At 35.6% G+C, this 72,089-nt stretch overlaps 6 protein-coding genes and 1 pseudogene across 21 annotated transcripts; 5 read left to right on the top strand and 2 right to left on the bottom strand.

The window, feature by feature from the left end:
* LOC104750076 (receptor-like protein 12) lies at positions 6,534–9,395 on the bottom strand. The gene has a single exon (XM_010471822.2). It carries the CDS (start codon positions 9,393–9,395, stop codon positions 6,534–6,536), a length of 2,862 nt encoding a protein of 953 aa, XP_010470124.2.
* Positions 16,602–19,629, top strand: LOC104750075 (flocculation protein FLO11-like). Of its 4 annotated transcripts, none has more exons than XM_010471821.1 (6): positions 16,602–16,680; positions 17,049–17,496; positions 17,629–17,725; positions 17,856–18,043; positions 18,129–18,342; positions 18,432–19,629. In XM_010471821.1, the coding sequence occupies exons 2-6, from the start codon at positions 17,128–17,130 to the stop codon at positions 19,448–19,450; spliced, it is 1,887 nt and encodes a 628-aa protein (XP_010470123.1). In that variant the 5' UTR covers positions 16,602–16,680; positions 17,049–17,127; the 3' UTR covers positions 19,451–19,629. The 4 variants fall into 4 exon arrangements, with proteins under 4 accessions (XP_010470123.1, XP_010470122.1, XP_010470121.1 ...); XM_010471820.1 differs by having other exon boundaries at positions 18,429–19,629; XM_010471819.1 differs by having other exon boundaries at positions 17,826–18,043.
* Positions 19,926–24,161, top strand: LOC104750074 (receptor-like serine/threonine-protein kinase NCRK). 13 transcript variants are annotated; one of them, XM_019237906.1, is made up of 11 exons: positions 20,888–21,057; positions 21,159–21,232; positions 21,511–21,567; positions 21,661–21,747; positions 21,850–21,942; positions 22,021–22,125; positions 22,213–22,712; positions 22,816–23,112; positions 23,192–23,434; positions 23,510–23,743; positions 23,817–24,161. In XM_019237906.1, the coding sequence occupies exons 4-11, from the start codon at positions 21,678–21,680 to the stop codon at positions 23,973–23,975; spliced, it is 1,701 nt and encodes a 566-aa protein (XP_019093451.1). In that variant the 5' UTR covers positions 20,888–21,057; positions 21,159–21,232; positions 21,511–21,567; positions 21,661–21,677; the 3' UTR covers positions 23,976–24,161. The 13 variants fall into 13 exon arrangements, with proteins under 13 accessions (XP_010470115.1, XP_010470114.1, XP_010470110.1 ...); XM_010471813.2 differs by lacking the exons at positions 20,888–21,057; positions 21,159–21,232 and adding an exon at positions 19,926–20,172 and having other exon boundaries at positions 21,673–21,747; XM_010471812.2 differs by lacking the exons at positions 20,888–21,057; positions 21,159–21,232 and adding an exon at positions 19,926–20,172 and having other exon boundaries at positions 21,670–21,747.
* Positions 35,018–38,107, top strand: LOC104750073 (putative cyclic nucleotide-gated ion channel 15). The gene is made up of 6 exons (XM_010471806.1): positions 35,018–35,538; positions 35,628–36,147; positions 36,223–36,435; positions 36,584–36,876; positions 36,948–37,296; positions 37,370–38,107. The coding sequence occupies exons 1-6, from the start codon at positions 35,510–35,512 to the stop codon at positions 38,000–38,002; spliced, it is 2,037 nt and encodes a 678-aa protein (XP_010470108.1). The 5' UTR covers positions 35,018–35,509; the 3' UTR covers positions 38,003–38,107.
* LOC104753454 lies at positions 50,614–52,092 on the top strand. The gene has a single exon (XM_010475707.1). It carries the CDS (start codon positions 50,649–50,651, stop codon positions 51,870–51,872), a length of 1,224 nt encoding a protein of 407 aa, XP_010474009.1. The 5' UTR covers positions 50,614–50,648; the 3' UTR covers positions 51,873–52,092.
* On the bottom strand, positions 61,642–63,189 carry LOC104753452. Its single transcript, XM_010475706.1, has one exon. It carries the CDS (start codon positions 63,187–63,189, stop codon positions 61,642–61,644), a length of 1,548 nt encoding a protein of 515 aa, XP_010474008.1.
* Positions 65,158–72,089, top strand: part of LOC104750072 — a 20,069-nt pseudogene continuing 13,137 nt past the window's right edge.

The raw sequence follows: 72,089 nt of genomic DNA, 5'->3' as shown, positions 1-72,089 counted from the left end.
CTCTGGACAGGTAAACTCATCGCCTGCGGCAGTGGAAGGTGGTGATTCCTTGACAACGGATGCAGGCCTCGTAATGGTGCGCCTTAGTGGTAGTCTTAACCGCCTACGTAATCGAAGGGTGTTAATCTGAGCCTGTAGTTTCCTGTTCTCAGATTCTAACTTTTTAAATTTACTATCTATCGCATCTCTAATAGAATTAAGTTCTTTCTCTACAGCAGCTTTGAAATCAGCCAAAACGTTATCGTCAGTATTGGAGAAGATAACATAGGGACTCTTAAAACTCGAGCATTTGGACTTGGGTGAAGGTTGATTGACACGAAGTTTGGCAGAAATCTCTTTCCGCCTAGGAATTATGTGCTTCCTGTGAAGCCCTTTGCCCTTCTTATCTGGTAAAGTTATTAAAGACAAAGAACAATCACCCCCTGGCCATTCCTTTTTGGTGAAGATATGTCCTGCCTGAATGAGACTTTCCATATGAGCAATCTTTTTGTCTTTAATCTCATCGTCCCACTCGCCCCAACCAGATTCTTGTTGGACAGCTTCCAAAAACGGAGGAACTAATAGTTGCGGTTGTGATAGAAAAAAATTCTTAATGTGTGTATCCACGTGGATAATGTAATCGAAAAATTAATAATGTGTACATATGACAACTTACATCTGGTTTATGCTCAACACATATGACGTCTGTCAGAGGTAGATTATTCTTTGGTAGGCCAACTGAAGTCCATTCCAGGAAAGTGCGGCTGTCACCAGCACCTTGTACCTTGTCTCGTAATCCAGAAATGTTACGATATGCAAGGAGTTGAAGCGCAAGAGGGAAGCCATGCAAACGGAAGGACTTCTGTTGTAACTTCTCGGTGAAACTCTTCAAGGGGTCCGTTGGTTGAAGAACCTTTCCCTGACGTTTAAGTCTTTTAGCCACTGGTTTGGATTGCGGTTTGAGATCAGGTCTCATAGTGGAAATAGTCTTCAAGAAGGATTCTCTGCCCCAAAGAAATGCTAGAAACGAGTCGATGTCTTCAAGCATCTCAACATACTACCAAGTTGGTCTATGCGTTTGGCTGGAGGCAATGAGTACACCATCGACTATGAGAAGCAACGCAAGCCGAAGCTTCCGATCCAAATCCTTGATAGTAGGGTCTTCAAAAGTAGTGGACACATCACCTAGGTTTGCCTTCCGATCTTCCCCAATCAACTTGTCCCAGTAACATTCATCATCAGAGTCGGGAGCAGGGTCGTCTTCGGGGTCGTAATCTTCCGGAAATTCGCCACATGGAAGGCCAGTTACAACACCAAATTCAACTAACAAAAACCTCATAGGGTATCCACCAAATACAGTCCACAGCTCGTACTTCTTTTTGGACAAAACCTGCCTACAAAGCAGAGCGTGGAGTAATTTGCAAGAGATAGGAGACTCACCAATATGAAGCCTGAATAGAGAACCCAGACTTGAGCTAAGAATCGTATCGAATTGGGGTGTGCCTTTGAGGACCTTGTAAACTATCGTCAGGATATCAGGTCGTGAGTAAACATTCAACCTAGCGTCGGGAAAACGGTCAGTTGCGAACAGACGGCGAGGGAGAAGATCATCCCACTCTGCAGATTTTTCTCCAGAAGTATCACCAACAGTTGTAGATGACGGTTCATCGGCCGAGAATTTGGATATGCGACGACGGGTCTCTGCCATGTGCAAAGGCGGTCCACAGCGGCAAGTTAAAGGGAAAACGGAACAAATGGAGGTAATGGGACAAACGGGAGGAGTGGTAGGATTCAAGGGTTTAGGGGATTTGGGAAATGCAAATTTAGGGTTGATGAGAATTGCAGAATTAGGGTTGATGAGAATTGGGGATCTAGGGTTTAGGGGATTTAGGATTTTGTGTTTTTACGGTTGTTAAAAAATATCTACTGAACAGAGGAAAATAGACATAGATAAGTTAAATTTGGTGTAGGAGAGTTTTGAGAGGTAAACTGTAATTTTACAGAAAGAAAGTATAGAGATAGTAGAAAGTGGGTGTAAATTGAGAAATTCCCAATAACTAACGATAGAAAAGCTTATATTGATTTACAAAAATAATAAACTAATATTTTTGAAATTTTATAATAAAATTATTTTACAAATATTATTTACTATTTCAAAAAAAATTAAAATAATAATAATAATATTATTCGTTAAACATAATATTTTATACACAAATTCTCTACATAAACAATACTCTCTATTAATCTTTGAAAGTGACTATCAATTGTTAATCAATGCAATCAACAGACAACCCTTATGATTTGATATATACAACTGGTTACAAGAAATGCAAGGGTGTGCATCAAAATTTGCTAACTTCCTCTTCAGGGCGTTCGAATAATCTTGCAGATAAACTGGCTAAAGACCTAAGAAGCAGAAATTCAGAGTTTATAGTACATTATTCAGTACCTCAATGTATCACTTATGGATAAAACTTTGTATTTGTTAACCGATAATATAAATGTAGTTTAAACTTTAAAGGTTAAAAAAAAAACAATACTCACTATTCATATCAAAATTTACAAAAACAATTATATATAAAAAAAAAAAGAATTTACCTCATTCCTTTTTCTTTTTTAGGTTCTACACATATTGTCCAGATTCAACATGGAGATGTTTGCAAATTCGGATCTAATTTAACATATATATAAAAAAAGGAATTTTAACCTATAAATAGAACTTTAACAATAAAAAATATATAATGTAATTGTAAATTTGGTATATAAAGTTAATATATATATATATTAACATGTTATACTAATAACTGCAATGATGTTAATATTAAGACTAATCACTATTATAAATTTGGTACTGTATTTTAAAATCTCTACACATGATCGCATCAATTTGTAATATCGGATACTGCTCAATATAGGATTTGTTGGAATTTCTTAGACTTTACTGAAATTATAATTAATGAATTTTGATATTATATCCAAACTAAGTAAATGTCAAAATCATATTATAAAACTAAGTAAATTAAATATATAACATTATAAAATATATAAAATAAATAATTTTTATTATTATTCTGTAACTAACAAATTTAAATTTATGTAAATAATTCCCAGTACAACGAGGATCACTATCTAGTACTTTTTAGAATTACATTTATACATCCCAATTAATTCCATTCCTTTACAGCATTAATAATTGAACAAAGTTTGCCCTTATACTTAAAAAACAATTTAAGAGGGTTATTGAATTAAAAAAGATTTACATACTTTAAAGATTATATTTTTCGACATTATGAATATATCACTATTACAGAGCTTGATACACTAGTTAATAATTTACTCTCATTTTGATATTTTATTTACAGCTACATGCCATTGTGTTTTTTTTTACTTTCAATAAAAATATTAAATATTTCATTTCATTTATTAATTATATCACGTCTATTATTCTTAAAAAATATCATATTCTTAATAAAAATAGTTATTAAAATATTCTACCAAAAATTGTTTGGAAACTATTAAAAGTATGTACCCTGTAAATAAATACATAAATAGGTGATGCCACATAAATTTAGTATTTCAATTCACAAACGAAAACTATTCTTACACAACTAAACATGCATTCCTACTTTTGTTTTATAATGGCATATTCAAACACCATAAACACATTTCCTCAAGAATACTCATACCTCAAAATATCCTTTACAAAAATAGATATATTCAGATTCAAAAATTTAATTATATTTTTCCATAATGAAATGTTTCATCTAATATTCCTCCAGTTATAACAAATCTTAAAAAACCGAAAACCTCAAAAGATTTAAATGGTATAAAAAAATATAAAATCATTAAATTAGGTTATATCCAAAAAATGATTTTCAAATCCGATTGTTTATTAGTGTAACATCCGTGAACCAGTTATTGAATTTTCAGAGTGGGTGTCGACCGACACCAGGTGGGTGTCGACCGACACCACTATTTCTGGGTTCGTCGGGTTTGTTCGTTTGGTTTGTTTTTAAAGGAAAGGACGACCCAAGTCGAGGGTTTTTGATTGTTTTGTCGCTGTTGAGTGACAAAAAGAGAGAAAAAGGAGAGAAAGCGTTGGAGAGTGTTTCTGTGAGTTTTTGGGTCTGTTCTTGGTGTTTTTGGAGAGATCTGTGGCTGTAGAAGGGAGAGGTGTTGCTGGGAACGAAGGAGAAGCTTCTTGAGGCGTTGTTTCCACCGTTTCTCAATCAAATCTTCTTGCAAAAGAGGTGAGTGCTTGACCATGGCTGATCTAAGTCTGAGATCTCTTTTGTTTGGTTGTTCTTTGTCTATTTTGTGGTGTTTGCTTGCTTGGGTTTGTTGTTTTCGTGTTTCCCATAGGTTGCTGAGGCATTTGGGTGACTTTGGGACGGTTTCATGATGATTTGAAACGGAGGATTGACGTTCGGGATCGTGCAATTCACGTCTGCAGAAGCAGTGTCGGTCGACACCATGTTGTGCTAGCGTCGATCGACACCCAACCTGGTGTCGGTCGACACCGATCTTAACCGATGATGAGTTTTGCCTTGTTTGATATGTTGATTGTGTTTATTTGTTTAGCTTAACAATGGAATCTCAGTTGCTTGTGTGTATAGCCAAGTAGATGGGAGGATGGCTTTACTGAGTGTTTATAACAATACTCATGCATCTCAATGTGTTTGTGGTGCAGGTAAAGGCAAAGTGTGATCGTGGAATCAAGGCGATGAGGAGGAGGATGTTCTAGAGGCTTGATTGATTGTGGTCTAGCTATTGTTAGGTTGCTAGTGTTGAGTTGATAGAACATTGTAGGATGTTGGAACTTGGTTATTTCATTGTTGGTTCTGGACTATTGCATTGTTGGTTATTAGATTGTTATTGTTGGAAATCCTATTGGTTTAATGGAATTGTTTTGTTATTCGCTGCTGTGATTGTTGCTAGGTTATTAGTGGGTATGAGACCACTAGTGAATTAATATTATTTATATAAAAAAGAAACGGGAAAGGTTATTTCAATTTATAGATAATAAAATTAAATAATTTAATTATTGAGTAATATAATTTATGTTTTAATGTTTCCGTAAGAAACAATCAAAATAATTATAGTACTCGATAAAACATAAAATATATGAATTTGAATACTAATAACAATGTTCTTTTATGAGACCGCCAATAAAAATTGTTCCAAAATTTCAGTCACAAAAGTAATAACAATTGCGAATTTAAATGTAGTCTTCGGTCTTCGAGTAGGTGGTTGTAAAGAGATTTGAACTCTTCAATTATCAGAACAACCACAGCTTCAAATACACAGTAAGATTAGGCATGTCAATTAGAGCCAAAGCCCGGGGGCTGGCCCGGCCCAGCCCTAAAAAATATCGGGCTCGGATTTAAATATATATGTTCAGAAAAATCGGATCTTTCGGGCTTGTTTGAGCTATAAGGTTTTTCGGGCTTATCTCGACCGGGCTCGGACTAGCCTGAAAAGCCCTTTAACAAATATATTTGTACTTTTTGTTAACATTTTTATTTGATTGCAATATTTGATTAATGATTTATTGTAAATAAAGTTAAAAATCTAATCTTAGTTTTTATATTTACTTAATAACCTTGCTTAATATTTTTATCAATGATTACAGATTTTGGCATATCATGAGAGAAGATCTAAGATAGTTTTATCATACATTGTAAAAATTCAATGTTATAGTTATTAGTTGTTCTTTTTGTAAAACTATTTTATCACTAATCATTCTTAATACATCTCTTTTTCAATTAATGTATGTGAAGTTGTTGGCTTTTGGAGAGTACAACTACAAAACTCCCAAAAACTATTATTTAAAGGGTTAACTAATCTAAGTTTTGTGCCCTACATATTTGTAAGTTGTTCCACATTATGGTAATTGTATCATTAAAATAATTGTGGTAAAATTAAAATAGAAAATGCCAAATTAAAGCTTATAATAAATTGGAACAACAACATAAGAGTATCTCATGAGCACAAGAGGTTCAACGATAATTAGTGTCAACAACTCAATAACAATTTGCCATGACGTAAAATTAATGGTTTCGAATTACAAGCAGTCTCACCTATGAAAGCTTTGGGTTACAACAATTCTCATCTAACTTGATTTACAACAATTCTCATTCTGGGCAAACTCCATCGCCGAAAAGGTGGTGTTTGAGATTTGGCAATAACCAATGAATTTGTCTGTTTTTTTCAAGAGTAAAATATTGAGCAAGATTAGAATTTCCATGCCTTAATGTTGGAGTTTTGTTTTGATGAGATCATGCATTTATATTGAGGGTGAGATAATTAGATAAACTAAACTACTATAGTCTCTTTAGTTTAGTTTATTAAAAAAAGAAAATTCATTTAAGGTTTACTTAGGAAACAATTTCATTTCTTTTAGAAAATATATATTTTCAATAAACCCACCACACATTCATCTTCTAGTAACACACAAAATTTGATTCATCACACGTATTTTTTCCTCATGAAATACAACATAATATTTATGACATTTATACAGCAGTTTCATTGAACAGAGGTACACCTCGCCGTCATTTCTTAAACACCGGTTGGAGCACGTTCTGGTTCCCTCTTGCTTGCTTTGGCCCAAAAGTCTCCATAAACCACTGATTCTTGTATGAAGCCACTATGTAGCCCATCGCTAATCCAAATACAACTCCAAGTGCAATGCCTAAACATACTGCTATCCAACTCAATGGTTTTTCTTCTTCTTGTCCTTCTTCTTTTCTCTTTGGCAGTTCGGGTTGTGGTGGTGAAGTCGCTTTGATATCTCCACAAACATCCTTAAGGGAGTGACCATTAAGTCCGGGATTTCCCTCGTATGATGAGCAGTTTTGTCGCTGAAACTGTGTGCCTTGTGGTATGGAACCTACAAGCTGGTTATGTGAAACGTTTATCCACTCAAGAGAAGAGAGAGCCCCAAGCTCAGTAGGAATCTCACCAGAAATCTTGTTTTGTGACAGGTCTAGTGACTCGAGATTTGTCAGGTTTGCCAAAGAATATGGGATGTGGCCCGTGAATGAGTTGCTAGACATGTTGAGATTACGAAGCTCCTTCAACAAACCAATGGAAACAGGAATTTGGCCATGGAGTTTATTTCCTGAAAAATCAATGGACGTGTATATTGTAAGGACTTGATCCATCTCCATTGACACTCCTTTACTCGTCAAGATAAGTGAAGTGTAGTAACGGTATGTACGAGTGTTCCTAATGTACTCTGGTTCCATATTATAATCTCTCTCGGAGGACATCACAGTCCAGTTTACGAAGAAGTTCGAAGGCAAGGTACCGAGGAAGTCATTATGTGATACATCAATGATTTTCAAGTCAGGAAATCCAAAGAAAACCCCATCAGCGTTATGTAACGTACCGTGAAACTTGTTAGAGCTGAGGACAAGAACTTGAAGCTTTTGCAAAGAATTCAAATGGAAAGGAAACATGTTGTTGATTCTGTTTCTTCCCACATTTAGAACTTCCAAAGCAGAACAACCAATAAGAGAAGCTGGCAGTTTTCCTTCTATTCGGTTGTAGCTGACGTCAAGTGACCCTAAGTTCTTGGCGTTCATAAAGATTTCAGGAAGATGTCCGCTGAGCATATTGTTACGAAGATTTAAATCAAAAAGATAACTCATCTGAGTCTCTAAACACCAAGGAACTGACCCGTGGAGGTTATTGTCTGATAGGTCTAGGACGTACAGAGAGCGTAGTTCACATAACGATCGAGGTATCTCTCCAGTGAAGTTATTCTTAGAGCCAAGAAAATATAGAATAGACTTGGACGGGATGAAGACTGGTCCTTGAAAATAATTTGACCTTAGATCCACACTAAGGATTTGACTCCCATGATAAGCTTTGAATGATCCATTGTAACCGCTGAGAGAGTTGTTAGAAAGATTCACATCGGACAACTTTGGTAGTCTCCACAACCAGTCTGGTACTTGACCTTTGATTTTGTTGTTTGAAAGGTCTATAGACGCTACATTCCTTCGGTATTTTATGAACTCAGGGAACTCAGTGATGTTGCAGCCTGGCAAATACAACTCTTCCATTTGTGATGTAACATCTGAATCAGAAGTGATATTTGCTGTTGAGACTGGGACTCCCAAGAGTGCCAACAATATTAACTGCTTCAGAGGCAAGAAGATGTGTAAGTCAACTGGACTGACTTTATTGTAATCGTTACGGTTAATAATCTTAATATATTGTATATTAGGTAACATTGAGATATTCTCAATCCCAACGAGGTCTTGGTGTTGGCTATAATCCAAATAGATGTGGGTCAATGAAGGTATCTTGACTAGGGAAGGAAGGGTGGCTCCCGTGAAAAAATTCTCACACACACCAAAATAAATTAATTTGGAGAGTTGGCTAATGTTTGGTGGGAAAGAACCAGTGAACTGATTGGAAGAGAGAGCGAGTGAACGTAGTTGGGTAAAATTGAGTATTGTACTTGTCAAGTCTCCACTAAGCTTGTTTCTCTCAACATTAAAATAGGTCATTTGTTTTAGATTGCCAATAGAAGATGGGACTTCACCAACAAAACCATTTGAAGAAAGATCAAGATTAGAGAGATTAGAAAGGTTCCCAAGTGAAAACGGAATCTTTCCTAAGAACTTAGAATAGGAAAGGGTCAAAGAAACCAAATGTTTGAGGCTACCAATGGAGTCGGGTATGGTACCTGAAAAGGCTGTGCTGTAAAGGCTTATCTCTAACAATGAGTTATTTTCTTGAAACATGGGAAGGTTGCCTCTTAGATTTAGATTGTAGTCTAAGGCAATGGACTCTAACTTGGGGATCAGAAAGATACTGCTTGGAAACTCTCCGAGTAGGTTGCACTCGACAAGATGTAGCAATCTTAGAGACGACATGTTTGAAAACTCATGTGGAACTTTTGAGGAAATGTTCGAGAAGCTCATATCCAGTTCTCTAAGGTTACTCAAGTTTTGAGCAAGTAGACGAAGAAAATATTCATCAATAGCAAAAGATGAATAAGAAAGATCGAGAGACACCAACTTGGTTAGCTGAAGAAGCTTGGTTGGAGTTGGGCCTGAAAATGATGAACGGGCGAGGTTAAGTCTTTCTAGCTCCATGAGTTTATCAAAACCAGCTGGGATTGGCGAACCGGTGAAATTGTTGTAAGCCAGGTTCAAGTCACGGAGATGAAGTAGTCTGAAAAGACTACTGTTGGATAGAAATTGGCCATGGAGGCAGCTGGAACTAAGGTTTAGTCCGACAACATTGCGTGACGTAGCATCACATGTGACACCATCCCACGAGCAACAGTCACTATTATTCACCCATGATGTTGTCTTTGGATAAGAGGAGACATCAAAATAAACAAAAGTAGACCTCTGAATCCCAAACTCTTTCTTGAACTCAAGAAGAGCATCCATTTGGTCTTGATGACACAAGTGTTGTGTAGAAGAAACAAAAGTGTTTAGAAAACCTGAAACGAGGAAAACGAAACAGAAGGAACGAAGAGAGAAGCTCATTTTTTTATTAAATAAGAAAATTTTCACATTTGTGAAAAGAAAAAGCATTGGGGTAGTGATAGTATAGATTAGTGCTGCTGGTCACCATATATATTAAATAAAAAGTACAAAGCTCCATCAACTTGACGACAAAAAACAAAAAAAAATAGCTCCATCGACTTAATAGTTTGAAGCATATTAATTATTGACTCTTCCTTTCAGTAGACAAAAGCATGATTGCGACTAGTAAACTCGTTCTTGCCACCGAGAGGTCAATCTTGTTAAGAAATTTAGAAATGAATGAGAAAATGAAAATTGGAGTTTAGTGATGGGAAAAATAAAAACCAAGTGCCGTGTAGCAATTTTTGGTGATATGCTTTGCAAGTTGTCTTGTCCAATATAGCATTTCCAAAATTTGTATAATTGCGGGGTCGACAACGCGTATGGTTGTGACATCAGAAGTGATAGCATGAGAGAGAACATCTATGCTTTCTTACTTATACACTAGATTTTTTTCATTGGGTATACTGTATAGCAGTATTTTACAGTAATTTAGAACTTATAACAATGTAAAATTTGAGTATAAATAATAAAATAATTCAAAATGTAAATAATAAATTTATAGAAAACTTTTTTGTTAGCGGCTCTGATTGGTTATACTAATTGAGGTCGTTTGCAAATAAGCCGCTGCAATGTTCACACATCAAGACGATGTTTGGAGAGAGCGGTTGGAGATCATAATTGAAAAAAGAGTTTGGAAAAGGTGGTTAAAACTTAATTTTGATGGTTGCAAACACTAACTCCAATCACTTTGAAAAACCAATGTTTGCTTTTGTATAAAATTTTAGACAATTTTTATTATGTCATTTTACTCATTGTTTTTAGCATTAATTTCTTTTATCTAACGAAAAAAATAGTAAATATAATATGTATGTGCTTCGTACATAGCCATTGTCATAATACAAGTTTCCGTCGAATACAAAAAACAGTTTCTTTTTGCTCAAAAATTAGTTCTTATCTCAGAGTCAATTTTTGAAGTCCATTCATTGAATGTATTGTTTAAAATCTCCTAATTTTTTTAGTATACATGAACTACCTATATATATATTATATATCTGAAAATTTGAAGTTTTTGTTTGTAATTAAGTCAAGATTGTGATTTCAACAATAACATGTAATTTTAAATGGACGATCATGCATGTGATAATTGAATACTTTGTTATGAAATAAACATTTAGAATTTTGTTAATATCATATAGTGAATATTTAAAATCATTTAGCATGCTAAGTTGTTTGAAATATGATTTTAAGTTGATTTCTGATTTATTATAGTTGTAGGATTCATTTATCACTAAATTGTGATGCGAACGTAATGTTTTTCAATATTAAATATAAATATACCGAATATTATCATAATAAAAAATGTACATACACAATATACCATGTCGCTTTCAGCGAGTATTACGATGATTTAGTGGTCATATGGCTAAGGTTGACAGACAATCTAATAATCATTCGTTTCACACATGGATGGTCCTTACCTTTGAGAGGCCTAAAGCATTTTAGAAAATGTAGCCTTAATAGTTAGGATAAAAACTTCAAAAATAACTTTTTTATAACAAAATAAAGCAATATCTAAATTTATTTTCCAAAAAAAACATGTTCGGCATATAGTATTAGGAAAAATCTCATAAAAAACCATCAAGTAGCAATAACTTTCATCTTAAACCTCTAAACTATTATACTTCCAACTAAAATCATTAAAATATCAAATTTATTAAATCAAACCTTCAAAGTGGCAATCATGTTCGCGGACCCCCATTTTTCACTATAACTTAGTTCACTCCATCAAATAAACACTAACTACGTCCATTTTATTAATTAACATTCTTTTTCATAATATAGGATTTTAAATGTGAATAAAAAAGTAGAGACATTACAAAGTAAAAAAATGAAAATTAAACTATCAAATAAAAAGAAATCATTCCATAAAACATAAACTATTTTCATACAAAATACTTCCGGGTCATTAAAAAAATACATCAGTGTTTAAAATGCTTCTTCTTACGTATAAGTCTTTTGTTTTTGTTAACCCTAACCCCCAAATCGATTTGATTTTGGGGTTTTTTAATTTTATTTTTGTTTTAATTATTTTAATTGTTTTGTTAATAGAAAAATATATTAAAAATTACATGTGGATTATTAAACGACTGGAATTATTTTTCACTTGATACATTGAACTATTCTGCTGACGAAGTTAATTGTTTCGGTGATAAATGTGGGCCCGCAAACACAAATGCCATATTAAAGATTTGATTTAATAAATTTGACATTTTGATGGTTTTAACTAGAAGTATAATAGTTTGGAGGTTTAAATTGAAAGTTATTGCCCTTGATGGTTTTGTATGGGATTTACACAATATCTTATGTTATTTAATACCTCATATATTAATATATTTGAATTATGTTAATTATATTTAATTTACTAACAGTTATGAAAGTCGGATATTTTTTAATGAAATTCATTGGAAACTAAGAAGTGGAAAATGCTGCCAAAAATAATTAATAGTTAAAACAACTGAGAATGATATAAGCTGGAAGTTAAAAAAACATCTAGGCCACCAATGTTTATTATCAATAATATCAGATGACAAAAAAAAAGATGGTTTTTTTGGTTTTAGATTTTGCTGTTGGTTTTAAAATTAATAAATAAAAAAGCTGAAAGCATTATAATATATAAGATTCGAACATGGTAACTGGTAATTAGCGCACAACAATTTCACCTAACAACAAAACAAGATATGTTGTCGGTTGTCCCATTAGTTTACTAAATATTATGTGGCCAAAAGCTCTTGCTTTATTTGTCTTATTATGGGCAAGAGGCTTCCAAGGGCCCAAGACATCGTTTCACACAATGAATTAGACATCAAAGACTTTACAGTAGCACTTTTTTTTGGCATTTTCTATAATATACTTTTTATTGACCTTCTATTGACTCATATATAATATAATGGACTATGAACTGATTCTCAAGACAAATCATAATTTGTACAACAAGGTAGAACATAGTTAGATCAAGGAAAATGCTGGAACTTCAAGGTAGGAAGGATCTTCTTTTTGCGGTTGATGGAGCGCTTGTTTGTCTTCTTTGCAAGTTCTAATGAACTAATAAACCAATAAATAAGTGATAGCATCATCAATCACCGCAACTGATATTATACTACATATAGAGTGTCAATTATCAATAACAAATTAAGAGGATGTATTAAAATTTGTGTTTTAGTAGAGGCTGTCTTCAAATCGACCTGTCAAAGGCTTTCAACAATGTAGATTGGGTCTTCCTCTCAAACATCCTAATGGCTTATAACCTACCTGCAACATTCATCAACTGGATAAAAGCCTGTTACACGACCCCATCTTATTCATCAACTGGATAAAGGCGACTCCACGTCGGCTCCTCTGTTCACACTTGTCATGGATATCTTGTCGAAACAGCTTAATAAAGCGGCAATCTCGGGAAGTCTCCGTCCACATCCTCTTTGTGTCAATCCTCTTATAACGCACCTTAGCTTCGCTGTTGACATCCTAGTATTTTTTGATGGAAGTGAGGACTCCTTGGCTCAAATTCTGGACACCATTGCCAAGTTCAAAGACGCTTCAGGTCTAGGAATCAACTTACAAATGGTTAGGAATTCCCTTATTTAAACTAAACCAAATCAAGCTAAACCAAATCAGTAATCAAACGGTTAACCGAAATCGGCGAAAATCTAAAAGATACCCTTTAATAATATCCATAATACAAAAATCTATAAATTATATAAACTCAAAAATATTATTCCATGGTTTCACCAAGAGTGTTAGAGGAAATTATTTTTGTTTCACAAAGAATGTGGGATTAATTATTTCTACACTCAAAAAAAAAATCAAAAACTTTACGTAATTAGTATCTCCAAATGTTGTTAGTTTGTAAAAGTTAAAAACTCTTGCAAAACCAAACCAGTTTCAAGTTTCTTTCCATTTTTCCCTTTTTATATTATTACATTTTGTATTTTTTGGTTTTATTCAGTTAACTTTGGTTAATTGCGGTTATCAATTATTTGAACCAAAAATTTATTAAATACCCGAATAGTTATCTATACTAGTATTTTTGCAGCAGTTTTTGGTCAAAAATACTTTTTGGAAAATTTTTACATTTAAAGCATTGACTTTAATATTAGTTACCAAAAAATTCAAAGTTAATTATAGGTAAGATTTTTAAAAATAAGGAAATCTTTGTACTTCATTCAAACATAAATATATGATTCCTTTTCATTTTTATTTGAATTTATATTTAAATTATTTTGAATTATTCTATAATATATTTAGTTAATAAAAATTGTGATGTAATATGATGTAAACTATTTAGTTAATATGATGTCGTATGAATTTATATTTAAATTATTTTTTCTGCATATGATGTAATACAAATTTTTAAAAACGGGCATATATTACTCAATAGATAAATCAAAAATACGGGTAAAGTATCCCACTTCACCTAAAAAAATTGGGCAATAGTTCAGAATCATACTATAAAAGAGACCAAAATGATTCATAATACAAATGAGTAGAAAGCTTGATTTATCAGGCATTCAAACTTAAAAGACTTTTATTTGGTTTATTTCAGTTCTTTATTTTTTTTTAAATTTAAATATTCTAAATATTTAAAACTTTTAAAAAGTTAAATAATAAAATATAAATATTTCTATTTTTAGAAAGTTAAACTTTATAAAATGTTAAAAATATTAATAATATTTAAACGTTTATGAAGTTTTATATATTATAAATATTTAAACTTTAAAAAAAGTTAGAAGACCTTCAAAATATTAATAATCTATTTAAACTTTTATGAAACTTCAAATATGAGAAATACTCAACCGTTTTAGAATTCTAAGTATTATAAATATTCAAACTTTATAAGAAGCGTCAATCTTATAAAATGTAAATGGCTACAACCTTAACAAATAACATATCAAATTAATCTAATATCTACAATAGAAAACAATAAATATTAAAAATTAAGATTATATAGTGTAAGTTAAAATATCTCGGGACAGAGTTATATAGCGGGACGGATTTTGTTGATATTTATATAAATTTAAAATATGATAAATTTGTTGTTAAACGAGTAAAACATCATTTCATTATTTTGTTAACACCATCGGTATCCGAGAATAGACATATCTAATTAAATTGATTAATAAATATTATGTAAAAATAAATTATATTTCAGTATTATATGGTTTAAACTTATAAATATAAATGCTTTAGTTATAAATAATTTGTCCCGCGGTGTACCGCGGGTCCTAATCTAGTTATATTGCTATATTCAAACTAACCAAAACTGAAAGGTTAACTGAATGCCCATATCTAAATTTTTGACTCTTAATACGAGTATTTCTGTAAAAAATACAACTACATAGATAATTGTTGCTAATCGAATAACATGTTAAAGTGCGAACAAAAATCGATTTTATATTCGTGTCTTCAATTCGATTATGTGGACATACTATTTATTTATGTAGATTTCACAGAACAGGTTTATTTTTGGGTCAAAAGATTTTCATATCCGTGGTGCTGGTCTAACGTGTTAAGGTTGATTCTTATTACATCTCTATTTAGGTTATCCGGTTGTTGATGTTTAATCATTTTAACAGATTTTTATCCAGTTTGATTGTTTATAAGTTTGATAGGGATTTAACTGATTAATTTGGTTCACAAATTTGATGTAAATTTAACTGAATAATTTGGTTTACAAGTCATCTAGATTCTCCATCATGTTAGTCTGAGTTTCACGTGAAACTATTTTTAGTTCAAAAAATTCACAAACCGAATTGAAACCAAACTATTATAAATTTAAGTTATAAATACTAGACTAAATAAATATTCATACAAATATAACCCCGCACGTATGTGCGGGTCCGAACCTAGTTTTACTGTTAAAATATACTATTTAGTATTTACTACTACCAACAAATTGTCTTTATGAACATATTAAATAACTTATTATATGTCTCTTCACTTGAACATTTTTATAGTTACAAAACGTATACGTTAATATTACAATAGCAGTCTTTGTGAATAAATTATCTGATTGGTGAAGAAATATATGAGACGATCTATTTTTTTTTTACTTCAACCATCTTTTTCTTTATGTAAAGGTGAGTATTTCCATTTTTTTAGAAATAGTATTTTATATTTTCACAATCCTTTTTATCTTATATATTATAATTTTGAATTTTATGATATATATATATATATATAATTTCCTTATAATATCTTTTTAAATTTTAAAGCTGTTTAAATTTTATAATTTTCTTGTATTTGCCTTTTCATATTTTTAAAACTGTTAATTGATTTGTTTTACATTTGGAAGTTTACAAATGTTAATTTTTCTTTAAATTATTTTAAATAAATTTAGTTTTTCTTTTCTCTATTTTAATTTTATATAAAACCTTTTTATGGTAAGTTTTGAATTTTTACATTTTTTTTTAATTTTAATAAATTTAGAATTGACATGTGTCAACATCTGAATGATAAAATTGACATGTATCAAGATCTTGTTAATTAGTAATTTTAATATCAAGCTTTATATAATAAGATTAAAAGATTTTAAATAAAATTATGTTTTGTTTTCTTTATTTTACTTTTATATAAAACCTTTTTATGGTAAGTTTTGAATTTTTACATTTATTTTTTAAAATTTTAATAAATTTAGAATTGACATGTGTCAACATATGAATGATATAATTTAGAATTTACATTTATTTTTTCTCTATTTTACTTTTATATAAAACCTATCTCGTAAGTTTTGAACTTTTACATTTTATTTTTAAAATTTTAATAAACTTAAAATTGACATGTAAACATCTCGCTAAAAATATTATCTTAATAACCGAGAGAACTAATCAAGCGTCACATTCATCAACAGTTTTATGATCCATGAAATAGAATCTAAATATTTTGGTTTGATTAAAAAGCTCAGAAGTAAAATGCATTATACAATTAACCTACCTATCAAAATCAAAATGTGGGCTGAAGGCCCAACAAAGCTTAAATAAATGATCCATGTCTCTCGATTCCTATGTTACTGTGTTCTCAACGCTCTGTAACCAAAACCTGGGGCAAGGAAGAAGAAGAACACCTTTAATCGAAGATTCTACATTTTAAGGTAGAGTTGTCTTTTTTTTTTTTTTTTTTTTTNTAGTATCACTGTGTTTGTTCCGTCAATGAAATTGAACCAAAGCCCTTGTTTCTTCATCTATGTCCACGCCCTAGATTTCGGATCAATTTTGTTTTGCTTACAATAATCACATTTACAAAGAATTAGTCAGTTGAGTTTAGTTACAAATCTTGGAAAAGTTAAGATTTTTATCTATATTATGGATTTTAATTTCGTTGATTCTGTGTTTTGATACTGTAATTGTTCAAGGGTCACTCTCATTTTTAACTTCTTGGAGACTAGTGTGTGTGTTCTTCAAAGATTGTAATTTGAAATAAGATTGGTTTGTTTGGTTTTGTTGTGATTTGGAAACCAAGGAACTTGTAAATCAGTTAAAAAGCTCTTGATGTGTTGCTTGATCTCTTCAAAACCGTATCGGTGAAAGCAATTGATGCCATGGTTCCAAAGGAAACTGATGAGGCTACAGATTCGTTGCCAAAAGCACAAAGCAAATCTAGGGTTAGTGAATTAGATGGCTCTGTAATTGTGGCTTCAACCAATGTACCTGAGATTTTAACTGCTTCTGACTGTGGAGAGAGACTTCCTGAGTCGTCAAGAGGTCGGGTTTGTGACACAATGATGCCACCACCAGCTTTATATTCCCAAGCTGCCTCCTCAGAGTTACCTTTGAATGTAGTGGAAGGTTTGGTTAGAGTAGAAAATAGTAGAACTAGTCATGATGCTGATGGTATTTTGAACCAAGGGTTTCCTGAAGAAGCTGCGTTTTGTTTACCAGACCCTGCCGGCTGTGCTAGATCAGATCAGGTGAATTTCTACTTCTTGAAAAGGCCATTTCTCGTAGTTTGTACATGTTCTTGATTTCATGTAGGAAACAGGTGTGGTGTAACTGATAAAGATCTCATATGTTGCTTATGGATTTGATTTTTTCTTCGACAGGGTGTTCAAATTACAGGTTCTCCGCCAATTTCATCAGTTCTCTCCCAAAATATCACAACAGCAGCAGACCAATGGACTTTGAGATCAGCTTCTTTAGGTCATGATCTTCCCAGAGATAGTGATTAAACTGCTTTAACTAAATAGTTGGTGTTTACTAGAATGTAAAGGCTTTGGTTCGTTTATTGATTGTTATGTAGTTAACCAGTCTGAGGATGTCCATGAAGCAGGTGTTCAGCCTCCTAACATCTCATATAGCGGATCAACAGTCAACGCTTCAGCGGATGCATCTCTTCCCAACAATCCTATGGGACAGAGTCCTCGGTTACATTTCCCTTCGTATATTGACATCTGTGACTACGAACTGGAGAAGCTGAACAAAGAACAAGGGACCTTAAAGAAAAACTTTGAAGAAACGGTTAGTTTGTCCTAATTTTCGGTAAAATCTAATCTTCATTCAGTTTTCTGTCTTCTCTGCTCACTGTCTTGTTGTTTGTAAACAGACATTAGAGTTGAAGGCTGAACTCGAGAGAAAGATGGCTGAAGTACGCAGTGAGTACGATAGGAAATCCCAAGAGGTAGATACTGAATATAATGCCATTGCGAAACAGATTGGAGCCTTTAGGAGTTTGGTTGCCATGAACAGTCTCTTGGCGAACGCTTACAGGTCTTCACGTCCAGTGAAGAGTGCAACCACGGATACTGCAGCTGTTAGAGGTAAATAATCTTGAAGAGTTAAGAATAGCGAATATCGATCAAGGGAATGAGCTAAACAATGACACTCACACTTTTTCCTTCTTTAGCAGCTGGGAGCTCCCAACATCCAACGCAGCAGCAGCAAGCAGTACAGACGAACATGAATATGAATTCAGCTGCTCCTCCTCGACCCTCAGTCACAACAGCGGAAGCTCCAATTCCTTCAGGTCCTCCTTCGCATTTCCCGCGCTGCAATACGCCTCAACCGAGACCGATATCTCAGCAAGCAGTACAAACAAACACGAATATGAATTCAACTGCTCCTCCTCAACCCTCAGTCACAACAGCGGAAGCTCCAAGACCTTCAGGTCCTCTTTCGCATTTCCCGCCTCAACCGAGACCAATATCTCAGCAAGCAGCAGCACAATCCAACCCACATATGAATTCAACGGCGCTTCCACGCCCCTCAATCACAGCAGAAGCTCTTCCTCTACATTCAGCAGCCTGCAACACGCCTCAGCCAAGGCCAATATCTCAGCTACCAGTAATACAATCAAACAGGCCTATCAGTTCAACCGCCCCTCCAAGACCCTCAGTCACATCAGAAGCTATACCTTTGCATTCACCACCCTGCAACACGCCTCAGCCAAGACCAATATCTCAGCTACCAGTAGTACAATCAAACACGCATATCAGTTCAATTGCCCCTCCTGGACCCTCAGTCATATCCGAAGCTATATCTTTGCCTTCACCACCCTGCAACATGCCTCAGCCAAGACCAATATCTCCGCTACCAGTAGTACAAGCAAACACGCCTATCAGTTCAACTGCCCCGCATGGACCCTCAGTCACATCAAAAGCTATATCTTTGCATTCACCACCCTGCAACACGTCTCAGCCAAGACCGCCACCTTTAATCTCCAGCCACACTCCAACTTCATATTCAGCAGCTTCTACTCCACATGTACATGGTATAGTGAGGCGGACCATGGCACCTCACTTACGATCATCTCGACCTCCCAACTCTGTTGCTGCATCAACAACAAATCCAACAAGGCAGGTTCAACAACAACAACAACAACAAGGGAACTCAAACAGTAGCTTGGTCTATCTCTCAGATGACGACTAATGACAAAATCCTTAGTATATATAGTATATAGTTTTTTTTGTAGTTCGAAGCCCTTAAAACATTTGAGAATGCCACGTACGAAGAATCATTTCCAAAAAATGGACGATCCATTTGGACACATGTACTGGAACTTAGTGCTCATATGTGTTTTGCGTAATGGAATACAATTTTTTTGGATACTTACAAAGGAAGCATACAATTCCGAATGTTGAGAGTTCTATATTACTACATAGAGTAGAGAGATTTTTCAAAAATACTTTTCTTAAAACTTCGAATTTTGAAAATATTATGGTCATTTATGGATTCTAGCAGAGCAAGGATCATGGTGGACTTCTGCTACATTAACTTAAAACCTCTGAAACGAGTTCCAACGAAAACGTGATATTAACACCACGTGGCACGTGACATCCCCGGATCTCTAATAAATGAACTCTTTTAGTTTTTCTTACTTGTATATTAGTATCAGACTTATCAGTACAGTGATGAGCTGACTCTACTCTACCGCAAACGCAAACGCAAAACTCCTCTGTTTCCAGCGTTTATGTTTCTTAATTCTCATTCTGATTTGTGTGTGACGAACGGGACTGTGAAAACTTTATCTGGATAAAAGCTCGACTACAAACGCGATATGCTCCATTCCACATTTGAGTTTTAGCTTACTGGTGCTACTACTAGCTTTGAATCTGCGCCTCTGTTTCTTCCAAAAGCTTCATTTTTTAAAGGTTGGTTTCCTATTTCCCATTCTTTGAATCTGCGATTTCAATTCCTTCGAGCTACTTGTATCAAGAAATCATGAAATGGGTTTCCCATTTCCCCAAAAACCTTAACTTTTTTGTCAATTGGACCATTGTTGAATTTGTGGGACACGTTTCTTTCCATCAAAAAGTTCGGATTTTTACTTTTTTCAGTCAATGGCGGAGGAGAGGAAACAGGTTTTACAATCTAAATCCCGGTTTAAATAACCGACACCGGAAATTGTGAGTCCCACAAATTTAAAAAAAAAACCAGTTCTTTAACCGGTTCCCGACAACCGACACCGGAAATTGTGTGCCCCGACACGTTCCAACAGTTTGCTTCGGTCCTCGTTTACCTTTTCCTTAAAAGCAAAGCACTTTCGTCATCCTCTTTTTGTCTATATCCTCTAATTTGGTTTTTGTCCCTAAACCCTTAATTTGAGCTTATGGAACTTCTTGGTTAGATTTCACAAAATCTTATTTTTTTTATCAACGTTGAGAAAGTTTTAGTGGATTAGATTAATGAGGATTTTGCTATTAGTAAACAGTTTAAAGATTAACTTAAAAGGAGCTTTTTTGATATATATAATTTATCTTTGATACTATAATGGTTGAAAGGTCACTCTCTTGATTTGCAATTCCGTTTCTTTCTAAAGGTGGTTGGTCTGTTTTCATTCCATTTATTATTTGTATTTCCAATTTTTGACTAATCTCAATCATTTCTTTAATCACATTATATTTTAGTAGTAGTGATCAAGATGCTCCATTACTTTCTTCTTTTTATAACCCTTTGTTTTGTTGTCTGCAACTTCCTTTTCTCTTGACACTGTGATTCACTTACCAATCTTGTTCTTACTTCAACGTTTTTGCAGGGTAATGTGATTTTATATTGGCTCTCTTGTTTTGTTCTTTTTTAGTGTGTTTGCTTTCAAGAATGCAATATGAATAGTTTGGTTGCTGTGCTTTGTCTTTAGCCAACTAACTTTAGAGGGGAACTAAAGATTTGCAATTGGATCTTAAATGATTTGATGTGACTGTATATCAATCGGTATGAGTTTTACTACTTTTTGTTGATTGGGGTGTGTGTCTTGTTTTCTCTTCTAACTCTGGGCCCTTTAAGAATTGGAGTCTCTTGATTGTTGTCTGACCAAGTCATAGAATGTTTTTGGTTCACAGTGGGTGCAACAGAGTTCGAATCTTTTGTATGTCTGTTCACCAACCCCTTTCATTCACAACATTACACTGTAGATTTACCTCTAGTTTTCTATAAAAAAAAGTCTACTCTCCTTGCAGTCTCTGGTTCTAATCTAACATAAGTTGTTTCAGGTTGTAGGTTGTTGCACACTTGGGAGTTTGAGTAAAAGAAATAAATCAGACATGAAGGTCTTCATCTTATCTTCTCTGTTAACGAATCTCCTGTCGCTCATGTTGTTGTCTACACATGTTAGAGTCAATTACTAACCTCTTGTGGTGTAGTTTCTGCAGCAGTTATAATGAAGATGAGAGTGGAAACCGCATTTGTGATTCTCTTGGTTCTCATATCAATCCAACAATGTTATGGAGGTTAGTATCTTAGTTTACTCTATCCATATTTGTTCATGCTTCTGAGTTCAAAGATAACACATCAACATATCTAAAACGGTATGACTTTCATTTATGTGTTAGGCGCAAGTACCTATACGTGCACTTGCTTCTCTTCGAGCAATCAAAGTGATATCCTGGGATCTAACTGTTCCACATCATGTAATTGCAGACCAGGTTAGTTTTCTCTTTACTCAACTGTGAAAATTTCAAGATTCTACAGAAAAGTAACTTTATAACTCTCTCTTATGTTAGCTGATAGAGACCAATGGGTCTGCTTGTGTCCTGCTAATGGTTTTCCGGTAATAGCCATTGGTGGTGCTAATTCTTCATGCTTCACTTCATGCAACTGCGCTGCTGGTATGTTTTTTACTCTTATCTATCTCGGTCTCTATGGCAAGCTCAGTTGTCTATATAAAAAGTTTGTCTGCTTACTTGTTTCTGTAGGAGCTACCAAATCTTCGAAAAAGCAATATTTATCGAGGAAACTCGTGGTGGTTGTACTACTCTTCTGCGGTGTACTCACTTCACTAGCATTGCTTGCCTCAATGATTTGCTACATTTGTAGAAAGAACACATTTTCTGGACAAACCCCTTCAGTTTCTTCAGATAGAGAATCTAGCTGGCATAGCTCTGCCAACTTAATAAACCGTAAAAGCTCGGTTTCGCAATCTAAAATTAGCATCAGCTCCTCAGTGACAGGATGCTTCTTTCAGAATGCTTCTTTGTTTTGTGTGACCAGACCTGAAACAATCTATGGAGCTATTTTTCAGTTCTCATACACTGAATTAGAGCAAGCAACCAATAAATTCTCCAGCAACAGTGTGATAGGACATGGAGGTAGTAGTTGTGTTTACCGTGGGCAGCTCAAAGACGGTAAAACCGCTGCGATCAAACGTCTAAATACCCCTAAAGGAAACGACACTGACACTCTATTCTCAACAGAAGTATTAGCCTCCTCCTCATCCTCTTCATGCTTCTTATATGGGGTGGTTTCAAATATAATCAAGATTATGACATTTGTGTTCTGTTCTTTTAATGTTTTCACAGGTTGAGTTGTTATCAAGACTCCATCATTACCATGTGGTTCCGTTAATTGGATACTGTTCTGAGTTTCATGGCAAACATGCAGAGAGGCTTCTGGTTTTTGAGTACATGTCTTATGGAAGTCTGAGAGATTGCTTAGATGGAGAGTTGGGGGAGAAAATGACATGGAACATAAGAATCTCTGTCGCTCTTGGAGCTGCAAGAGGGCTCGAGTATCTTCACGAAGCTGCTGCGCCCAGAATCTTACACCGAGATGTAAAATCCACAAATATTCTCCTTGATGAGAATTGGCATGCAAAAGTAAGTAACACAAACCACCTCCCCCCATATATTTAGATGAGTCTAAATTTGAACTTGTAATGAGCATAAATTGTTACAGATAACAGATCTTGGGATGGCTAAGTGTTTGAGTAGCGACGGTTTACAAAGCGGTTCAAGCTCTCCCACCATAGGACTACAAGGAACATTTGGCTACTTTGCACCTGAATATGCAATTGCAGGATGTGCTTCACAGATGTCAGACGTTTTCAGCTTTGGTGTTGTTCTACTCGAGCTTATAACTGGAAGGAAACCGATACAGAAACCTAGCAACAACAAAGGAGAAGAAAGCCTAGTTATTTGGGTAAGTAACAACACTTCAGTTAATGAATCTTTAAACCATTCTGAAACTTAGTAGTTATTGTCTGGTTTGTGTTAGGCTGTGCCGCGTTTACAAGACAGTAAGCGGGTGATCGAAGAACTGCCTGATCCGCGGCTAAACGGGAAGTTTGCTGAAGAAGAGATGCAGATAATGGCGTATCTTGCTAAAGAGTGTTTGCTATTGGAACCAGAAGCTAGACCAACAATGAGAGAAGTTGTTCAGATTCTTTCAACCATCACACCAGATACAACATCCAGACGTAGAAGTTTCCCCATTAATTATCTTTTCCAGGTATGTTTTTACATGAAACCACAGAATACTAAAGCATTTGAAACCTTATTATCAGTAACATTTGTCTTCATAGAGTAACGAGACGAAGAAAGAAAGCAAAGTAGGATGGTCAAGAGGTGGGAGCAGGAGTGGACATGAAGAGGAAACAGTGGATCTTACTGAGCCACGGTTTGAGTCCTTCTGCTTGCCGAATGTGAAGCCGGTCTTGCTTGAACCATCTGCACATATTTAATACTTTGAAGTAGATATAGAAAAGCACAGAGCCAAAAACAACATTGAGCCATTTGCACTATGTAGATAATTGCTCACTCTGACGCGGGTGAAGCGTTGTGACTTGAGAGGTTTCTCTATAAGTGAGTGTCAAGATTTGTACTGAACAATAATTTATAATCTTACTAAAATACTAGGTTTTGAACCTGTTGCGTGGTTGTATTTGATATATTTTGATGAAAACTATATATGATTGACGACGGTATAAAATATTATCTTATAAAAAAAACTAAATTAGTATTAAGAAAAATAAATAAATTTCATATACACAATTTTTTAAAATATAAAAATCAGTTGTGTTATAAAATCAAATCTGATTAAAAAAAATCATGAATTTAATTCGACGTCCAAACGAGGCGAATCAAACTAATGACCTCACATATCCTAAACCATTTCTTTGACAACCAGAAAAATGAAACAATTTTATCATCATGAATTTAACTCGTTTTCATATTTAATTGATCGTTACTACCTATGTTTTCGTGTTTTTTATTCAATGTTTTCTTATTTTTCATATTCTTTTTTTTTCCAACCAAACATAAATAAATTAAAAGAGAACTCCGAGGTTGGTTGCCCAAACCGGAGGAAAGTAGTTGACAAAGAAAATTTCAGAAACTAAAGTTCTAGAAGAACGGCTAAGCAATCTGCCCTTACATTAGACTCACGGGAGATCCTAACCAGGGTGAAGGAAGGGAAAGACGATCTGATCATAGAAAAATCCTCCAGTGGGATCGAGAAGGCGGGCCAATCATCGGGCTTCTGCACCATCATGAGTAACTCTGCACAATCTGTCTCAAAAGCTTGGCAATCCACTCCTGCCGCCAATATAGACTCCATAGCCCAAATCAGTGTTTGAAGCTCTGCATGTAAGGGAGTAAGACCGCGTCGCTGACTCCGGGCTCCCAGGAGAAGTGTCAAATCATCACCACTGCAAAACCACCACCCCAAGCCTTGTAGAGCATCCAAACTTTTCCAGGAACCATCAATTTGACAAATTCTTTCTTGTCATTTTCATTGTCAAATTTTGTGGTAATTATCATCATTACTTTTAGCGTCTGACTCTTTGTTATACTCTTTTTCTTTTTCTTCCTCGTCAACTTCATCACATTCTTCTACTGAAAAACCATTTTTTAGATTACCACACAACTTGTTAACCCATCAAACTCCAAGAACAAAATCATTTCTTTCTCATAAAAATAAAAAATAAGATAAAAAAATAAAAAATTAATGAAAGAATATCAACTCATCTATATAATCATACACAAAAATATGTTTTACAGCTCATAAGAAATAAAAAGCACAAACGTAGATAAATAAGATAATTTATGTTTTACATCAATATTTATAATATTTTAAACTTTTAAAAGGTTTCAAAATAGAATATTTGAACTTTTTAAAAAGTTTCAATATTTATAAAAAAACGAAATATCCCCGGTTCAAAAAAAATTAGAAACTAAGGCTTTGAATGGAGAGTGGGAAAAGGAGTGGTTCTTCAGCCCAAGTGGTCTCTCCACTTATGGATTCCCATTCCGCAACTGCAACGGAAAAAAAAAAAAGAAGAAGAAGAAGGGAACACATGTAGATAAGAAACTCTTGTCTTTAAGTAAAAAAAGTGAATGGACCACTTTTATCCAAATATGAGGATGTTTCAAGTGGTCCAATAGTACTAGTTGTTGTAAAAGAAAATAATAATACAAACTTCACATCTTGACAATGACAAAGAGAATACAAAAAAAATGTTTCTATAAATCTAATACTTCACATATTTCTTCGTCACAACAACAAGAAAGATCAAAAAAAAAATTCCAAACTTCTTCTAGTCAAGCTGTAAGAGTGTAAGGTATATATATTTTTTTTTCTTTCAAACATATATACATTATATTATGTTATGATGCTTATATTAAATTTATATTATGTTATGATGTTTAATTAAATTAATAATTATGTTGACGTAGTTAGTTGTATTTAGTAAATGAAAATTTTTTAGTTAATTATAATGTTAAATGAAAAGTTTCATACCTTTATGCTTTTGACTAAGTTAATTATAATGTTAATTAATCATAATGTTGGGATGTTTTTAGTTATTAATAAGGAAATCAGTAGAATTAAAAACTTTTATACATGGCTCATAACCTGTAAGTTATATATATTTTAAAAGTATTTCTATATATGTAAACGTAAATTTAAAATTTTATAATTATCTATATAATTATAAAAATAATTATTTGAAAAGTATATATGTTAATTTCCCTTACATTAACATACATACATTATAATTATCAAGTATATTGTTTAATTCAACTAAGTTAATAGTAATGCTGTTGTAGTTAATTTTTTTTAATTATGTGAAAGAAATGCTAGTAAATGTTTTTTATAATATATATCATGTTTTGTAATATGTTTTTATTTTATAACATAGAGATTTAACAGGTTTGTAATTATGTTTTTATTTTATAAAATAGAGATTTAAGAATGTTAATAAGACAATATTATGAATACAAATTTAATAGCAAATAAAGTTTGTAAACTTTTAGTGAGGAAAAGTTATAATTGTCTATGTATAATATTTTTATGTTTTTGACTAAGGTTTATAATTCTATATGTATAATATTATAAATGTTTATACCATCGACATATATTATATATATACACAATTATATAAGATTTATGATTCATGTCTACACACTAATGTAATAAAAATTATAAAAAAAAAACTCAAATTTAGTATGTAAAAATAATTAATATTTATATAATACAATAGTTTAATAAATTTTAGTCATATATAACTAAAATATATACTGATTATAGTAAACTGATAAAAAAAAATTTACAATTGTAGATATGACATCTAATCGTCGACGAAACACAAATTCTTCCGTACAAGCAGATGAAAACTTTCCAACCGAAACATCAGCACGGATAAAATATTTTATCTTAATTTATTTAAATATAGTTTTGTTATAATTACGTGAATAGATATTAATTTGTTCTTAAAAAAATATTGTAGAATGGAGCCAATTTCAAATGGACTCCTAGTAGTCTTTTTAGATTACTTGAGTTATATGATCAAGCAGCTGCGATGAATAATTACCATATAAAAGATCCCACTCCTTTTTCAAAACAGTTTATGGTTGAAAAGTTGAACCAGGAGTTCGATTTAGAAATAAACTATAAATTTTTCAAAGTAAAACTTGATAATATGAAAGAAAAAAATACAAGAAGTATCGAGAGCTAATGGGATCAACTGGTATCATGGTTGATCCTATTACATCCGTGATTAATGCATCTGAGTCATGGTGGAAAGATCGTGAAGTAAGTTTTCATAATATTTATCACAACTCAAATATATTAACTTAATTAAAATAACCAAATATTCTGAAATATTTGTTTTATAATAATATTTATAGGTATGTAAGATTGTACATGCATTTAGACGAAAGCCGCCACAAGGGTGGGAAATCATGGAACGTTGCTTCAAATTATATAATGTTCAATCCCAAGCTCAATACTCTATCAACCAAAGAAGAGAAGAAATGATGAATGAAGGCGTAACTAATAATGAAGATCAGCTGTACCCAAAAACATACGATGGTGAAATGTCTCATAGTCAAGATGCAGAGACACAAGAAAAGGAAGAAGTGTATCGCGTTAACATTACCGATGAAACGCGTCCTTCAAATGAGTTTATCCAGGCACATAAGCGTCATAGTTCTGCGACGGTTGATCCGATTCAAATTCCTGGTTCCAGAGTTCAACAACGAGGACAAGGAAGACGAGGAAGTACTTTACAAAGATCAGCGAGAAATTCTGGAGTCTTACATGGGAGTGGTTCACGAGGAAGTAAAAAGAAGCAGTCATTTGAGACCACCCTAACCGATACAATGACCGGATTTAGGGAGTTCCAACGTCAAAGTTTACAACAATTACGCCCAAATTCGTTCGACCAAGATGATTACGGCGGCTTTGATGAGGCTGCGAAGATATTGAAATCAATGGAGCTTCCAAGTGATACAAATTTTATTAGGTGTGCGTTGACGAATTAGGAGGATACCTATTCTATCATAAGTATTTCATTGATAGAGCTGAAAAACCTTTTGAAGAAAAGATAAATTTCTTACAAGATTTAACTGGATATACACGTTATGATGAGTTTATGGGGAAGCGGTTAACGTCGAGAAGAACTTTTGGGAGTCCAAGTGCAAGTGGTTTTCATTCAGGTAGTCCATCTTCTGGTGGTAATAATTCATGGGGGCAAACTTCAAATGTCCAATGGGGTTAACAACCACGTCCTCAACAATGGGGTATACCACCAAGTGCTCAACAATGGGGTACACCACCAAGTGCTCAGCAATGGGGTACACCACCAAGTGCTCAACAATGGGGTCAACAACCTCGTCCTCAATAATGGGGTACACCACCAAGTGCACAACAATGGGAAACACAACCAAATAGTCACCAGTGGGGTACATCACCAAATGTTTCACAATGGGGAGCGTATCAAAATACACAACAATTGAATTCACCTACACAGTGGGGTTCATCATCAAATGATCAACAATGGGGATCATCATCAAATATTTCACAATGGCCTCCTCAAAAAAAATCTTCAACATGGATTCTCATTATAAACTCAAACTGAAACCACAACACCAAGGCTAATACCACGAACACGCAAATCTGGAGGATTATTCAACATTTAGGGAACTCATCGGGGGCCAAATTTAAATGAAACTCACCAAAATGATTCTGACGATGAAACATAATTAATATCTCTAGTTCTTTGCTATTAATAATGTTGTATTGTTTTTATTTATGTTTTTGTATTATCTTTTACTTATTATGTGTAATTGAATCATGTCATTCAGTTTCTTATCAATATTTTGTTTTCATCAAATACAGGCTTTTCGTATATGTCAATTGCGGTCACAAGGAATTCAATTTTTAAGTTACGAAGAGAGAACTGAGTTATGTAATCTGGAGAATGCACAATTTGAAGAGTTAATAATTCAAGCAACATTGAGTTACTACAATCGGTATTTTGAAAGAGGACAAGTACAAACAGATGGTGGCTTGGGGTGGAGAAATATTTGACATCGATTACAAGAAGATCATGCTGCTTGTCTTCAGTTACTACGGATGTCACTTGATTGTTTCAGAACATTGTGTCACCAACTAGAAACAACTTATGTATTAAAACTAACATTGAATGCTTGCATTGAAGAGAGTGTTGCAATGTTTTTACGGATACGTGGACATAACGAAGTTCAACGAGATGTTGGTCTAAGATTTGGAAGAAATCAAGAAACCGTAAAGACAAAATTTTATGAAGTGCTTAGAGTGACAGAGTTACTTGCTTGTGATTATATCAAAGCACCAACAAGGCAAGAACTACACAGGATTTCGTACAGGCTAATGGATGGAAAATATTGGCCATTTTTTAGCGGGTTTGTTGGAGCAATGGATGGTGTTCATGTGTGTGTTAAGGTCACTCCTGATTTACAAGGAATGTATTGGAGTCGACATGATAGAACATCGTTTAACATCATGGCAATATGTGATTTAAATATGTTATACACATATGTTTGGAATAGAGCACCAGGATCTTGTCATGATACAACAGTTCTTACGATGGCTCAAAACAGTGAGCCTGAATTTCCTTTGCCACCGGAAGATAATTACTATGTGGTTGATTCTGGTTATCCAAATAAACAAGGTTTTCTTGCTCCATATAGATCTTCAAGACATGGTTGTTTGGTACCATATGTCATTATTCGAGAATGCTCCGCCTCCTTAGAATAAGCATGAATTTTTCAACCACTGGCATTCATCTCTACGTTCTATTATTGAGAGGAAATTTGGAATGTGGAAGAAGAAATGGAAATTCTTTGTGAATTTCCTAGATACAATATTAAAGTGCAAAAGAGAGTCGTCATAGCGACAATGGGTCTACACAATTTTATCAGAATTTCAAATTTTATAGATGATGATTTTGCTGAAACAATGGGGCATTCACATATTGACAACATTGATCTAGAGAGTGATTTAAACGTCATCGGAACAACAAATATAGTTGTTGGTAATTTAATGGCGAATCTTATAGAAAGAATTGCAGATATATTATTGGTTAATAAACATCTTCTATATTAAATGCTTGTTGAATGAATGTTTTAAATACATTTATTTTATGTATTCTGGTTTTAATTTCATTAATGTAATAAGTTTTGATCTGCACTATAGCACAAACATATGTCTTTTAAAATAATTGTGTAATAATTTAATTTAATTTCAAAATTATTTTAAAAGTGCAATTATATGAATTATTTTTTTTTAAAAATATTTTTACATATTAGGTTTTCCTAAAATAAAATATTAATTAGAATCTACTTATGAAAAATTAATTACTAGTTTTCAATTTTTAAATATATTATTTTTAATTTGTACAGTACTTTGAACTGCTTTTACTATTCAAACATAAATTTTAAACCGCTTGATCCACTAGATCCACACTTGTTTCACTAGATCCACTTTTTTCGCTTGATCCGCTAGATCCGCTACGCCTGATACACTATCTCCATTCGGAGCCCAATAGTTCTATCAGAGATGTTTCTTCAAGGAACCGAGAAAGATGAAAGACTTCGAGATATGGCTAGGGTTGTGGCTTAGTAACGAAACTTCGTTGGGCCTTCTACCAATTTTGGGCTTATAATTTCAATACTCTAATAACATCTATGGTAGAACTATTAGTTTCTAATTTTTTTTTAAAACAATAGAAATAATGTAAAAAGAAAAAAAAGTAAGATTTTACATAAATATTTTGTTGTTTCATAAATATATAAATTATGGAAAATAAATTCTGGAAATTGTAAAAAAATGTTAATTAGTGAAATGGCTACTCCCTATTGGTTGTTCTAAATCCTATGTGGACACTTAAGAAGTTTATAGCTTCTACTTTTATTTAGCATAAATAAATAATTTATTATATAGATTTTATTTCCATAGATTTTACTTTTTCTTTTTCTTTAAAAATATAAATAATATATAAATTCTGGAAATTGTAAAAAATGTTAATTAGTGAAGTGGTTACTCCCTATTGGTTGTTCTAAATCCTATGTGGATACCTTAAGAAACTTATAGCTCATACTTTTATTTTTAACATAAATATTTTATTATATAGATTTTATTTCCATAGATTTTACTTTTTATTTTTCTTTAAAAATATAAATAATATATAAATTCTGGAAATTAAATTCTGGAAATTGTAAAAAATGTTAATTAGTGAAGTGGTTACTCCCTATTGGTTGTTCTAAATCCTATGTGGATACCTTAAGAAACTTATAGCTCATACTTTTATTTTTAACATAAATATTTTATTATATAGATTTTATTTCCATAGATTTTACTTTTTATTTTTCTTTAAAAATATAAATAATATATAAATTCTGGAAATTAAATTCTGGAAATTGTAAAAAATGTTAATTAGTGAAGTGGTTACTCCCTATTGGTTGTTCTAAATCCTATGTGGATACCTTAAGAAACTTATAGCTCATACTTTTATTTTTAACATAAATATTTTATTATATAGATTTTATTTCCATAGATTATACTTTTTCTTTTTCTTTAAAAATCTAAATAATATATAAATTCTGGAAATTGTAAAAAATGTTAATTAGTAAAGTGGCTACACCCTATTGGTTGTTCTAAATCCTATTTGGACACCTTAAGAAGCTTATAGCTCATACTTTTATTTTACCACCTATGTTTTCATATTTTTTATTCAATGTTTTCTTATTTTTCATATTCTTTCTTGTCATTATCATTGCCAAATTTTTTGGTAATTGTCATCATTACTTTTACCGTATGGTTCTTTGTTATACTCTTTTACTTCTTCTTCCTCGTCAACTTCTTCACATTCTTCCAGTGAAAAACTTTTTTTTAGACTACCACACAACTTGTTAACCCATCAAACTCCAAGAACAAAATCATTTCTTTTCTCATAAAAATAAAAAATAAGATAAAAATAAAAAATTAATGAAAGAATATCAACTCATCTATATAATCATACACAAAAATATGTTTTATAGCTCATAGGAAATAAAAAGCACAAACGTTGATAAATAAGATAATTTATGTTTTACATCAATATTTATAATATTTTAAACTTTTAAAAGGTTTCGAAATATAAAATTTGAACCTTTTAAAAAGTTTCAATATTTATAATATTTTTAAACTTTTAAAATTTAAAAATTCTAATATTTAAAAACTTTTTAAAAGCTAAGATCTTTTAAAAGTTTTAATGTTTATAATATTTAAACTTTTAAAAATTTTAAATATTATAATATATTTTTTGAAACATTTTAAAGTTTTAATTTGATCAAATAAAAAACTGGATCATACCGAATAAAGCTTTTAAAATTTGGACGCCTAATAAATCAAGGTTTCTAGCTCATCCGTTGTTGGAAGCATATTAATCTTATTTATACTGGTTCTGAACCATTGTCTAAAAATTTTCTAGCCGATGTGGGATATTATTGTACATAGTTCTTTTATTTCCATAAATTTTAAATTTTTCTTTTTCTAAAAAATTCTGGAAATTTAAAAAATGTTAATGAATGACATGTCAAATCCTGATTGGTTGTTTAAAATGATTTTTAATATAGAAAAGTCTGGAAATTTTTAAAAAGTTAGTTAGTGAAGTGTCTAATCCCTATTGGTGGTTTAAAATCCAAGGTGGACAGCCTAAGAAGCTTATAGACCCTACTTTTATTTAGTATAGATTTTTAACAAAAGTTATAATTTTATAAATTACAAGATGTGTTAGTTTTTTTTTCTCTTTGGGTAACAAAAAAAATGTTAAGTTAATATATGATATAAGCTTTTGACTATGAAATGTTAAACAAAACGATATGATATACATGGTCATTAATTATGTATTGTAAGATATTGTTAAACTAGAGTTCAAGTTAACCATACACGTCCACACCCTAGGACTGGCCTTGCATTGCGTACATACATACATAATCTATAAAATAGATAATGGAGGCATGTCCATTTTTCCATTTGGATAATACGTTCGGATGTTGTTCGTGTCATGAAATATTAAGCATGTGAACACAGTCATATGGTTTGCTGATATCAGTTTTTAATGCGTTGAACTTTCTTCTGTATGCTTGATTGATTAGTATGCAAATCAAAGCATACATTTTTACTTTTTATTCCATCGTGTAAGTACTTATACGGTTATACCTTGTGCCTTATGTTACAAATGTCTTGGAATAATAATTGAGTAGTAGTAGTAGTAACGTTAACATTTTGGATAATCGAAGAAAGAGAAGGTGGGGGATGATGGGATATCAATCAAGAAGAGCCCATATGGTGTGTTCCACAGACTGGACGAACCAAACCCATTTATTCCAAATGAAACCGTCAATTAATTGCCAACCCAAGCTTTGTCCCTTAACCTTATAATTTATAAAAAAATAAAAATGAACCAAATAAAAACTAAATATATAAATTCAATGTTTATCTTTTCAAATGGAGTTCTATAATCTTATTGCATTGTTGCATAAGTAAAATCTAATTACCAAAATAAAACGAAAAAAAAAAAGAATTGAAATAAAAATTAGATGGGATAAACCATATAACTTGTTTTTAGTTTTTAAAATTGTGTCCTTCGGCTAGTTCGAGACTACGCTTGACCTATTCATATTATACTATTTTTAATAGCACTGATCTCAGTATAAAACATATAATGCATATCTCAGCATAAAGAAATGCAAATGGTCGTAGTATCTTGAGGGGTGTTTGATAAAATTTTACATATTTCCTTATGACATGTTAATAATCTAACGAAAGATTCATTAATGCAATTAAAGCAATCTAATCCGATTAGGAAATGCGTCGAGATTTGTGAACAAATTGTCTAAAGTTTAAGTTTATCACTTAAACTATGTAGTTTACTTAGAAGACCAAAATTGTTTGCTAACAGAACAAATACTAACACACCCGAGAGTAAAAAAAACTCAGTGGGTTTACTTCAACAAAATTACATCATCAAATGCATGGATGTAACAAGGGCGGCCCTAAGGTTCGATTCAATTCACCAACACTTTCAAAAAGGCTCACCAAAAACCAGAAACATGAGAGAAACTGTAACCTAACTACTGCGTTGACTAAAGTGCTGTTGAAATAGGTATTTTAGCCAGTATTGCCCAACATATCCAAAACAAACAAAGCAAGTTTAGTGGTAAATTGGGGTTGTTTTTTTTTTTTTTTTTAAACTAGAAAGAAGTCAAGCAGTGTGGTCCGTGCAATGACTGGTACAAACACATGGCTGGATTCCAAAAACGAGTCAACTCCTCGGATCTTACAAACCCACCATCTTAGTATTAATTTGAACACTATGTTTACCACTATACATGTACTAATAGACAGACACTCAACTCAATACTTAGTCAATAAATATGTCTTTCGTTAATATTTAATTTGACAAATACAAATAAAAGAGATCATATGTTCCTTTTTATAGTAACTGATTACCTTTTTACTTTCCTACTGCGATCCATTTGTTTGTGTTCGTAGCATACCAAGCTTCCGAAATAGGCTTCATCTTGATGCAAGTTTCACAGCACACAATAATTGGTTCATAATTTAGTAGCTAGGATACATAATATGTATTAAATATTTTTAGAATTACATGATAAATAAATAAATAATTGGACAAAACTTTTAAAAGCAAGATATCTTTGTTTATTCTAAATTTTTTAACTCGAGAAAATCCAACTTGTGTTTTGTCATCATGATTTTGGCTTTGTACGTACTTTATATAATTTTTATATGCAAAACAAGTATAAGTAACACAGTAGCTACGTTTAACAGTGTATTTTATATTTATAATCATGTGATCCGTACCAGAAAAGTTCCACTTTGTCCACACACTAGTTCACTATAAACCTTTCTTTTTTTCTTTCTCATCTCTTTCTCAAACACAAAGCTATTTTGTTTTAATCTGCATAAAGCATATATGAACGAACACCACATTTTCTCATTTCTGGTCCTACTCCTTATTCTTACAGCTTCTCTTGTTTGTGTTTGTTGTGTCGGTGCCTTAATATTCAACTTTCCTTTTTTGTATTCACATCAAACATTTCTCCTAAAAGTAGTCTTTTGCTTGTAGCTTAAGCGACTGAAGAAACTTTTCTTTCTGTAACCAGATTCATCTCTTATAAGTTATAATCACATTTATAAGTTTCTATCTAGTTCCTAATTATTTTCTTGGTATTATTATTCGGATTATATCTTTTCGTACAGTTGTCTAACAAACACACGTGTCTAATCCAAATATGGGTTTAATTTTCTTCCTTTTTATCTGGGAATTTAATGTTCCCAAGTTGCCTTAAAATGGGTTCCTTCATTGATATAGTCACGGTTCATATTATCAAATCTTGTAAAGTTCTGTAATTTCTCGTGCCCTCTGATTTGATAAAGAAGGTAGCAAAAATGGGTTATGGTAACACAAGATCTGTGAGGTGAGGACTGACTAGTCCTCTGTTTTAGTCTCTCTCTCTCTTTCTCTCTTTTTTTATTAATCATCATAAACCAAATTTTAATGTTGTAGATTTCAAGAAGATCACGAAGTGGTTCATGGAGGTGAATCTGGAGTTAAGGTCAAGTTCAAAATCAATGGAACTCAAATAAAGAATGTGAAGATGATGAGTAAAGGAAAGTCTCTGAAAGCCAAAGTACTCTCTAGAGTGTTCTCCGAGGATTTTGAGAGAGTGAAGACCAAAATACTCGATCCTCGCGGACAAACGATAAGAAAATGGAACAAGATTTTTCTCGTAGCGTGTTTGGTTTCTCTCTTTGTCGACCCTTTGTTTTTTTTCTTACCGGTCATGAGAAATGAAGCATGTATCACCATTGGGATCAGACTTGAAGTGGTTCTTACATTCATTAGATCTTTAGCTGATGCTTTTTACATCGCTCAGATTCTTATACGTTTTAGAACAGCTTATATCGCACCTCCTTCTCGCGTATTCGGTAGAGGAGAGCTTGTGATTGATTCAAGAAAGATTGCTTGGAGATATCTCCATAAAAGCTTTTGGATTCATCTCGTTGCTGCTTTACCTTTACCTCAGGTATATATATCTCTAGCTACCCTCCAGCTTTAGTGATTCATGTGATTCAGTTCTTGATTTGTTATGTTTTTTCAGGTTTTGATTTGGATTGTAATCCCCAATTTAAGAGGCTCACCAATGACAAACACTAAAAACGTTCTAAGATTCATCATCATTTTCCAGTATGTTCCAAGGATGTTCTTAATATTCCCGCTATCTCGCCAGATCATTAAAGCCACCGGTGTTGTTACAGAGACCGCTTGGGCAGGAGCCGCCTACAACCTTATGTTATATATGCTAGCAAGCCATGTAAGTGACTCAACTCGTAGCTATAGGTATACCTTATCTAGCCTTAGGAGTTGGGACTACATGTTGGTTAGAGAGCAGTTTCTGAGGACATTGAAGTCAAGTCTCTCTGTTTCATACAAAGACAAGACTAAGTCATTATTATTTCCAGGTTTTAGGAGCTTGTTGGTATTTGCTTGCAGTAGAGAGGCAAGAGGCTTGTTGGAGACATGCTTGCAACATCGAGAAACCGGTTTGTCAATACAGATTCTTTGAGTGCAGAAGACTGGAGGATCCACAAAGAAACACTTGGTTTGAGTGGAGCAATATAACAACAATATGTAAACCTGGAACTAAGTTTTACGAGTTTGGTATATTCGGAGATGCAGTAGCCTCAGGTGTTACTTCATCAAAGTTCGTAAACAAGTACTTTTACTGTCTCTGGTGGGGCTTAAAGAACCTAAGGTGAAACTACAGTTTTGTGTTTTGCATATTTGGCTCCATTTGGTTATCCATAACATGTTTTTATTCTTTAGCTCTTTGGGACAAAACCTCGCCACGAGCACTTACGCTGGGGAAATCCTCTTCGCCATCATCATTGCAACACTCGGGCTTGTTCTTTTTGCATTGCTTATTGGAAATATGCAGACATATTTACAGTCAACCACAATGAGGCTTGAAGAGTGGAGGATAAGAAGGACAGATACAGAACAGTGGATGCATCATAGACAACTTCCTCCAGAGCTAAGACTAGCTGTAAGAAAATACGATCAATATAAGTGGTTAGCCACACGAGGAGTTGATGAAGAAGCTTTGTTGATAAGTCTTCCTCTTGATCTCCGAAGAGATATCAAACGCCATCTCTGTTTTGATCTTGTTCGCCGTGTAAGCCTCTCTCTTTTGTGTGTGTTTTTGTCAATTCTTGATCAAATCTTGATCTGAGAGTTCTTGAAAATAGGTACCATTGTTTGATCAAATGGACGAAAGAATGCTTGACGCGATCTGCGAGAGACTAAAACCAGCATTATGCACGGAAGGAACGTTTCTTGTAAGAGAAGGCGACCCGGTTAACGAAATGCTATTCATCATTAGAGGTCATCTTGATTCCTACACAACCAATGGAGGCAGAACAGGATTCTTTAACTCTTGTCTCATAGGACCAGGTGATTTTTGTGGCGAAGAGTTGCTTACATGGGCATTAGATCCTCGGCCCGTTGTGACCTTACCGTCTTCCACACGCACAGTTAAAGCCATTTGTGAAGTTGAAGCCTTTGCATTGAAAGCTGAAGATTTACAGTTTGTGGCTTCACAGTTTAGAAGACTACATACTAAGCAATTGAGACATAAGTTTCGGTTTTATTCGCATCAATGGAGGACTTGGGCGGCTTGTTTTATACAAGTTGCTTGGAGACGGCACAAGAAGAGGAAAGACAAGAGTGAGCTTAGGGCAAAAGAAGAGTTTCATTATAGGTTCGAGGCTGCGACGGCTAGGCTAGCCGTGAACAGCAGGAAGTTCACGCGTAGTGGTTCGGATTCTGGTATGATGTCTTCGATTCAAAAGCCAGTAGAACCAGATTTTTCTAGTGAATGAGATTAAGATATGAGTTTTAGCTGTTTCTGGTATGTAGATCTTTTACTGTTTTACATTAATTTTGTTTATGTAATTGTATATATAAAAAAACTTTTGTTACGTAGAGATACTATTTTAGTTGTACATATAAGTGAGAAAGAGAAGATGGACCACTCCAAGGCCCAGAAGATATCATCCGCCCATAAGACAAATGGCCCAACTGCAAAAAGGACTCACCTGCAACAGAAAGAGACGAAAGTTGCTTTAGTACCTGCACCTGCAGAACATAACATGAGAATAGCAAAGGAGACACTCCGGCTAAAAAACCGCTATGACAGTCTACAAGCTACAGAGGATGACTAAGCTCTACAGCTGTACCCAAGGATAAGATCAACCATGTTCTAGATTGTTCTAGGTAACTTTCCTATAAAACCGATTGTAAGCTCATTGAGCAAACTATTGAGTAAATATATTACTTCAGTCAAATATTGTTATTCTCCATTTCTTTCATGGTATCAGAGCCATTGTGAACCTTAACAGGTGTTTCAATGGCAACGACCTATCCTTTTCCAGAAAATGTTCATGTGTCTAGTTCTGTTACCATCAAACTCAACAACAACAACTACTTGCTATGGAAGACTCAATTTGAGTCACTTTTGTCTTGTCAGAGGCTTATCGGCTTCGTCAATGGAGGTGTTACCGCTCCATCCCGCACCAAGTCTGTTGTCAACGGTGATACAACCACTGAAGCTCCCAACCCTGCTTATGAGTCTTGGTTCTGCACAGGCCAACTCATCCGTTCTTGGCTGTTCGACACCTTAACCGAGGAAGTTCTCGGGTATGTTCACAACCTCACAACGTCTCGTGAAATTTGGATCTCATTAGCTGAGAACTTTAATAAGAGCAGTGTTGCTCGAGAATTCTCTCTACGTCGCTCGCTTCAACTCCTTTCCAAGAAGGAAAAGTCATTCTCTGTCTACTGTGGTGATTTCATCACTATTTGTGATTCTCTGAGCTCCATCGGGAAACCTATCGATGAGAGCATGAAGATCTTTGCCTTTCTAAATGGTTTGGGGCGAGAGTATGACCCCATTACCACTGTGATACAGAGCTCTCTAAGCAAGCTCTCTCCCCCTTCCTTCAATGATGTTGTCACAGAAGTTGAAAGATTTGATTCCCGACTTCGTTCTTACGACGATATCGATGTTGTCACCCCTCACTTGGCGTTCCAAGTTCAGCGAACTGACTTTGATATCAACTATCGTGGTAGTCACCGTGGTCGGGGCCGTGGTCAAAATAGAGGACGCGGTGGTGGCTTCTCCTCTCGTGGCAGAGGCTTCTCTCAACACCAATCCACCTCCTCCACCTCTGGTGAGCATCCGACCTGTCAAATCTGTGGTCGTATTGGACACACGGATGTGAAGTGCTACAACCGCTTTGACAACAACTATCAAGGCGGTGACATCAATCAGGCCTTCTCCACTCTCCATCTCTCCTCTGGTCAGGATTGGCATGCCGACTCCGGAGCAACGGCTCACGTCACTCCCACTGACTCGAATCTTCACACCGTGGCCGCCTACTCCGGTAATGACACTATTCAAGTCAACGACGGTGCCTTTCTCCCCATAACACATGTTGGTTCCGCCACCATCTCTTCTACTTCAGGTACTATTCCTCTGAATGATGTCCTAGTTTGTCCTGAAATTCAGAAATCACTTCTCTCTGTCTCAAGGTTGTGTGACGACTACCCTTGTATATCTCACCTCTTCTTCACGCCTGGCAATCTGATCCGTCTCCAACCATATCACAGGACCAGTCTGCTCCACCACCTGTTCTGTCTCCCTCTCCCCTCACTCCGACGACTCTTGACTCTACTGCAGAGCGTTCCACACCCGAACCTGCAATTACAGAGGTCTCGGAGTTCCAGGTGGATGAAACCGACCACCTCCCACCAACCGCAGACGATAACATTGATTCTGCTTCTACGGTCGAACCACTTGCAGAAGTCGCACCTGCAACAGCTCATCATGACAACACTCACCCTATGTTAACCAGATCCAAAGCAGGCATTCATAAGCCTAATACACGTTATGTGCTTCTCACCTCCAAACTTACTACAGAGGAACCAAAGACTCTTGGTGATGCTTTACAACATCCTGGGTGGAATCTAGCAGTTCTTGATGAAATGGGGACTATCAACATGCTTCACACTTGGACGCTAGTACCACCAACTGATGACATGAATCTGTTAAGCTCCAAATGGGTTTTTAAAACCAAACGTAAACCTGATGGATCAGTGGACAAGTTCAAAGCTCGCCTTGTAGCCAAGGGATTCGAACAGGAGGAGGGTATAGACTACCTAGAGACATTCAGCCTTGTCGTACGCACAGCTACGATCCGGATGGTGTTAGATGTGGCAACTGCTAAAAATTGGAATATCAAGCAACTGGACGTCTCTAACGCATTTTTACATGGAGAATTGCAGGAACCTGTTTTCATGTCACAACCCCCTGGATTTGTTGATCCTCAAAGACCAAATTATGTGTGTCACCTCACTAAAGCTCTCTATGGTTTGAAGCAGGCTCCCCGAGCTTGGTATGACACCTTCAACAACTTCCTCATTGATTTTGGCTTCTCCTGCAGTAAATCCGACCCATATCTGTTCACATATCACAAAAATGTTAAGACTATGGTCCTTCTCCTCTATGTTGATGACATGCTCCTTACCGGGAGCCATGACTCTCTGCTCCATGAGCTCCTTGATGCTCTCAACACTCGCTTCTCGATGCAGGACCTTGGACCACCTAAATATTTTCTTGGTGTGGAAATTGAATCCTTCTCCGGTGGCATGTTTCTTCATCAAACTGCCTATGCAAAAAACATTCTCCATCAAGCAGCCATGTCACATTGCAACCCTATGCCAACTCCACTTCCTCAGAAATTAGACAAGCTCAACTCCGAACTCTTTGCAGAACCCACTTACTTTCGCAGTCTTGCCGGCAAACTTCAATATTTGACCATTACTAGGCCAGACATTCAATTTGTAGTCAACTTTGTCTGCCAACGGATGCATTCTCCTACTGTATCTGACTTTGGTTTACTCAAAAGGATCCTCCGCTATGTGAAGCGGACAATAAATATGGGTCATCTTATCCGTAAGCACTCCAGTCTCTCCTTGTTGGCATATTGTGACCGTGATCACGCTGGTTGCAAGCAAACTCGTCGTTCCACCACAGGCTTCTGCACCCTGCTCGGTCCTAATCTGATCTCTTGGTCAGCCAAAAGGCAACCAACTGTTTCCAACTCGTCTACTGAAGCCGAATACAGGTCACTCACAGCCACTGCTTAAGAAGTCACTTGGCTGTCCTTCCTACTCCGTGACTTAGGAATTTATCAATCACATCCCACTTTACTGCAGTGTGACAATCTTTCTGCAGTCTACCTCAGCACCAATCTGGCACTCCACAACAGGTCTAAACATTTTGACACTGATTATCACTATATCAGAGAACGGGTTGCGCTGGGGTTGATCGAAACAAGACATGTTCCTTCCCAACTTCAGTTGGCTGACATCTTTACAAAATCATTACCCAAGAAACCGTTCATGGAGCTCAGGTACAAACTTGGTGTCGTTGAACCACCCACACAGAGTTTGCGGGGGAATATAAGTGAGAAAGAGAAGATGGACCACTCCAAGGCCCAGAAGATATCATCGGCCCATAAGCCAAATGGCCCAGCTGCAGAAAGGACTCACCTGCAACAGAAAGAGACAAAAGTTGCTTTAGTACCTGCACCTGCAGAACATAACATGAGAATAGCGAAGGAGACACTCCGGCTAAAAAACTGTTATGACAGTCTGCAAGCTACAGAGGATGACTAAGCTCTACACCTGTACCCAAGGATAAGATCAACCATGTTCTAGATTGTTCTAGGTAACTTTCCTATAAAACCGATTGTAAGCTCATTGAGCAAACTATTGAGTAAATATATTACTTCAGTCAAATATTTTTATTCTCCATTTCTTTCAGTACAATCACTATATTTTGTATTACTCTATAAACAACTATTTAATTTGCATCATCAAAGAGACATGAGTAACAACAAATTACATTACTGAGAACGGTCATACCCAATAGGCCAATACCATACACATTCATAAAGAAATATGACAAAAATATTTGGTGCTCATGTCTCCTTAGATGAACTCATGAACTCTGCAAAAATAAAAATGTTTGGTTCATCAAGGTTAGTATCGAACTTGTATGAGCTAGTCTTTTTCTACTAAATAGTAAAACACATGAAAATTTCCTGCTAACTTGTTTCGTTTGGGTTATCTGATGTGAAAAATAAATGAATGAATCGGCTGATGAGTTTAGAATGAACGTCAGATTCATTGACTTATCATTGGCTTAGTTTATTGAGTGTGAGACTAAAGTTTAGTTCGTTGATCAATGCTTGTATTGTTGCTTGCTGGCCATATCATGTGGAAGTATCCGGCTTGGGTCGTCGTCGTCATACCAAAAAGATGATGTGATCAACTCAAATCTACTATCTTTAAAACTTGTATTTAACCGTTTGGCACTCCCAAGGCCGATTATGTAAAAAGTCTCAAAGCAAGGCCGATCATGTTAAAAATAAGGGCTTTGGGATAAAAATGCAAACAGCAAAATGCAATAGCAGGAATATGACAAACCATGCAAAGACAATACACAGTGTAGCGTCAAACATGAAGATGAGGATAGCGTCCGCTCGGAGGTGTTACACGATTCTGTAGACCAGTTTATGAATGGCAGATTTTGAGCAAATTACACATTTATAGTGTTGAACCAAATGTAATCATGTTATACAAAGAAAGACAAAGCTGCTTGCTTACATACCGGTATATAAGCCCGTTCGATGAGATCATAAACCCTGAAAGAAGCGGATGCACCATTCAGCAAGTTTATGATAACGATTTCATCTGCAAACCAAACAAGCAAGCAAGAAAGCAAGCAAAGATTATGACACCACGCAACGCACGACAGAGGTCTAAACTCGGATAATAATAATAATATATCAAGAAGAAGAGTACAACACTACGGACCATGTTTATGATACTCTGTATGAGCGAGAATGAGAGATGTACAACCCCTCTCTGGCTAATTTCATGACATGAGGTAAATTGGATATGCATTTCATCCTCATTAATTTAGAATTAGGGAACACTAAGCGCATCTCATGTGCAACCAGCGTTGCCCTCTGATCCTTAGTATAAGCAGTAATCTTAGATTTGAGAGTCTCACTTTAGTCAAAGTCTCTCCGTCTTCCACACGCACAGTTAAAGCCATTTGTGAAGTTGAAGCCTTTGCATTGAAAGCTGAAGATTTTCAGTTTGTGGCTTCGCAAGTTTAGAAGACTACATACTAAACAATTGAGACATAAGTTTCGGTTTTGTTCGCATCAATGGAGGACTTGGGCGGCTTGTTTTGTACAAGCTGCTTGGAGACGGCACAAGAAGAGGAAGGACAAGAGTGAGCTTAGGGCAAAAGAGGAGTTTCATTATAGGTCTGTGGCTGTGACAAGTAAGCTAGCCGTGAATGGCGGGATGTCCACAGTTCACGCATAGTGGTTTGGATTCTGGTATGATGTCTTCGATTCAAAAACCAGTAGAACCAGATTTTAGTGAATGAGACTGAGATATATATGAGTTTTAGCTGTTTTAGTAGCTCTTTTACTTTATACAGGATGAAACATAAAAACAAAAGGGTGTTTTACTCAAATGTCATACATTTTATGTAATATTATCAGAACCATACAAAACCTTTTTTTAATTACTACCATATTTCAGGTATTTTTTTATACTCGGCATGCCCTTAATTTATGTTGAAGGAAAAAACGTAATTACAAAGAATGCCATTGCCACGTTAGAAGCCACGTCAGAATCAATGACATGTATTAAATAACTCAGCCGTAAAGCGTTACAGCGGTAATGACGGCTGAGTTACAGTATGTTGCTGCTGATTTATGGAAAATGGCTGAATTATGAGAAAACGGCTGACTTACTAGCATAAATCAACCTGTAGTTATGACTGACTTAATAAAATATGGCTGAGTTATGAGAAAATGGCTGAGTTACGAGCATAACTCAGCCGTAATTACGATTGAGTTTTTACTTGATGGTTGAGTTGTCAAAAATGTGGATGGGTTAATACTTCGACACGACTGAATTAATTTTCTCTGGTTGGTTGAGTTATGAACAACGGCTGACTTACGATACGTCTGAGTTATGGTTAGGTACTATAACTCAGCCTTCACAAGCTGACTTATTGGAAAACTCGGCCATTTTATGGCTGACTTAGTAGCAAAAGATTAATTGTTGGAATATCATTTAGTTACGACTGACTTATTACCCGATACGGCTGAGTTACAGGTTTTCAGTTGAGTTATGACATTAAGCGGTTGAGTTTAACAACCGTTTTTTAGTCGTTAATTATTGTAATAGTATTCATGTTGTGGCTGACTTATAATTTTGTTTGATGGCTGATTTAATTAGGCTGATTTACATGTTCGTTTGGTGGTTGACTTGCCACTTTGGACACATTATCCATGTCATCATCTTCTAAAGAAATACGAAACGTCTTTTTTCGACTCTTGTTCTTCACCTGGTTCAAAAGTGAAGGATTTACATGCTTTTTACATTGTTCTTCACTTTGTTATTTGCTTCTTAATTTTCCTCATTCTTCTTCATTTTCTTTCCTGACTCTAGTTCCGGTAATTATTGTTTCCGGTAATTGGGTAAAGAAACACAAATATGTATTTAATACCAAAGATAGAGGATGTAGAGTTGTGTAGATAGATGCGGAAACAACGCACGACAAGCTTGTGAAGCTTGTTCCCGATGACTATGGATTGAACGCGTTAAGCCATCAACTAAAGTTTAGCTACATGTTCTCGAACAAGGCTCTGTGTGGAGTTTTCGACAAAAAAATCCACTAAAATTAGTGGTAAGGACGGATCGAGAGGAAGGATGAAACGGCTAATAAGTTAGCCACAAAGCATTATAACTCAGCCGTCATAAAAATTTACGAGACCTTTCATTGTCTCTTAAGTATTATAACTCAATCGTGAAGTAATATAAATCAGCCATTTACTTTAAGTTTATTTCTTGTTATAAGTCAGCCACCAAGCATTATAACTCAGTCGTCATATGAATCTAAGAGACCTTTTGATTTTCTTTTTAAGTATTATAACTCAGCCGTCAAGTAATAAATTTCAGCTGTTTACTTCTATTTCTTGTTATAAGTCAGGCACAAAGCATTATAACTCAGCCGTGATATGAATCTACGAGACCTTTCGATTTCTCTTAACTATTATAACTCAGCCGTGAAGTAATATAAATTATTCGTTTACTTTAAGTTTATTTCTTGTTATAAGTCAGCCACTAAGCATTATAACTTAGCCGTCATATGAAATTACGAGACATTTTGTTTTCCCTTAAGTATTATAACATTTTGTTTTCCTTTAAGTATTATAACTCAGCCGTGAAGTAATATAAATCAGACGTTCATTGTCAATAATGACGTGAAATCATTTGCTGATGTATATATTTTTTTAATATTTTTGGAATTAAAAATGAAAATTTAAGACAAGATATTAATTGTAATTACACCCAAAACAATAAATATATAAATAATTAGAAAATGTATAATATACCAGCAATATTTTTACTATGAGTAATTTATGACATATTATTATGGGAGCGTTTAATGTTATAAGGAATTTTAAATAAATATACATTAATCATGAATTTAAATAAATAAATATAAGAAATTTTGTTGCTTTTTTTTATCTACGTAAATATAATATTTTAGTTGTATTATATTAATATAATTATAGAATCACTATATTTTTATATAACTAACAACTACTCTTCATTTGTATCATACAAGAGACTTGAGACATAACAAATTACATTATTGACAAGTGACAACGGTCATATGCAATCTATACACATTCTTAAAGAATCAACGAGCAATTTAACTGAATCTGTACGTTTAGTATTAACAATCTCTTAATCTGTTTACACTCACTCAATTTTTATTTGTACATCAATTTGTTATTTAACCATGATCATTCCCAGAAAAAAAAAAATCAAAATAAGTTAAAGCTTAATAGACATATAAAATCCAGAATTGAATTAAGTTAAAGCATTATATATAAAATTTAATTCATTCTAATTATTTTACATTCCTTAATTAAATACCCTGCCATAAGTCAGCAAGTATTTCTCCGCGCTAGAGCGCAAATCTTCTTCTAGTTAAATAGAATTGAAAATTAATAAGCTAAATAACACTGGGAGTTTAAAAAACTTTTTTTTTTTGACACGAGCCAATACGAAAGTAAATTGTTTACAAAGGTAACTAAGTGCGGAAACGTACGAACATGTTGCGCTAAATTATCCGTTTTACCATTCTGAGAGCGAGGAACGTAGAGTAAAGAAAATGAAGCAAACTCCTCTTTATCCGCCTGAATATCTTCCAGATAAGGCGTGAAAGCTGGCCACTCACATATTAATAGAACTGTAAAATACATAATTGAGTAACAAGAGCATTATATATAGAAACTTTAATTCATCTAAATTCTTTTATATTTCTTGATTATGATTGAAAACCCCTTCTAAAAGAAATAAACTCACCACTTTTCCTCAGTGTATGAGTCTCAATATCCTATGGTTTCCACATCAACATCTTCTTCATCCTCTTCGTCGTTATCATCATCATCGTCATAGTTGATCATATCCTCATCTGATTCTTCTCCATCAAATTGTTGTTTGTTGATTAGATAGGCTGAATTCAACAAGAACTGATTATATTTATCTAGATCAAATACTACCTCCTATTGCCTATCAAAAACAAAGGCAAATTACAATTTGTCAACAAACAAATAATTATATTATACGAAAGTAAAATATAATTACATTTCGAATCTTATGTCGATCTCCATAGCAGGTCTTGCACCCACCACTCATTCTTTCAAAATCTTGGAGCAAGCTATCACTAGCTTCAGCTCATATTACAAATTAGAAAACACAACAAAGAAAACAATTAATACATACAACTTAGATTGATAGTATTTATTTCACATATAATTTCTTACTCAAAAACATAAAGAAAAAAAAACTGAAAATACTAGCCTATCAGTGTCTTCAACTTGCGGAATAAGGCTCTTATTCAACGGCACAAAGTTAGACTGAAAATATTCTATGTTGAACATGCATTAAGATTGATAGTAGTTAGTTAAAAACATTTTGCAAGTTCATTAGATAAAACCAATTAGCATAGGTGTCTCTCTAGTAAGTCTTCACATCCGTTAAGTATCAAAACTTCAAGAAACAATTCATACTCTACTTTGCCACTACATAAGAATAAAAGAATTATGACTATTTTCTTAAAATTTCAATATCTAAAAAAAAGTATCACACAAAAAAATCCTTGTAAATCCCTTTGAATGAGATAGATCTAAGCTTGGAAGTTTCTTAAATCTCTGTAAAATGATTATGATTTTGCAATCAGACAAACCACACAAATAGACTTAGACATGTGACATTTAGGCAACTTGTCTCCAATGTGGCTTCAACAACTTCTATATAAAAAGCATCATTTAGATTATCACAAGTGTATATTAAACACTTCAAGTTCTTGCAACGTGTAGCTATCATTTGCATCCCCTCATGATTGATAAGCAGGTATCCAACCAATTTGAGTTTTTCATACTCTTCCTGATGCAAAAATAAATACAATCAATTACAAAAAAATAATTATATCCATATATACAAAAATGTACATCCTAAAAAAACAAGCATACCCAATATATTAGAGTGGCTCCATAACTCTTCTAGTGAATAATCTATTGACGTTGACATCACCAGGATCGTAAGAGTATCTGACTGGAAAGGATCTTACTTGTCCATATGCTCTCCTCATGCACACAAGTGCAGTGAAGATTTCCCCGTAACGACGATCACATAGGTCGTTCTTTCCATAAATTTATTGTTGGATATGGGTTTAAAGATGCATACATTTGTGCATCTTATTTTGGTATATATCAATGCATTTCTCCCACATGGGACCAAAACAACCAAAATCAAACCAATCATAGTTATATACTAGCTGGATAGGAAATAAGTGTGTACACATATTTCATTGTTAGCATCTTATAATTTAATTTTACATTCAACGATTGTGATATTTATGCCAATGATGCAATATTGATATTGAACTAGTAATTTAGTATGAGATTGCAAAAGAATAAATTTTCATGTCGACAATTTCTAATAGACCCATAGGAATGTAGGTTAATGGGTTGTTTGATATATTACACACACTTGTCACTGGTCAGAGACATAAACTTGCTAATATATATTCTATGTTAGTTCAGTGATTTTATAGATTTGTCGACTTGAAAAAATGTTTAAATAATTAATTCTCGATTGCTAAAGACATTAAATTATTTACGCACATGTCTTCATAGGGAGTCTCTTTTTAAATTCGGTTCTTTTGTTTCTTTTATCACATTTGGCGGCGAACTCTATGTGTACATATAAATCAACTAATCTTGTCAAAAGAAAGAAAAATAATAATCTAGGTTTTTGTTTCAATAATTAAGATATATCGATCATGATTCCAAAATATTTTTTAAGATTGGGTATGATAGCCAAATAATTTGTTAAACCAAAAAGTTTAGATATTCATGTAATTAGTTAAATGCCTTGTATGTAACACATACAACATGGACCTCATTTGTATTCTCAATATCGTAATAATGTTTAGACAACCTCTTTTTTTTAGCATCATTCACGGCTAACATTAGATGTGTTTATCGTAGGAACACTAACATGTTTTAGCTTTGTTCATAAACGGCACATTATCCAAATTAAAGTGGTGCCTAGCTAACTGAACATAATCAGTTGGATAAAAACTCTAGAGCTACATTAGAGACTAGTTTCTCTTTGTGTCATGAAATCTCTATAGAAAACACATACTATACTTCTTAAAATAAATAAATAAAACAATAATACTAAATCTACATAAGATAAACCAAGTGAATAAAATTGGTTGTAAACCGAGATATGTAATTTGATTTCTATGGCTTTATGCAATTCAGCTAAAAAGCCAGTACAATGATTTTATAAGGACCTCAATTAGAAAGGAAACACACCTGAGCTAGAGCAATTCATGATTACGAGACCAAGGCCTTTGTTCTTGGATCCACCCCAAGTATCTATATGTTTATTTTCTATTTAGAAACTCAGAAGTGGTCAAAGGGTTTTGTATTGAATCAATGTATTTAAAAGGCTTTGCCATATAGTATAATAAAATTAATTGATATTAAAGTCCCATTTCATACTTCAAATAAGATCATATGTGCAATTTATACATAAACGTATACTACCATATAGATCATATGGGCTAATTGCCAAGCTTGTTCCTCTGCCTCCTCCATGCGGAGCACCTCGAGAATTTATGTCCATATTATCAAAAATCTTATCAATTCTGGTTTTCCATATATACCACAGGATTGAGAGGTAAGGTGAGGCATAAACTTTGTTGGGTACTCTCTAAAACAAGTAATCCATATTGGCATATAATGAAACCATTGAAAAAGATCCAGGGAAGAAAGGAACTTGGGATATAGACCAAACTTGACGAGCTGGTGGACATTCAAACAAAGCATGATTGATTGTTTCTTTTAGGTGTCCACTAATACCACATCCTGGATCACAACTTAACTCTCGTCTTTTTAAATTAGATATGACTGAAACAAAGCCTCTCATAAGTTGCCACATGAAATGTTTTATTTTTAACGGACATTTTACCTTCCAAACAAAAACTTGTAAAAGTATAATATCAAAGCCACAAAAACGAGCCGGAGCAATTGCCGGATTCGCGCCACATGGTAACCCAACTTAACCATATATTTGCCCGGCTTAATTAAATGCCAGTCTAATACGTCTGGTTTGGAGAAATCACCCAAAGGTAAGACAAAAATCAAAGATGCATCCTCGGGTGTAAGGGTAGCATTAACGACGTTTTTGTTGTTAAAAAAAATATAAAAGTATAAAAAGAAAAAAATATTAACAAAAATATAAAAAGAACGAATCTAAAAGCTTTGTTCGGCCTTTTTAACCAATCACGGAACTGAGCACATTTCTCTCTTAAATTGAACAATTCTCGAAGGTTCAACTTCGGTATTCATTAAAAAAACAATCACAAAACTATCCTGGATTTAAAATTCTTCTTTCTCTAAACTTAGAATTATTCCTCACGAAGTTCCTTGGTCAATAGTATTATCAACGCTTACCTAGTCATCCTCACAAGAGTTTATAAATATGTTCTCTCTTAGTCGATGGAGGTTGCAAAATATAACTTAGTTACGCATTGAGTAGGAAAGATTTGACCTAGTTAAACCCTATATATAATACACATGTTGCTAATTAAATTTGATGTTATTAAGAAGTAAGAATATATGTTTTTGTAACTCAAAGGTCAACTCTCTTTTATAAATAAAAACTTTATATAGTTAGCTAAGTTACAACTTGGTCAATAACTTTAGTTTTTTTTGTATATATAGTTCCAAAGCAATTCTTCCACAAGGCCTCTGAATACCTCAAAAAGATATCAAGAAAAATATGGGTTCAGGAAAAACTAGGGATAATCCGATTAACCGTTCATCGGTGAGACACCCAAGTCATAATCATCCGTTACGGGTCTTCAAATCCCAAGAAGAAGATCAGATAATTTGCTCCGGATGCGAACATGAGCTAATTGGGCAAGCTTTCAAGTGCACAAAGTCAGAGTGCGATTACTTCTTGCACAAATCATGTTTCGACCTTCGCTGTGAGACTCAACACAAGTCTCACCCGAATCACCCTTTGGCGCTGCTCTATTCTCCACCGAATGGTCTATCTACTTACACGTGTGATGCATGCGGTGAGTACGGATCTGCTTTCACTTACCATTGCTCGGAGTGCAAGTACCATATTCACGTGGGATGTGCGTTTGTTCCCGAGAACGTGGAGCGTGACGATCACGAACATCCACTCACTCTACTTTACAATACACCTTGCAAAGGTCGTGAAGACGGTATGATGTTCATATGTGATGTTTGCGAAGAAGATATGTCGGAGAATCTTTGGGTGTATTATTGCAAAGAATGTGACTATGGGACGCATGTATATTCATGCGCGGCATATGAAGATATTNAAGATCAGATAATTTGCTCCGGATGCGAACATGAGCTAATTGGGCAAGCTTTCAAGTGCACAAAGTCAGAGTGCGATTACTTCTTGCACAAATCATGTTTCGACCTTCGCTGTGAGACTCAACACAAGTCTCACCCGAATCACCCTTTGGCGCTGCTCTATTCTCCACCGAATGGTCTATCTACTTACACGTGTGATGCATGCGGTGAGTACGGATCTGCTTTCACTTACCATTGCTCGGAGTGCAAGTACCATATTCACGTGGGATGTGCGTTTGTTCCCGAGAACGTGGAGCGTGACGATCACGAACATCCACTCACTCTACTTTACAATACACCTTGCAAAGGTCGTGAAGACGGTATGATGTTCATATGTGATGTTTGCGAAGAAGATATGTCGGAGAATCTTTGGGTGTATTATTGCAAAGAATGTGACTATGGGACGCATGTATATTCATGCGCGGCATATGAAGATATTGAAGCAAAAGAAGAAGGAGAATCAAGCTCATCGACTTCACATATAAAGTCATTGATGGAGGCTGAGAAAGAGATGAGAGAGATGGCGATAATACATCAACTACAGTTAGATGCTATTGACGCAGCAGGTAGCTATGTTGGTTCATGGGAACCAAGAAGAAAATATTATTGGTGAATGATGAATGTTGGTGTGAGAACGATAACGATCAACTATACAACCACAAAACTTTGTTTTAATTTCTCTCTTGTGTGAATTTTGTTTACGAAATAAAACCAAACATATGTGTTATGATATTTGTAAGGTTTGCAATATATATATTTTTCATGTGGCTTGTTGTAATGTACTTTGTTACGAAATAAAGTAGTTACAGACTGTATTTGGAGAAATACTAATATTTTTTATTTCTATTCGAAAGTCAAGGACCCAAGATTAAAATAATAATATTTTAAAAAAACTTGTATATATAACATGAAAAACGGCAACTTACTTGCTTTCCAAATACAGTCTGAAATACAATGTTTATTTTTTTTTTGTTGGAATATCTATATGTTAAACTTGAGATCTTTGGAACTAAACTACACTATATATCCAACCGTAAAACAATGAGAAAAATGTAAAAAACCCATGAACTCACCAAAAGTGGTGAAATTTCATAAATTTGCTTGTGGTGATGTAATTGTCTAATTTTTATTGATTTTCCAAATAAATCACAAATTGTCAATAACATTACCAAATAAAATATGATATTAACGGAATTTTTTTTGGGCGTAATATGATATTAAGCCTCTTCTTTTTTGGGCGTAGTATTATATTTTGTATTCTACCTTGGTTGGAACCAAGTTTATCAATAATATCAGTTGACAAAAAAAAACTAAGCCATTAAATTAGTTTTCTAAATAAATCACAAATTTAGGTTTTATTATTACATATTTTGTAAACGGAAATCAAAACAGTTAAATTGTCGTCTCAGATAATTTAAGAAATATTTGCACTTAGACCTACTTCTAGCTATTGGTATACTTTTGTCAAGGTTTTTTACATTTTAGCTCTCACTTCTTCTTACCCTTACAATCTTCAATCTAACTAAACTATTAACTGAACTACTAACTAACCGAATCACTGTAGCTAACCCGTTTCACTGTAGTTACTCAATTTTTTTTGTTTTTTACTCCAAAATTCTAAACCTGATAAAAGTAAAAATTTAAAATCAACCAAAATTCCCAAATTTCTCAACCCCAAATTTCTGAAACCCTAGATCCCCAAATGATCAAGCCCTAAATCCCCAAATACTCAATTCTCAATCCCTAATTTCCCAAATCCTCAATCCCTAATTCCCCAAATTCTCAATCTCTAACCCCAACATTCATCCTCTTTTGTTGGAACCCCTTCACTCCCATGCGAATGGCAGATAACCGTCGCATTTCTCGATTCTTCAAACCCTTGTCAAGCGCTTGTGCTGGTACATCCGACAATGAATCCGCCGACTGTGATGACCTTCTCCCATGCCGTCTGTTCGCTACGGATCGTTACCCCGATGCTAGGCTTAATGTTTACTCCCGGCCAGATATCCTCACCGCCATATACAAGGTTCTTAAAGGCACTCCGGAATTTGAGAGGATTCTTGGGTCTAGTTTGGGGTCTCTTTTCAGGCTTCGGATTATTGAGTCCCCTATATCATGTAAGTTACTCCACTCTCTCCTTTGTAGACAGGTTCTATCCAAAAAAAATACGAAATGTGGACTGTTTTTGGTGGATACCCCATGAGATTTTCCTTGATAGAGTTTGGAGGTGTTATTGGTTTACCTTGTGGCGAATTTCCTGAAGACTACGACCCCGAAGATGACCCTACTCCTGACGCTGATGGTGAATGTTACTCGGACAAGTTGATTGGGGAAGATCGAAAGGCAACTTTAGCTGATGTCCACAATATTTTTGCAAACCCTGCCATCACTGATCAAGATCGGAAGCTTCGTCTTGCTCTTCTTCTCATTGTTGATGGTGTACTGATTGCCTCCAGCCAAACCCATAGACCGACGTGGAAGTATGTCGAGATGCTTGAAGACATTGATTCGTTCCTAGCATTCCCTTGGGGTAGAGAATCTTTTCTGAAGACTATTTCCACAATGAGACCTGATTTGAAATCCCAACCAAAACCAGTCGCTAAAAGAGCTAGACGTCAGGCCAATGTTCCTAAACCGGTGGACCCATTACAAAGTTTCACTGAGAAGCTGCAACAAAAGACTTTTCGTTTGCATGGATTCCCTCTATCCCTTCAATTGCTCGCATAACGTAACATCTCTGGCTTACTTGATAAGATACAAGGGGCTGGTGATCCACGTACATTTTTGGAATGGGATTCAATTGGCCTTCCAAAGAACAATCTACCGCTAACTGATGTATTATCTGTAGAGCATTATTCAGGCGTAAGTTCTTTATTCATTTTGCTTTTTTCACCATATCCACATGGATACAATTTAAAATTTTATTTTGTATCCACAATCGCAGTTATCATTAACCCCTTATCTTGATGTTATTCCACCGGAAACCGGTTGGGGAGAGTAGGACGATGAAGTTAAAGATAAAAGGATTGCACATTTGCAGTCTAAAATTGAACAAGGGCACATTTTCACAAAGAAGGAGTGGCCTGGTGGCGATTGTTCTTTGCCATTGATATCTTTCTCTGAAAAGAAGGCGCCAGGCATACACAGGAAACACATTGTGCCAAGGCGTAAAGAAGTTTCTTCAAAACTTCGTGTAAAACACGATCCACCAAAACCCTGGTCCTCAATGTCTAGGAGGCCCCGCGTCCTCAATGCAAATACTGACGAGGACTGGGTGGCTGATTTCAAATTGTCACTAACACTCATCGAACTCAGGATGTGTCCCCTGATTTTGTTTTGGATTCTGGTATCAAACCCGTTTATGACACCGAAACTAAGGTTAGCGACATTTCCATCTTTAGTGTTAAACCTACCTTTGTATGACACCCATTTATGACACCGTTTATTATCAAACCAACTTTTGGGTAGCAGGGATCTCCTTTGTATGACACTATCACCAAACCTCAACCGTATACCACATTGTTAAATGACTTCATAGGCAACTCTAGTCAGCATTATGTTCCATACAACGAACCTCAGGGGATCGAGGTATTTAACTACCTGTCTTATGAACTTTCAACTAACCAAACATCTCAGAGGTTGCCACTCTAACTTGTTGTACCCATGCGCATATCATTCAGAATATTGATGCTGCTAATGTATTGGAAGCCCCTTGTCTTGTGTTGACTCTATATCGTCCTGATGTTTAAACCCACTTAAAGTGTTATCTCTCATATTTCACATATTTGTCCTCCTTATACTCATATAACTTCTTCAGGTCTCCCCCGATGAGTCTCCCGTTGGGTCCAAGGAAGCAGACGACGACGACCAGTAGGTAACAATCCAGCTCTTTTCTATCCACTGATAACAATTCATTTTATAACTATCCATTTTATAATTATCCATATCTAACACTCCATTTCTAACTATCCACTTATAACAATCCAATTAGAACAACCAATTTAGAAGTCTCAATTTCCAACTATCAATTATCTAACTATCCATTCCTAACTATCCATTTCTAACTATCCATGTCTAAATTCATCTTTAAATCTCAATTTATAAGTCATCAATCCTCACTATCATTTTCTATCTATCCATTTCGAACTATCCATCCGAGTCACCCTGTCCATTTTCATCTACCAATTCTCCTTCTTATCGACGATCCTTTCATCGTCTTGCCTCTGTAGGTTTGTGGTGAGAGCGAGGAAGATGACGAGGTCGCGGTAGATTCGAAGGCATCTAACACCGAGGACCAACAAGTAACCAAAAAATATCTAAATGCTTTGCTCCACATGCTTTTCTACCCCACCTTCGCCAGCTATTGTCCTTATTATCTACGTTCATTTACTATTCTTCCTTCTTTAGGTATCTGATGTAAGCCAGGACAAGGACGAGGCTGCTGTTGATACCAATGAAATTAACAGCGATGAGCAACAGGTAACAAATTTTGCATTTATATCTTTACTATCCATACTACCTTATCCACATAGACAACATATTTGACTACATATAAGTCTTCTTACTATCCTATCCACATTGAATACATCTAACTTTTCTCGTTGCCATTCACCCATCCAGAACAAGGAATCAGACAGCGACGACAGCGAGGTTTTAATCTATGGAACCCGTTTTCACCCTTTTTATTTGGAGTTAACCATCCCTACTCTTGGGTTTATCTTATACCTTTTATTCTGTTCTCTCGACAGACGATGCTACGCCCGCAGAATATGTTTCTCTCAGCGATTCTTCTCCTGCGTGACCAACAGAAAGGGCTGCCCTCTCTGAAAAAGAAGCTACCCTTCTACTTGTTGTAATGGATATGCCTGCAAGGGAGCCATCACATAGCCCTGACGCTTTACTCCGTGTTGAGATAGATCTAGCGTCTTTGATGAAGAAAACACTTAAATCATCCCCTAACACGTAATATTCTACTTACTACACTCTTTTCCATTGACTTTGACACAAACAAGAAAATAACCCTGCGTGGATACGAACTGCAGGACACACATTACCCTGTGTGGCTACGAACTTAACAATCACTTTTTCAAACAACTTGCGAGGCCTCAGAATTGGGTTAGCACTTTGGTAGGTTTTCTATCAAATCTTAAGCTCTCCCCATATAACAACCCTTTGATCTCCTGCAATCAAAGCTTGCTCATGTCCTGTCCATTGAGCGCTCAATCTTTCTTTCACCCTAGCTTTGCAACTACTTATGGGAAAGTATAAATCATTCTGTCAAGCGAAGATCAAGTCAAGAGTTAAGTGGGACAATAAGCTCCAACGAATTACACATGGCCCTCCAGCCGATTGGTTTGAACTTTGGACCATGATCTATATTCCCATGATTTGGGGCGACTCTCATTGGGTTGGTTTAGTAATCAATCTCCCCAATTGGAGCATCAAGATCCTTGATCCAAATGTAACCTTATACAACGATGTGAAGGTGGCTGAACAAATCGCTCCGATCACAGAGCAGCTACCGTATCTAATCCAGAAACTGTGCATCCCCCCCCCCCGACACTCAGCAACATGGAGTTAAGCCATTTACCTGGTCCCGGATTCAAGGCGTTTACGTCAACGAAAGATGTGGCGATTGTGGTCCGGTTGCCATGAAGTTTCTAGAAATCGTCGCAACTGGCTTTGGTACTGAACTAATGTCTACGATTACGATAAAGTGGTGGATGATTTTAGGGCTCAATAAGCTTTGGACGTCTACAAGGAATTTGTTGCACCCATATACACGTAGTCCCCCTTACCCCATTTTTCCCATTTTCAAACACTATGTTGTAACTTAACTATGTAACATTTTTATTGTACCGTTATCCTAGAACTCCCTATTACAGTTTTATTTAAATCTACTAGAACTCCGCACCAATAGAAGGGACTAAATCAGTAGGTTATGGGTTGATTTGTTGAGAAGATGCCGGTTCACTTGTGTTGTCATTTACTTGTCATGTTAGGCACAATGTCATATGACATGGATAACAACACTTGGATATCTCATTTCAGTTATGTGCATAAGAATCAAGCACTGAATACCTTATTTTTAGTCTAACTTACTGCCTAAAAGGACATCCACGTTGCATTGTCGTGTGGATACCTAAATTTATAATTTTCTACCGGAGACACTCACATCTAAGTAAGAAATTGCGTAATTTAATTGGGCGATTAATTTTAGCCTGTGCGAGTCTACCTGCTCAACCATCTAAAGGAGCATGTGCCAAGAAATCTACACATTCCAGCGCCTATACTGGCGAAAATTGTAAGTTTGGTAGCAACTGATGGTCCAAGGTCACTTAAAAGCTGGATTGTTGCTGGTCGCGCGGGGAAAGTAGCTGCTTTTTCTCCGGAGACACTTAATGCTGTGAGGTTGGATCGTGATCCCGAATTTGTGAAATGGTCAAGGCCTTCGCATGTGTACTACAATTTCTTCAGAATGTGTTTGTACGAGAAGAATCCGTACGCTTTGTATGTGAAAAGATTACAATTGAAGGAGGCTATTGATGTGGTGGGTACAGTAAAGAGTGTGTACCCAGTTGCTGAACTATTATGGGTGATGTTGAGTAGTTGCGCTGGGACTTTAGATATGGATGTTTACTGGAACTTTAGGAAGAAATATGGGTTTGGTCAAGCGGATAAAATGGCGGACTCTCTGATGTACCACATCTACATAATTGGACCTCAGAAAAAAAGCACGTACGAGAAGACTTGGCTATTTGAGGATTTCCGAGAGTGCTGGTCGGCGCATGACGCGTTTGATGAATACAACGGTGAGAGGTGCATGGAGTGTATCTACTTTTACCTTTCCAGAGACATAATGTACTTATCTTAAGTTATGTATTTAAGGTTGTTTGTTTTGGGAACTATGATGCTGAACTTTCTGAATGTTTTCGTATTTACCATAAGTTAATCATGAGTGTGTTTAATAACTATCATTTGTAACGTAATGTCACGTATCCACATGGTCAATTATGTTTGGATAGATGGTCACAACCAATTGGTATCATAAGTTAATCATCTGTATGTGTAATACTATAATTTGTAAATATTAGTTCATGTATCCACATTGTCAGATTTGGTTGGATACATGGTCAAAACCGATTAGTATCATAAGTTAACCATCCATGTTGCTGTTAACATGTATCCAACCATATTACACCATGTGGATACATGCTCCACCACATGGTTGAACACATCTTTTCTCTTTTCCCCTATTTGTAAAGATGTGTCATTTAACCACATGGTCAGATATTATTAGATACATGTTAACAACACAACATTTTTAAAGATGTCACAACAATTTTAAAGATGTTGTGTCATGAATCCAACAGTTGCGACTTTGTCTTGTATTAGTTGTTTTTGTTAACATGTATCCAACCATATATGACCATGTGGATTAATGACACATCTTTACAAATGATAGTTATTACACACACGGATGAATAACCTATGATACCAATTTGGTGTGTCCACCTTTGCATAACCAATGCATCCAAAAATCGAAGGTGCTCTACACTTGGTTCCTTGTTACGGAACAATTCATATGGTGCTCTGTCTTTCACGGCTCTTGTAGCTATTCGATAAAGGAGATAAGTCGAGTGTTTCACTGCTTCTCCCCATAGATGATTTGGAACACTTATATGTTTCATAATTCTCCTGGTCACATCCGATTAGTATCATAAGTTAATCATCCATTTTGTTGTTAACATGTATCACTTGGTTGAACACAGCTTTTTCCTTTCCCCCTATTTGTAAAGATGTGTCATTTAACCACATGGTCAGATATTGTTGTATACATATTTACTGTCATGTTAACATGGATACAAACCTTGTCTCATATTGTACAGATGTGTAATGTATCCATTTTGGTCAGATAAGATTGGATACATATTCACAACCAATAGGTTATATTCCGTGGACACTGAGCGTTGGATGCCGGTCTGTTTAGTGGGCCCAACTGTTGAGACGAAAAGGTGTTGTTTGGTTAGCTTAGAGTCATTGTAACTAGAAGTTGTCGTTTAGTTTGACTACTTTCATTGTACTGTTTGGTGTTCTGTACATTCATTGTGTCGTTTCGATAATAGGGTTATGTTAATCTTCGTCTTCGATATTTTCATCTATAAATATCGTCTCATTCTGTCATGTTAAAAGCAGTTTCTATATCTTTAACATCCACCTCTTTACACCGATTAAGGCAATATTTTGCTCCTCTTAAATTTTTTTAGTTTTTGTTTATTTAACTTCACGTCTTGCTTTAACCTAAGTTGGATTGTGATGTTCTCATTTTCAGAAACAAGATATGGCCGGTGAAAGTTCCAGCAGACGTCGGACCTTCAATTCAGAGTGGGAAGACATGGACGGCCCTAATCCCGGAAAACGACCAAAACTCAATTCAGACTTCGAGTGGGAAGAGGAAGCACTTGAGACCATTTCGGAGGCTTTTAGTAAGACTAGAGCAGTGGTTTAGGCGGAGACAAAGGATCGGTTCAAAGCAATCCTAAATATGCTGCATCAGCATATGAAGAAGAAGGAGGAGGCAACCACACTCCAGCATCAAGTTGACTTAATAGACACTCAAATCTCCCAGGTTAATCAAATTTTGGGTTAAGAACTAGTCGATTTCGAGGCAGAGCACAAGAGGTTGGAGGAGAACCGAGAGGTGGCGGCGGCCGATGCCGAGCAGTGCAAAGTTCCTCCTCCGATTGACTGGTGTAAACTGCATGTTTCTTTTCCCGATGTCTAGTACTGTTTAAAGCCTGGATTCGTAATGTTAGAACATAACCACATGGTCAGACCCCTATGGATACCTTTAGTAGTTATGTACTTATTTTCTATTTTGCAACGGCTGCTACCTATTGTCTGGTTTAACTTTTATTTTTTCTTCTATATATGCAATATTTCCAAAATCTATGAATGGATACATAATGTCGTTCAACTAGTTTTGAATTGTTGAAACCTATAACTTAATACATAATGCAAAAAATGGATGGCTAGAACAATAATGAATGTTCAAATGACTGAGTTTGTGCCCTAACCACTTCAAACAGACACACACATGGATACCCACACTTGGAAATCTCATTTCAATTATATCTGCAACGAACCTTCTATATAGTCTAATGATACTACCTCACAGGATATCCACGCAACGTTAACTTCTGGATACCCACATTTGATCTTTTTGGCAAGAATCAGGGTATCCACTCAAGTATGACGTCTGGACTTAAGAAACAAACCTTATATATAGTCTGACGATACTACCTCACAGGATATCCACGCAACGTTAACGTCTGGATACCCACATTTGATCTTTTTGGGTATCCATTTCTTCATTTCAAACTAATTCAAATATCTAACAAAGACATTGCACATCTTCGACCTGATCTGATGACACAATTATAGAGTTCCGAAATAAAATCCAAAATATTCATAAAATCCAAAATACTCATAAACACTATCATCGAGTATTTAATTGTTCAATTACCCCTTAAACAAAATAGTTAGATTATCCCTCTGACAGTGATCGGGTACAAAAACCCCACAAAAAATTATCACCTATGCCGTGAGGATATCCACAAGCCTATAATCTTATGGATACCCAAACATGGATACGTCATTCCAATGACCCCGACTAACATTACTAACCGTAACAAACTTATAAATGGTTGCTTAGGTGTATCCGCAATACACCACAACACAAAAAAACAAACTTAAGAGAATCCACACTACACCACACCTCGACTAGCTCGGTTGGATACATCATGGCAACGGGTTCGTACAACTAGCTCGGTTGTGCCCACTTTGCTTGCATCTCCCACACCTATTCACTTTCCCTTTCGCCGCACCATTTTTCTGCGAAGTTAAGCAACCTAAAACATCATCACGCCTAACACAAAACAATCAATACTATCATCTACGAAACTTATACAAACATCAACTACTGGAAATTCTCCAATAGACGGGATCCTTGACTCCTTTGGACGTCCTGATGGCCTTCAAGCCTTTGGAGGGTATAACAGACGGTGCTGAATTTTGAATAGTATTTCAACATCATTAATCTCGGGATTTATTACACCTTCATAAGTAGCTCTCCAACACTCTGTCTTATAAAAATCCCCAACCAACGAACCATATGGTATCCCCTGTGTATCTGCTGCCAACAATGCGTGTCCACATGGGATTTTAACTCGATCATACTTTTTGCACGAACACTGTTTCATATCAAGTAACACATGGTGTTTCCTGTTTAGCAACCCACCAACTTCATAACTCCAGCTTGAAATATTCGCGACTCTGCTCCCACTAACTGCCACCAAGTTTTTCTGCATCTGTTTGTCAACCTATGGGGTAGTTAATCCTTGATGTTTAGCAGATTTCTTACGCCCCGCACTAAACCACCGTGTCAACATAGCACGAATGAACTTCAGTAGTTCAACAATGTGTGACGATCGACCCTTACCCAAAGCTTTGTTCAACGGCTCCGCAATGTTTGACGTCATCCAATTGTAACGATTTCCTTGGAAATATGCCCTGCTCCAGTGGCCTGCACCAATTTTATCCAAGTAAGTTGCACAGTTGCTGTTCTTTGCCTTTATTTGCCTATATGTCTCCTGAAAGGCTGTTACCTTATAGGCAAATGCCGCTTTCGTCACCAGTTTCACAAGACCTTTGTTATGAAACCGGGCATTCACATTCCTAGCAAGATGAACAATGCAAGCTCCATGGTGTGCCAACGGATAAACTTTCTTCTTAGCCGTGTAGATTGACACGTTTCTATCAGAAATAATTGTCAAGGTTTTGCTGTCCGCAATAATTCTTTCTAACTTCTCGAAGAACCATGTCCAAGCATCATCATTCTCGCTGTCTACTACTGCAAAAGCTAGCGGGAATACCTGGAAATTAGCATCCTGCCCACTAGCTGTAAGCAGCACTCCATTATAGTTCCCGTTTAGATGAGTACCATCCACAACAATAACACGCCTCAACCTGCAGAAACCTTCAATTGATGCCCCGAATGCCAAAAACATATACAAAAACCTTTTACCACCATCTTCTAAGACTTCAGTTTTTAAATCAGTAACTGTCCCTGGATTAGCTTCTTTTAAGACATGCAAATATGCAGGAAGATCTTCGAAAGACTCATCATCCGAACCAAACATTCCATCCAAAGCCTTCCCCTTCGCCCTCCAACACTTGCTGTATGATGCCCCCACCCTAAGATTCTCAAGAACCATTTGCTGCAGATCCAGTGGGCCTGGTCCTTTACTCGGATCACTGTACTTCGACTTGAAAACAGCAGCAATTACCCTAGAGGTTAGTTTCTTCAAATAGTTTCTCCTCGTCTCTATGGGGCAAGTGTGTTCAAGATCTGCTTTCCTAATCTCATAGTATCCTGACTCCTTCATTTCACTTGCTAGAACCCTCCACTCACAACTCTCCCCAGTACAGCTCACTACAAACGAATCCTTTTTCGTTGTTGTTTGCTTAAAATGAAACTTGTTCTTAATAGCATATATCGCTAGCGCAATCTGGCAATCCTCTTTGTTTGCAAACAACTTCCCTTTACAAAGTTCTTTACCATCATCCTCAAAGTCCAGATCTGGGATCTCTTCCCTCTCAAACTCTGTGTCATCATACAGAGGAGGGATATCGAACTCCTCATCATCAATATCTTCTAGCTTCCTACTGTCCATGGCGGAGCCATTCCTCTGTCCACAACCATTTGACCACGTGGCCGACGCAACATGTTCACCATCTATAGATCTCAGACCTATATTTGCTTCTTCAGATCTCACATCAAAACTTGTCTTCGCTTTCTCTTCTTCTTTTAAAGGAGTAGTCCCATTTACTAACACCGTATGGTCAAAGCATGAAAATGTATTACACATAACCTCAGCAACATTAACTCGACCAAACTGATCTCCTATGAAATTCTCCCAAAACTCCTTATCATAGTCTTTTGGGGTAGAGGTTACCTCTGCCACCTAAGCTTCTTCTTCCTCTTCAACATCTTCATAACTATCTGCAACTACATACCCTCCTGAATCACTCCTCTTCTCCTCAGCCTCTACATCCCCTCCGTTAAGCCTATCGCACTTCATTTTTCCCTCAATTTCTGCGACTCCAGCCATGAAATCATCATCAACTTGAGTAGTCTCAATAACTATTGTCTTCGAACCGGCAGTACATGCTTCTCCCAAAATAAGTTCTTCACTTGCACTATTACTAAGACCAGATGACGAACCACAACTCTGATTTTAGTGACTTCCTCTTTCGAGTCTATCAAACCCTCATGATTAGCTCTTTTCCTAACATCTTCAAACGTAACAAACAAATTCAACCCTCGGTTCAGACGCAACATTCTTATATAGTACTCCAGCCCAACATTAGTAGTCACAACAACTGGGGGCGTCCTCACCCCCGTTGTCAATTGCATAAATGTAGGGATGCAGTATCTAAGTGTCGCCTTCTTCTCCACCAAACCGAACTCAGCCACCACTGAATCTTCCAATTCAACTAAACTCGCCGACGCCGTCAAAGGAACTACACGCGACAAAAGCTTGTTATTCACTTCAAACCCCCAAACGCCATCCTTCGAGCTACTCCAAAGGCCGGAAATCACGACACAATAAGAAGGGAAATTATCCTGCATTACGTTTCATAAAACCCGATTACTCACGCATCCACAAATAACAAGTTACATAAATCGGAAAAAACCCTATCCACATGAATGCCAAACACATACATGCGCAGCCATGTCTCTCAAAACCCTAAAGCAGCTTCACGTTTCTCATCCACAACCTGTCTCACTTTCTTGTAACTCATAAAACATCCAACCTGTCGCCCAAAAAGGAAACTGAAACTACTATTATTTTCAGCCATCAGATCTAAACTAACAGTTACGATCGGACGGTCCCAATNAAGATTCTAAAGATGAGCCTGCAAAGCTAGCAACTAAACTTTATGTGGTAATGTGACTTCACCAGGTCTATGCTTTACTTTGTATTCTGAGCTTTAATCCCGTGCTTTTTAACTTCATTCATTCTTTTTGATTGTTTGTAGATATTGCAGCACATGAAAACCAGCGGAAAGGAACACTCGATGCCCTATCAAGTCATATCTAGGTATTGTTTTCCTAAGATATCACTAGTTATTTGTTAATAAATTTACTTTTTTCGGTTGATTAAGATGAGACTATCTTCTTATGCTATGAGAGCATGAGGTTGTTCTACTAATACGGATGCTGTAGCATTATCCTATCTTGTATTTCTGTCTCAGAAGACTCACTTAATTCATTCACAGCTTGTTAATCTGGGTCTTTGGCTCTAACTGTTATCATGCTTTTGAAAATTTATACTTTTGCGNCTATTATTTTCAGCCATCAGATCTAAACTAACAGTTACGATCGGACGGTCCCAATAACAAACCGAAATACAACTTAGTTTCGATTGTTTACTGCATAAGTTGGATGAAGACATTAAGTCTCGGAGCAGTTTGGGGAAGAGAAATTGACACCTAAGCCAATTACTTGACAAAATTATAACAATAGTCAGAAATAGGTCTAAGTGCAATAAGATTGAGAGAAAGTAGGTCTAACTGCCAATGACCCATAATTTAAATCTCTCTGTTTTATCCAACAATATAATCTAATGAATTATTTAGAAAATCAATAAAAAGTTTATGATTTCTTAAAAATTCAACCGGCTCATAGTTTTTTCATCGTTTTGGTAAGTGAAAAAAGAATAAACCAATATATTGGTTATCTTAAACCAATTGATTGGCTATCGTAAACCGATTGGTCGGCCCAAATTAGAGTATGAATCAGTGGTCTCGTCTCGTGGGACTTAGTTTAATTCACTTTTTTTCATTTGGGGTAGAGTCATTTCGTGCGCTTTCACAGAGACGACGACGACGACGACGCACACAGCTTCTTCACTTCTCAGTTCTCTACGTTTTCGTTTCACCTGAAATTTCACTTCTGCTTCGTCTTCCAGAGGTGGATCTCTAACTTGGGTAAAATCTCCCTCTCTGTTTCTTCGTTCTCTTCACTGATGGATCGTTGTTTAGCTATTTAGGGTTTTGTTACCACTCCTTTTTGCTTTTGGGTTTGCATCCACTAGAGCAAGTCGCGGGTTTTTTTTTCTCCTTTTCCTTGCGATTCGGGAAAATTGTTTTGCTCCGTCCCCCAATTTTACGGAATTTGTATGTGCATCCGCTTTGATTTATTCACATGAATTTTCACCACTCAGTTTTGCTTTTAGGTTCATAAAATTTTGTTCCTTTGTGATTTACTTGCTCTTGGGTTGTTTTAGATTTAGAGCTATTTTTTTAATCTGTTGGTATGGTTTTTTTTTATTTATTTGGCAGCCACCATTTCTTTGGTTGGGAATTGTCTTTGTTTGTATTATCATGTATATACAGTTCTTGTTTGTTTCTGAATTGTGTAATCAGTACTTGTATGCTCGGTGTGATGCAGGTGATGGTGTAATTTAAAATTAAGATGACATCCTCGCATAATATTGAGTTGGAGGCAGCTAAGTTTCTGCATAAACTTATTCAAGATTCTAAAGATGAGCCTGCAAAGCTAGCAACTAAACTTTATGTGGTAATGTGACTTCACCAGGTCTATGCTTTACTTTGTATTCTGAGCTTTAATCCCGTGCTTTTTAACTTCATTCATTCTTTTTGATTGTTTGTAGATATTGCAGCACATGAAAACCAGCGGAAAGGAACACTCGATGCCCTATCAAGTCATATCTAGGTATTGTTTTCCTAAGATATCACTAGTTATTTGTTAATAAATTTACTTTTTTCGGTTGATTAAGATGAGACTATCTTCTTATGCTATGAGAGCATGAGGTTGTTCTACTAATACGGATGCTGTAGCATTATCCTATCTTGTATTTCTGTCTCAGAAGACTCACTTAATTCATTCACAGCTTGTTAATCTGGGTCTTTGGCTCTAACTGTTATCATGCTTTTGAAAATTTATACTTTTGCGCCTGTTTTTCATTTTACTTCGACTAATATAATCTTTCTAAAACTCCAAGGGCCATGGACACTGTAGTCAATCAACACGGTCTTGACATTGAAGCTTTGAAGTCATCGTGTCTTCCTCATGCTGGTGGTACCCAAACGGAAGATTCTGGGTCTGCTCATTTGGCTGGTATATCCTTTCTCTCCTTTGTTTCAGCTGAGAGTGTGCTAACCAGATACCCCTCCATGAGCTAGGAGTTTTGTTTATCATGTGGGGAAATTGGTATTCTTCTTTTTATTGTGAGCTAAACGTCTTGCATCAATGTGTGAGTACAGGGTCTTCCCAAGTGGTTGGAGTTAGCAATGAGGGCAAAGCAAGTCTAGTTGAAAATGAGATGTCAAAATATGATGCATTCACTTCTAGTAGGCAGCTTGGTGGATCAAACAGTGCATCACAAACCTTTTACCAAGGGTCTGGAACTCAAAGTAACAGATCATTCGATCGTGAGAGTCCATCCAACTTGGATTCTACGTCGGGGATCTCCCAATCTCAAAGAGAGGGCAAGTCAAGTGGAAAGAGAAAGAGAGGTGAATCATCACTTTCATGGGAACAGAATATGGATAACTCTCAAATATTTGATAGCCACAAGATTGATGATCAGACTGGAGAAGTAAGCAAAATAGAAATGCCTGGTAATTCAGGTAGGATGTTTGTTTCAACGTTGTTTCTTGCAGTACAGAGCATATCCTTTTTAATCTAGCATAGAAGAAACACCCATTTTTTGTGTAAGCTTTGGTTATCTTATTTGTATATATTGTCTCCATTAAACCTCAGGTGACATTAGGAATATGCATGTTGGGTTGTCATCAGATGCTTACACGACTCCACAGGTATATAACGGTATTACGTTTCCTGAATCCTCCAGATAAGATACATATTATGTACGTAACATTTTGTTTATGAAATCATTTTGAGCCTCCCTGAGTCTGCCAATTTCAAATATTCTTGGACTATTGTGGTCCACTTATCTGATGCACAAAATCATTTTTGAGAATGTAAAAAGAGATAGAGTGCTGGCGCATAGTGGCTTATTCTTCGAAACATTTGTCTATCCGTAGAAGTATTTTTTTTTTGTTTCAGTATTGGAAATACGAAAAGTATACTTGCATTTCCCTTGATCTTTTAGAGACTTAAATGCCACTAAAATCATTTTAAAACGTAATTTGATTAACCCCTAGCCTTCTATATGAAGGTTTGAAGCTTACTTGCATTTAGTTTGACTTTGGCTCTGCACAACGTCCTTTCCCCTTTTACTTCCTACCAAAGATACCTTGTTTGGAATCTATCCCCTCTATATGTGGCATCTTGTTTTCTATGGCAGTGTGGCTGGCAAAATAGCGAAGTCACAGCAATCAGGCCTCCGGTACACAAAGAAGCTGGAAATAATGTTGCAGCAGAGGGATCACTGCCCTCAGGTTCACCTTTTAGAGAGCAACAATTGAAGCAGCTCAGAGCCCAGTGCCTTGTGTTTCTAGCTCTCAGGTACTTTACAGTCTCCTAGCCAATTGTTTAGTCAATTTGGTGCAATTATAACGCCGGAAATGTCTGGTTAATTTCCTTCTTGTAGAAATGGTTTGGTGCCAAAGAAACTGCATGTAGAGATCGCCCTTCGAAATACTTTCCGCGAAGATGGTAATGTTGGTTCTCGCTGAAGTTGCTTTCTAATTTACGTTTTACATGCTTTCCCGTGGATCATAATATGCCTCCATTACAGACGGTTTCCGCGGAGAAATGTTTGATTCCAAAGGGAGAACACATACGTCCAGTGATTTGGGTGGCATTCCTGACGTCTCTGCACTGTTGTCAAGACCAGACAATCCCACTGGAAGATTGGATGAAATGGACTTCTCATCCAAAGAAACCGACAGATCAAGATTAGGGGAAAGAAGTTTTGCAAATACTGTATTTTCTGACGGGCAAAAGCTGCTAGCATCTAAAATTCCAGGCTCTCAAGCACAAAACCAAGTTGCTGTCAGTCATTCCCAACTGGCCTTTTCTCCTGGTTTGACCAAACACCCACCATCGGAGATGGTGGGGTGGGCTGGAGTAATCAAAACTAATGACCTCTCAACTTCAGCTGTTCAACTCGATGAATTTCACGCTTCTGGTTAGTGGACTACCTTAGCTAAGATTGTTTTTGAATGATGGTCTTTCCTTTTGGCGTGGAGTATTGTAAACTATTGTGGTTGATAACTCTTCAAACATGGATATATGGCACATATCAGATGAAGAGAAAGGTAATTTGCAACCATCACCTAAGTACACCATGTCGCAGAAATGGATCATGGGTCGACAGAATAAGAGACTATTGGTTGATCGGAGTTGGTCTCTTAAACAGCAGAAAGCCGACCAGGCAATTGGGGCACGGTTCAGTGAGTTGAAGGTCTCTCTCTCTCTAGCCCCCTTCTCTCTTCTCATTTAGTTAGTAGTACGTTTTGTTGTCATGGTGATTGAGTTTTGTTCCTGTTGTCAACTTTTTGCATTATATTATTACTTGTTGTTTTTGGTGGTTCTTGCTTTTCTGTGTTCTTGATCTTGTTATTGGAACAAATCCACAATCATATTTAAGTATCTGATTCTGGATAAAGACGTGCCTGACAATGTGATCTCGTAAAATGTTTAGCTCTCCAATGGTCAGCTCTACCCAGCTGAACCTGTCAGACTGATCCCGGGAATTAAATGATTAAGCTATATATTCAGTTTGATCTTAGTTGGTAACTTCTATTATTTGTTCGTCTTCCAGAGAGAAACACTGATTTCCTTCAGTTTACGAAATTCACTAGAAGAAATGTCCTGTGTTGAGGTTCTTATTTTCCTTTGTCATATATTAAGTAACTACAAGGTTGTTTTGGCCTTGGGGTAATTTTGTTGAAATGACCTTCACATTTGACGGAATACTGAAGAACTAGTTATACGTCACATAGTAGTAACACTAGAGAACTAGTTGCTTGTGTCCTTACTTTATTAAGTTCTCACTATCACTTATTCTGGATCTTGATGGCACTGATTCATATATCCAACTCTGCAGGAATCTGTGAGTTTGTCTGAGGATATATCTGCAAAGACCAAGAGTGTAATAGAACTGAAAAAGCTTCAGCTGTTAAATCTGCAACGGCGTTTGAGGAGGTAAGTGTATGTTATTTGCTTAGAAAATATTATTATGGAGATGTTTCTTCTACTTGTATCTGTTATGCTAATAGGTCGAGCTAACAGGGATACAACTAGATAATCTGTCTTTGTTATACTATGGAAGATGCGAACTTCTTTTTATCTATAAAATATGTGCATATACATATTCAACGTGTTGTTTCACCTCTCAGCTGCTAGTGTTTTGTTGACTTGTTGAATCAGTGAGTTCGTGTACAACTTCTTCAAACCTATTGCAACTGATGTTGAGCATCTAAAGTCATATAAGAAACATAAGCATGGCCGGAGAATTAAGCAGCTTGAAAAGTATGAGCAGAAGATGAAGGAAGAGAGACAAAGAAGAATTCGTGAGAGACAAAAGGAGTTCTTTGGGGGGTTAGAAGTTCACAAGTATGTGCAATTAGTTTTCGGACCTATTTCATTCTTCTTATTAGGTGAACCAAATAGTAGCAGATATATTTTATACTGCTTTGTACTGAATCCTTGTTTGGAACCTTGCTTTAGGGATAAACTAGAGGATTTGTTTAAAGTTAAGAGAGAAAGATTGAAGAGTTTCAATAGGTATGTAAAGGAGTTCCACAAAAGAAAGGAACGGCTTCACCGCGAGAAGATTGACAAAATTCAACGTGAGAAGATCAATTTGCTAAAGATAAATGATGTGGAGGGTTATCTCCGGATGGTGCAGGTTTGGTCTTTGAACTGAATATGGAAGTTTTTGGTTTATATTGCTTCTTTGATACTGGTCTGTAATTCTGAATGTTGGTGAATATGTAGGACGCCAAGTCAGATCGAGTAAAGCAACTACTCAAAGAGACTGAAAAGTACCTTCAGAAACTTGGATCCAAGTTAAAGGAGGCTAAATCTTTGACCAGTCGATTTGAGAATGAGGGAGATGAAACACGTATGTCAAATGCAACCGAAGATGAAACTTTGGTTGAAAATGAAGATGAGAGTGACCAAGCAAAGGCAAGTTCTATATCCTAAGAATTCCTTTTTTTATTGGTTGAGCATTCTTCCATCTGTTTCTCATGGTTAAGATACATGTGATGCAGCACTACCTGGAAAGCAACGAAAAATACTACTTGATGGCTCACAGGTAATATTCGACATCCTATAATTACAGTCTAAACATCACCCTTAGAGACATTCTAAAGCTTTCACTTTCTGTTTCGTAAGTGGAGTAGTTGTCATCTTTCTTGCCTCATTATTTTTTTCTCGAAAAGGTGGTTATGTTGTTTGTAAATAGAGTCGTATGTGCGTATCATTCCTCATTTATATATTCACAAAATTTCTTTTGCAGTATAAAAGAAAATATTAGTGAGCAGCCATCGTGCCTAGTGGGTGGAAAGTTAAGAGAGTAAGTGAACCATCCCCTCCTTACTATATATTTGATAACCTTTTGGTAATAGTTTTGCGTGGGATGTTTACAACTACAAAACCTTCATTTTAGGTACCAAATGAATGGCTTAAGGTGGCTACTTTCACTGTACAACAATCACTTAAATGGCATTTTAGCTGATGAGATGGGTCTCGGGAAAACTGTTCAGGTATTTAATGCCATCCTATTTGGGATATAGGCACACATGTTAGATTTTCGTATAAAATGCCTCTGTTCCAATAGTTATAAAGTTTTTCTTCTTTGTAGGTTATTTCTTTGATTTGCTATCTGATGGAGACGAAAAATGACAGAGGTCCCTTTTTGGTTGTTGTACCATCTTCGGTTCTGCCTGGTTGGCAGTCAGAGATTAACTTTTGGGCCCCATCAATTCATAAAATTGTTTACTGTGGGCCTCCTGAGGAAAGGCGCAAACTATTTAAGTAAAGAGAGACAAATTTTGTTTTTGTTGTTCTTTATGTCTCAGATATTAAAGCTCACTATCTCCTTTTTCGTTGTAGGGAGCAAATTGTTCATCAGAAGTTCAATGTCCTTCTGACGACATACGAGTATCTTATGAACAAGCATGATAGACCGAAATTAAGCAAGATTCACTGGCATTATATTATTATTGATGAAGGACATCGCATAAAGAATGCATCCTGCAAGCTGAATGCAGACCTGAAACATTATGTTAGCTCCCACCGACTCCTGTTAACCGGAACCCCATTGCAGGTACAGTCTCTTTCCTTCTCCCTCTCTTCTCATGTTGATATTGACGCATACTCTTGGCTTCACACAATTATGTTTGTTACTGTTTTCTGCTATTTGGATCGCCCACCATCTCATTATTTTACATCTGTTACAGAACAACCTAGAAGAATTGTGGGCTCTGCTTAATTTCCTGCTGCCTAATATTTTCAACTCGTCAGAAGACTTTTCACAGTGGTTCAACAAACCATTTCAAAGTAATGGAGAAAATTCTGCTGAGGAGGTAGCATTGACTGTATTTGATATTAAAAATCTAACTATTATACACTTCTTAAGGCATCGTGGTATTAACTACATGTGTATGGCTGCAATCTGACTAGGCGTTGCTATCAGAAGAAGAGAATCTACTGATCATCAATCGACTTCATCAAGTTCTTCGACCATTTGTGCTGCGTCGGCTGAAACATAAGGTTCACAACATAATATCACCCTTTTATCGCTATAATGATATTGAAAGA

This window comes from Camelina sativa, chromosome 16, assembly GCF_000633955.1.
Source record: "Camelina sativa cultivar DH55 chromosome 16, Cs, whole genome shotgun sequence".
NCBI lineage: Eukaryota > Viridiplantae > Streptophyta > Magnoliopsida > Brassicales > Brassicaceae > Camelina > Camelina sativa.
The sequence above is the reverse complement of the archived record's forward strand: the minus strand, read 5'-3'. Positions and strand labels throughout refer to the sequence as shown.

What these genes read in the sequence shown, in the direction of transcription:
- LOC104750076 (XM_010471822.2), bottom strand. Translation starts at nt 9,395, where the DNA reads ATGGATGCTCTTCTTGAGTTCAAGAAAGAGTTTGGGATTCAGAGGTCT.
- LOC104750075 (XM_010471818.1), top strand. Translation starts at nt 17,128, where the DNA reads ATGGTTCCAAAGGAAACTGATGAGGCTACAGATTCGTTGCCAAAAGCA. An exon ending in GCTGTGCTAGATCAGATCAG is followed by an intron (nt 17,497 to 17,628) that starts GTGAATTTCTAC and finishes TTTCTTCGACAG; the next exon opens with GGTGTTCAAATTACAGGTTC. An exon ending in GGATACTGCAGCTGTTAGAG is followed by an intron (nt 18,343 to 18,428) that starts GTAAATAATCTT and finishes TTCCTTCTTTAG; the next exon opens with CAGCTGGGAGCTCCCAACAT.
- LOC104750074 (XM_010471813.2), top strand. Translation starts at nt 21,678, where the DNA reads ATGAAGATGAGAGTGGAAACCGCATTTGTGATTCTCTTGGTTCTCATA. An exon ending in AATCCAACAATGTTATGGAG is followed by an intron (nt 21,748 to 21,849) that starts GTTAGTATCTTA and finishes TTTATGTGTTAG; the next exon opens with GCGCAAGTACCTATACGTGC. An exon ending in TTCATGCAACTGCGCTGCTG is followed by an intron (nt 22,126 to 22,212) that starts GTATGTTTTTTA and finishes TTGTTTCTGTAG; the next exon opens with GAGCTACCAAATCTTCGAAA.
- LOC104750073 (XM_010471806.1), top strand. Translation starts at nt 35,510, where the DNA reads ATGGGTTATGGTAACACAAGATCTGTGAG. An exon ending in CTGCTTTACCTTTACCTCAG is followed by an intron (nt 36,148 to 36,222) that starts GTATATATATCT and finishes ATGTTTTTTCAG; the next exon opens with GTTTTGATTTGGATTGTAAT. An exon ending in TGGGGCTTAAAGAACCTAAG is followed by an intron (nt 36,877 to 36,947) that starts GTGAAACTACAG and finishes TTTATTCTTTAG; the next exon opens with CTCTTTGGGACAAAACCTCG.
- LOC104753452 (XM_010475706.1), bottom strand. Translation starts at nt 63,189, where the DNA reads ATGTGTAATACATTTTCATGCTTTGACCATACGGTGTTAGTAAATGGG.